The sequence below is a fragment of the Oryza glaberrima genome, chromosome 3 (assembly GCF_000147395.1).
Source record: "Oryza glaberrima chromosome 3, OglaRS2, whole genome shotgun sequence".
Classification (NCBI taxonomy): domain Eukaryota; kingdom Viridiplantae; phylum Streptophyta; class Magnoliopsida; order Poales; family Poaceae; genus Oryza; species Oryza glaberrima.
Window position 1 is genome coordinate 20,179,097 of NC_068328.1, and position 70,342 is coordinate 20,249,438.

Sequence of the window (70,342 nt, forward strand, 5' to 3'; positions counted from 1 at the left end):
CAAAAAAAAGAAGTATTTTATAACAAGAAAGGTATAATACATGAACATCATGTGATGTTGTCCTTTATTCAGAGAGAACTACTACGTTTTACTATACTCCTTCCGTTAAAAAAAAAAAAGATAAACTCTATCTATGTATTTAGACATGATGTATGTCCAGATACATAGCTAGCTAAATTTTGCCTATTCTTAGGATGGAGGGAGTATTAAGCAATGTTCAATTGAGCAACATAGTGTGAAAATTTCACTTTTTCTATGCGCATATTTTCTAAACTGCTAAATGGTATTTTTCTTTTTGAAAAAATAATCTATAGGGAAGTTTTTTTAAAAAATAGATTAATTTATTTTTAAGTTTAAAATAATTAATACTCAATTAATCATGTGCTAATGACCCACTTCGTTATGCGTATCTTAACAATCTTTTCCGATCCGTTCCTTTAAATACAATCTGTCTATTCTGCTTGAACAACTTAGGCCCCTAAACTAACTACTCCCTCTATCCCAAATATTATCCCAAATATAATAACTTGTATTCAAAATATAACAAGTTCTCTACGTATATTATCTTCTTAACCAATAAAAAAATATAATAACTTGTATTCAAAATATAACAAGTTCTCTACGTATATTATCTTCTTAACCAATCAAATCCTTCCACCATTTAAATTCTCCATCTGCTTACATATACCATGTATGGTACATGGGTATCACGTATGACACTCATATTTACCAGGTCTAATACCATTATACCAAGGTATCACGCCCATTGATGCCGCAACGACGGTTGCAGATACATCCTGGAGCCTCTCACTGGCTGCACGGAGGAACACGATGTGATACCAACCGATATCAGCGTTGGTACTTATGAATATTAGCATGATACCGGGTTTCGACTAATACCAATTGGTATTAGATCCCGTACCAATGGTATCGTATGGTACCGATATACTTCCTCCGTTTCAGGTTATAAAATATTTTAACTTTGGTCAAAATCAAACTACTTCAAATTTAACTAATTTTATAGACAAATATAGTAATATTTATAATACCAAATTAGCTTCAAATTTAACTAATTTTATAGACAAATATAGTAATATTTATAATACCAAATTAGTTTCATTAAATCAATAATTGAATATATTTTCATAATAAATTTGTTTGAAAATGTTATTATTATTTTCTTCAAACTTAGTCAAACTTAAAACAGTTTGATTTTGATCAAAATCAAAACGTCTTATAACTTGGAATGGGGAGAGTATAGGTTTTAGGCCTGATATGTACTCACATATACCAGGTCTAGTACCTTGGTATCATACCTGGTACGTGTAGCTTGGTACATGTCGGTACCACGTACTAGTGAACAACAAATAATGGAACACACATCTATAGGTACCGCCCAATTATCACAAGTGCCAATCCTCTTAAGCAAATACAAGAGCCATGGATACGTACTACTCCCTGAACGAAAATCAAACTCGATAGCTTTTGACTAATTATCATACTTACTATATCTATACTAATTAATATTGCGGGAAGGCTATATGTCTGTTAACAGATTTTTATAGATGAATCATTCACTTTTTAGGCCGTTGATCTTTCTTTGAGATTGGTGCAATCCTAGATTAGTATCATCTAGTTTGTTCCGTCTGTGGATTACTGGGCTCCTTTGGGCTTTATGTGGCCATAAGACTCTTCTGTTACTCTTTTTACCCTTATTTAACGTGAAGTTCGCTTGCAAAATATCGTATGATCCCACGCGTACTAATTACATCATACTTACATTATAATTACATATGTAATTTTAGTGTATTTACGATGTAAGTCTGAAAATTACATTTGTAACTTTAGTGTATTTACGATGTAAGTCTGAAATCTACTGGAGCCCATTTGAGCCCACATGAGTTTCAGATTATCCATGTGGCCCGTTTGTTTTTTTATTTTGTTTGTGTATATTAATATCATCCGTTAGATGTTGATCCAAAGGATAAAGAAATCTGCATGATAGGATGCTAAAAAATCTGTCACATGATGTATAGGCAGTCCCTTAATATTATGCATGTTATATCATTATATTCATATTTTGAAATACTTTTTATGTGATGCTAATTTTATATTTGTTGGGATCATAGAATGAAATAAAATATTGGTCAAAGTATATTATTGAAGATTGTGTAAAAAAATATAGGTTTTATAATTTAGTACAGAGGGAGTATTAGGACTAGAATTTATGTGGTGTTGCATTGCTGCATCGGTACATGAGACCAGCCACGTCACATGCATACATTCAACTAGCAACACAGCCATGAGTAGATCTGTAGAACACTGCCACATGATGATCGAATTACCGACATGCATGCAATAGTCATTCAGACGATGATTATATATACCTTCCTTCATCGAGATGGCCGGCGGCGGCAAGCCGGCAGCGGCGAGGTACTGTGGCTGTACATGACGGTAATGTATTGTTGCAGGGAAGGAAACAAATGGACGAACTCGATGTGAGCGACATCCGATCGAATTGGCGGCCGACGCACGCCAATCAGGAGGAGTCGCGTGCATGGCTACGCGACCTATTGGAAACTTACGTGTGGGGGTGGGGTGCGCAACTTCGGGGATATATGCACGTGGGAGTAATTCGACGGTGGGCTGTTGCCCCGAGCGAAGCAAAGGACCATGGGATCATATTCCCATGGTCCTCAATAAATTATTTTCATTCATTAAATTAGATCTATAACAGTAATCCCTCTGTCCTATGAACCGTCTAATCCCTCCTTATATACACACACAACTCCTATGTACTTACATACTTATGCTAGAGATATAGAAAGAAAAGAATAGAGTTTGTATATGATCTTTCCCATTTGGTAGTTTACTTTTCTTTCTAGCTCTATGGTTTTTTCAACGACCACTCCTATCGAGGTGGTAAAAGAAGCGACACCACGACGTCATCTCACGTCACCCGTTGCTCCATCCTTTTCTCGTCAATTCCTTAAAAAGTATTTTTTTATTAACGATGTAAAAGGCAATCGTAGGAGCTGATATAAATTCATCTAGATGCACACTAGGAATACATATATGTACACCCTCTCTATGATAGATAAATATTCGTCTAAAAAAAGAAAAACATACGTCCATACCAGATACTACTATTCGGAAAAAAAAACATATGTTTAATTACATTTTATCCCTTTTACGTTGTTTTCATCCAAAGTGTTAAGAATTAGCATAAATATTTTTGACAAATTCCATCGAATATTAATCCCCACGAACATATATGTGAATTAGATGTATAATACAATATTAAAAAAAATCAAAATCCATATTAACTTGAGGATCATTGTTTGAGCAAATACTTTTTTACATGGTCCTCGCCACTTTTTAGCTATTAGATTTTTAAGTAAACTCGAATGATCAATCCTACTAATTTTTAAATGAGAAAATTATTTACGTACCATTAAAATCAATTAGTATTGATTAACATCATAACTCTATATAATAAATCGAATCCAGACATAAAAAACTACTTTCGTCACCTCCATCTTCTTTCACTCATTCCTTAAAGGGCGCCAAACATGAATCTCAACTAGCTACGTTGTATTAACTTGGCAAGAGTATGCATCATTGAGTTGAGATGGTCCGAGTAAGAGGTTACCGTTGAAATAGAGCTCAACTGGCCTACTTACCGATACAATCCTATATAAAATTATGCTCCATGCTTGTCTTGAGGAGCACAAGTATATCAATGCAGGAGTCATGAATCAAGGCATCGAAGAAAAAAACCTTAGTGGCTACAGTCGGCTTCACCCAGCTATTAGTGGGGTCGGCTTCACCCAGCTGTCAGTGGGGCTACAGTCTGCTTCACCGGGTTTATTTTTTGGTACATATGTAATTCTATCTATTAAAAAGACATCCATATTTCAAGATAATGATAATAAATAGTAGTGATAGGTGACGACAAAAAGTTCTTTTCTTGGATATGATAGACATTCTGATTATTTAGTATGTTAAAATTTATGGTTTTTTTTATATAGTGAATATGGTGAGATATGTTTCTTTTAGTATTCTTTTTATAAGCAATAAATAAAATGCTCGCGTATCTGCGCGAGTTTTCTTTCTAGTTATATTAAAATTTAAAATTGTTACATAGTGAGAAAATAATTACTACTAGAATTGAGACCCAATCCAAAAGGTCGATATTACAACTTGGTATTTACTAATTCCGAATTCAAAATTTATTCCGGACCTGAAAAATTGCAGAAATAACTCAACCACTTGCTAACGAACAAACGCGCTAAAAACACCACCACCATTAGATCATCACAGCCGCCGGAGCAGGAGCGGCGACTGCGCGGGCCGGCGAGCTCCGGAGGACGGCAGCCGGCGACGGCCTCCCGCGCCCCATGGTGAACCCTCGCGTTCCGTCGGGCATCCTCGGCCCCTGCGGCGCGTGGCGGGGGCTCATCATCATCAGGGAGTCCAAATGCCCGGCCGCGGCGGCGGCGGCTTGCGGCGCCCCGCCGGCGGCAGCGTGCGGCCTGCTTCCCCGCCCTCTCCCCCACGACTTCTTGCCGTGCTGATCTTCCTGCTGCCAATCGAGGATCCAGCTGGGTCAGGTGTTGGTCCGCAACAGGTAAGAAGGCTCAGCTGGTTGCGTTGCTTACGTGATGGTCAGGCAAGTGGTCCGCCATTGGCGAATCCGACGACGCCTGCGATTGCGGCGAGTGATCGTCGTCGGAGATCATGAGGTGGTCGAAGTCCGGCCGCTTCAATCGTATCGCTGATTTGGGCTACGAACACAAGAATCAAGTGACTATTCCCATTTTGTGGATGCATTGCCTTCTACAACATTAATCTCAAGTGCATAGTCTTATTAAAAAAATTAGTATAAATTTGTAAAATTATAAATTAAGACTAGAGTTTCTTCGATGAGAAATAATTCACAACAAAATAAATAATATTTATAATTTTTAAAATAAAATAAATGTTCAAACGTTATAAAAAAAGTCAACAACGTAATACATTTTAAGATAGGGAGTAGTTTGCATGGGCGTAGAGGAAGAGTTTCAGATTAATTACCGATCGACGTAGCACCGGGCGAACGCGGAGCCCCTTTCTCCAGTTGCGCTCGTCGTTGAGCTTATCAACCTGTCAAAACACAGTTACATTCCTTCAGTCCAGAAGAAGAATAGTAGTACTGAAACGATAGTAAATTCAGGGAACTTACTGCCCGATCAGCTTGCTGCGAGGTCTCATACTCTATAAGCGCGTGCAACTTTGGAACCGGGAATCAAACATAATACAAGCTCAAGATCAGTGTCAGCAACATGCTCAATACATGATACACATTTTTTTTGCGTATTGCCAAAAAAAAGAAAGAAAAAAAACTGAAAATTAATGTAAGTACCTTGTTACTGATTAGCGCGTCAGACTTGGAAGATCTCGCGGAGCTAGGCTCTTGCGGGTGGCATATCCTGATGTTCTTCACGCTGTTCAATTACGGAACGGAACTCCACACAAGTTAATGGACATGCCACAAGTTACACATCAACAGTTAAACCGATCTGTCGGTCTGACCTTCCTATGATGCCGAAGATCTTCTCGAGGCTGTTCCTGGTTGAATCCTCAGGCAAATTCTCCGCGATGACCATTCGAGACTGTGAAATTAATGGGAGTTAATTGGCCATGGATGGTTCACAATGCTAAACTTGTAATAAGCATCTGAATTTCGCATAAGGAATAAAATCTTGCCGCTGACCTGCAATTCTTCTTTGTGTCGCTCGGTGAATGGCTGTGCTCGTCGCACCTTCTTACCGTCGTCACTCACAACCTCCAGAGAAGGAAATCATGAATCTTAGGATTCAGGCAATAATAAGAAGAGGTTACAGTTAGCAACGGCGACTTACGAGCTTTGAGGATGTTCTTAGAGCATTCGCTAGCAGTTGGTTGGTCACCCCCATAGCCTTGATTTTCTTCCAGGATGAAATGACAGACATAGGAACTGTCCAGCACATGGAAAGGAACATAAATTTCTGTTAAGATTTTTTCCTCGGCGATCAATTACCTCATGTCATTTTTTTTCTTATAGACAATAGTTGTCTGATCTCAAAATAGTTCATCAGTGTAGTGGTGTGTAAAACTAATGGACGGCACTATGCTTCGGACGCCTGATGAAAAGGCAAAAAAATCGGACGCTCAACTTGTGCCCGTTGTCCCATTGCATGGATGTGCACGCAAACTGTTGTATGCAGATGTACGCATAGGGTGTGTTTAGTTCACGCCAAAATTGAAAGTTTGATTGAAATTGGAACAATGTGACGGAAAAGTTGGAAGCTTGTGTGTGTAGAAAAATTTTGGGGTGTGTTTAGTTCACGCTAAAATTGGAAGTTTGATTGAAATTGCAACGATGTGAAGGAAAAATTGGAAGTTTGTGTGTAGGAAAGTTTTGATGTGATGGAAAAATTAGAAGTTTGAAGAAAAAGTTATAAACTAAACTAGGTCTTGATGTGATGGAAAAGTTGGAAGTTTGAAGAAAAAGTTAGGAACTAAATCGGGCTATAGTATGAATCTGGCTCTAGTACATGCTTTCAGTAGTGTATCCTTTCACTTTTATTTTCTTTACTTTCTTGTAAATCTTTAAACTGAATTTTTCTCTAAATTATTTATCCGATCTATAATCTAATTACACCATTGTATCTGTTGCAATTTAATATTTACAACAAGATCTCACATAACTATATTTCTTTAAAAAGAATAAATCTTATAATTATTGAAACATAAAAAATACTTACTGAAACATTCAAAGAAAACCATGTGAAACATTTACATATAAGCTAATGAAATATCACAAAATACTTAGTCAAACATCGAACTAGCACCATGTGCAATATTGACAAATAAACTAGTGAAACATCAAAAATACTTAGTGAAACATCCAAATAACATTATGTGCAACATTAAAAAAATCCATTGTAATATAGTGCAACATAGTTTTCAAGTAGTTGAAACATCTTATTCTGATAAATGAATCACAAAATCTTAACGGTTGAAACATATATATATTTTTTAATTAAAATATAGTCATATGTGATCTTGTTGCAAAGATTTAATTATAACGAATATAATGGTGTAATAAAATCATAAATTGGATCAATAATTTAAAAGAAAAAATCGTTTGAAGTTTGTTAAAATGTAGTTAAGACGAGTAGAGAAAGCAATTCAAACTACATAAAGTAGGAGAGTGAATTGAAGAACCATGCATGTAACGTAAGAGTAGGAATAATTGCATTCAGAAGCACACATGCACCCATTGCATGCAGCGTCAGATTTACTTGATAAAATCGGTTGACCGATTTAGAGTATTATCCAAAACTAATGGTTATTTTCTATTACCATAGCACTCAGGATCCTTGTTCATGATCTTCATCAAGAAATCGTTTGCGACCAAATTCGTGTCACTGAATTGGTACTCGACCTGATTCCAAGAAACAGAGGGAGGAAACATTGTTGAATTCAAAGAGAGCACTCAAATCAGTAAAATAATAATAAAAAAAGATAACGCTCAATCCAACCCAAAATGGCATCATGTTGAAATGTAAACCTGCTTGATGATCTTCTGTGCAATGTCGGCCGGACTTGCCCCCTTGGGCTGCCCATTGCCGCCGCCAATCTTGGCGTGTCCAAAGTCCGGCAGGAAGAAGGTCGGATCCGGGTCGGCGAAGATGCTCCAGTCCGCGCCGAGCCCAATGCTGCTGCCCGGCAGCTGCAAGAACGGCGAGTAGTAGCCGGCGGCGGCCGCGGCCATCGGGCTGGCGGCCGGCGACCTCGGCACGAACTCGGGAGCGTGGACGTTTAGCCTGAAGGGCGGCGTCGAGCACTCGCCGCTGCTGCTCGCCCCCGCAGCCGTCACCGTCACCGTCACCGGCGCCTTGCCGGAGCTGCCGCGGCTCTCCTGTGGCATGGCGGCCGGTTCGATCGATCGGAGTGGCAAGGGGCACAGAGATGTGTCGAGATCCAAAATGTGTGTGTGAATTGGTGTACAAGAGCGCGCCGAGTGTGTTGGTACTCTCACTTTTATGCGCGCGGCGCCTCGGGAGGCTTTGACCACTTCTTCGTGGGCACTTTTGTGAGGTGAGAGTGTTTCTTGGGCAGCTTTTTTCGCGCATGTGTGGGGCTTCCAGCCTTCCATAGTACGTACCGCTACTGTAGGAGCGAGGCCGCTGACCAACGGGGGGCAGAGTTAGAAAGCGGGAAGCACCTAATCTTTCCGTGTACACATTGTATATATCTATATCTATATCTATATCTATTAGAAAAATGTCTGTGTGTTACACCGGGTAATGTCACATTGAATAAATTTTAGCTGAACAATTTTTTAAGCAGTATAGTATGACAATCATAATTACAAATTATTCCACGTGTACGTATATGATATGAACTATGTTCCCGACACGTTATTTTCATGCAAACGATTGTACCATAGGAGGAACAAACGGTGAATGGCTTAGGTTACTTTCACGCAAGAGCATATTGATGAAAATTTGTGTGAATAACAAAAAGAAAATCTGTATTTAAAATAGGTAAGTTTATCATAAAACAAATGATAATCAGGACAGATAAAAAATACTTTTGCATATTTACTCATAGTCTCGTAGTGGTGACGCGTGCTTTCTCAATCTGTAAACTCGTTCAATCAGACACCCGCATAGAACAAATCTTTTGCAAGGAAAAAAATTTCCTAAGTTGGATAGATTAATCTCTATATATAAATAATACAACTTAATAGAAAATAGTCCTAATTTTTTATTTTTTTAATACAATTAAAGAAAAGAACTGACATTCGGAATTAAAAAATAAGGAATATTGAAAGATGAGTTTAGAGTCCAAATAGAAATACTATTAGAAAGAATGAAATTCGGAATTTAAAAATAGGAATACTGGAAGAAGGATCTATATATAGTCCATATAGAACATGAAATGACAATTAACGCGCATAATTTCATAAGAAATAGAAATACTATTAAAAAGAATGAAATTCGGAATTTAAAAATAGGAGTACTGGAAGAATAATCTATAGTCCATATATAACATGAAATGACAATTAACGTGCATAATTTCATAAGATATCAATTTATCTCACCATAGGGTAAGAAATGAGGCTAAGTGTCCATATGTCACCAAAATTAATATGAGCATTAAATTGTACTTCATAATACCATTAGGCCAAAATGAATCAAAATTGACATTAGTACCCGAATAATGAAAAAAAAATCCTAAATCGTAACTTCCGTTGGGCCAAAATGATAAAGGCAATAACTTAAATATTTTAGCCAAATTTCTCGTTCATTCCATTTAGCTAGACATGATTTTATTTGCATAAGAAAATTTATAATGCAATTTTATGGGATCAAATAATGGCTTAAACTGATTAAATTTATTTATGTAAATATGAAAACATTAATTCGGGCAAAATTTGATCAAAACCTCTTTTTGGCTCGAGAGCTGGCCGCGGCCCAGAAGGCATGCACCGGCCCATTCACGCATGCGGAAGCGCACCCGGCCAGTGAGAAGAGTGTTGACAGCTGTTAAATACAAAATTTAAGCCATCAATACCTACATAAAACCATAAATATAAAACATCCAACATAGTGGTAGGGTTTATTTCTAACAATTTACACGAGTGTTGGTGTATATTCGTATGTAGGTGACAAACTACCTAAGTTGAGAAAAAATATATATGAAGGAGGAGGAGAATCAAACGCGTATCCGAATATATGGAGTTTTGGACCCAGAGACCCAATTAAACACCTCCAAATAGGCCTTCCATCCATACCAATGAATGAAGGGCCCAAAATGAGTATCCAGGCCGAAAACCGAAGCGAAAGGAGCCGTCCATTACGGAGGCCGCTGGCCCAGGCCCAAGTTCAGTTCGGTAGTGCTCCGCTCTCCCTATGATGGTTATGGCGTTAAAACCGGTAGAAACCGTCATTAGAAGGGACACTTGGCATGAGAGGAGTAAAAAAGTCGGAGGAATTCTGAAGTTGTCGGTAATCCTCTTCCTATTTCATTCTGCTCTGTTTATTACTCTGATTATAATTGAAATATCTTTTGAGTAATTTAGTTTTGCTCAGTGAGAATTATTTCTTGGTTAGTTCCTATTCAGAGTACGGGATCATCGTTCACTACAATCAACTATAATATGGTGATTGCTTTAGTGAGTTATAAACACTAAAGTAGTAATTAACTGCGTAGACGTGGTGTCTAGGTAGTTCATTTCCAGTGTTTGCTCCGCATCCCACAGTAGGTGTGAGGTGGGTGTAGAGGTGGTGACAGCCCTCAAGACACTGAAGTCCTCCCTGTTCGGGTGCGCAGTAGAGCGATATCTGGGAGCAGCGAGCTGGCTAGTGCCCGAAGTACCTCATTAGAATTAAAGTTAAGCTTTTTGTAGACACTGTTCTTCACCGGTGAAACTCCTCTATCCTTTGCCTATCCATAGCTTCGTGTCCTTGGATGAACCTGAACCGGAGTTAGCACACATATTCCCTGTGGAAAATCGATACCTGAGAATACTCTCGGGTGAAGTACTACATCGGTATATTCCGTGCACTTGCGGATTTATTTGTGATCGTAAGAAATACCAATAAGCATTTCTGGCGCCGTTGCCGGGGAATGGTTGCTGTTTATCTCCGAACCTTGTTCATCCTCGTATCCTTTTTATTTTTCTTTCTTCTACCTTCACCCCTGCTATCCTCGAGAAGCATTCCAGTAAAACATTCTCAATCGATGGAGCCACAATCTATTTTCCAATTGTCTGCTCCTCGGGGTGAAATTTAAGAGCCATCTCCTTCATCGGAGCCTATTTCAACACTTGGCTATGAAATTCGTCACGAATTCATCAATATGGTTAGGGAGAAATCTTTCTCTGGTTTAGGCCAGGAAAACCCCTACCATCATCTGCGGGAATTCGAGCAGCTTTGCTCGGGCCTTAAGATTCGAGGCATGAAGCAAGAGATTGTTTGGTGGAAATTGTTTCCGTTCTCTCTTCATGAGAGAGCAAAACAATGGTACACATCTACCGTTGGGTGTGTAAACGGTGACTGGGAGAAATTGCAAGATAGGTTCTGCCTCGCATTTTTCCCAATAACCCGTATTACTACTCTTCGTGCAGAAATTCTGAGTTTCCAGCATATAAATAAAGAATCGATTGGTGCAGCCTGGTCCAGATAAACTAATTTAGTTTAGCCTGGCCCAACCCTATCTATACTCGATTACGTGCTATTGCAGCATTTTCATGCGGGTTTAGATAGGGAGTCTGCATTCTACCTTGACATAACTGCTGGAGGGTCATTCATGCACAAAACTCCCACCGAAGGCAAGGAAATTCTCGATCGCATATCGAAAAATACCTTCTTTGTCGGGCAGTGTGTTGAACCCCATCCAGAGGCATTTGTGTCAGGAAGGGAGGACGAAGGGAGTATGCTTTACAAAATGTTGAGATGAGTATGTACTAGCACTATTTTTTTAAAAAAAATTGAGAATATATGTTTTAATAATTTACGTTTATGTATATGCATGCATGGGAAGAATTAGCATAAATATACCCCTATAGGGGAACGCATAACGGGGACGAGGGGAGCGCTACGTAATCGAGGCTTGGATGTGGGACCGCCAGCTGGGTCGTTATATTTAGTATCTTTACCTATTACTAGTAAGTGTGCACGTGGAATCCACGTTGCTAATAAAATAAATAAAACACAGGACGGCCTTCCTCTGGAGAGCCCCCAACGGCGCGCCACTCCTCTCCTCTCCCCTGCCGCCGTGCCGCACGCCACTCCTCTCCCCTCTGCCGTGCTGCGCGCCGTTCCTCTCCACCACCGAGCTCGTCGTCGCGACTGCCGTGTCTCTCCGCCTCTCCCGCTGCCGCCGCCCCTACTCCGCGTGCCGTTCCTCTCTGCCGCCGAGCTCACCGTTGTGCCGGCCGCCTCTCCCGCTGCCGCCGCCCTTGCTCCGTTGACCGCCTCACGCCAAGTCTGCTGCCGCGCCTGCTCGAGAGAAGGAGAGAAGAGAAGAGAAAAAGAACAGAAAGGGTGGGGCCTACACCATTTTCTATCACTTACATATGGGGCTCACATATTTATTATATTTTATTTTTACCGACTAGGATGCCACATCAGTGAAACTGAGTGTCTATAGTGCCTTGGTATGTTTTCTTGAATGGTTTTACGTAGTTCAGGGTATACATTTCTTGTATTGCGGTTAGGGGACCTCAGGCAGACTCAGCGTAAAATTGAGAGACGTCAGGTGAACTTATTCCCAAGATGAATGAACTCTGATGTACTTTTCCCAAAATATCACTGCACATGGGCCATGCCCGCCTTGAGCCCAAGGCTGTGGTCTAGACTAACGAGCAAAACAGCGAAAACCCCAAGCGCCACCGCTTCACTCCCCGTCGGCGACCAGCCGACTTTCCCCAATGCCGGCGCCGCCCGCCGCTTCCTGGCGCCGGCACGCTGCTGCCGCCGCCGCCTCCTCCTCCACGCGCAAAACCCTCCTCCTCCTCCTCCCCGTCCTCCTCCTCCTCCTCTTCTTCGTCCTCTCCAGGGCTCCTGATCTCACCCTCTCCCCCGCGGCCGCCTCCTCCCGCCGCCTCTACGCCGGGGTTCGCCCGTTCGATTGCTACGCGTCGCAGCAGGCCTCGCCGGTCTTCGCCAGCCTGGTGGAGGGCGTGCCCCACCCCTTCTTCTACTCCCTCGCCGACATGGGGGCTCTTCCCGACCACCCCCACAAGAACATCGCTCGCATCCTCAAGGGCAAGCGCTTCCGCAAGCCCGACATCTCCGAGACAATCCAGCAGCTGCTCGGGGGGAAGGTGGGGATCGGATCCCGTGGTGTGGTGGTCGACGTGGGTGCCAATGTTGGGATGGCGTCGTTCGCCGCGGCCGTGATGGGGTTCCGGGTGGTGGCCTTCGAGCCCGTCTTGGAGAATCTGCAGAGGATTTGCGATGGGGTGTATCTCAACAGGGTGCAGGACCAGGTTGTGGTGTACCATGCCGCGGCTTCTGATCGAGTTGGGAACATCACAATGCATAAGGTAATAGATGAGTACTTTACATTGCTGCCTGTAGTTTTGATGTTCACATGTCTATTATTTTTTTAAAAAAATACTTTGTGTGCAATGGCTGCCTTCTATGTTATAAAATTAACAAGGTTTTTACTGATCGGGAGTTCATTGTACAAAGTTAATCATTAGAGGTGATACCAGAAACAACAACAAAAAAAAGGAAAAAAAAAACAATGTGTAAGCTAGTATGGCAAGCTCTCATTATGCAAAAAATGAACCTTTGAAGTATTCTTGGGCATGTCTCGAGTTTTATCGGGATCCGGGAACTCATTTTCGTTACTAATGGAAAGAACAGTCTTCTTACAGAGATGCATGAATGAGTAAGTTGCAAACTAGAACAAACCCAGTATATGTTTCCATGCAGATGTGATTGTTTCATTTCTGCATTGTCTCTAAAAGGATCATGAACATTCCTATGACTTTAGTTGGTCCTTTCAATTTCATAGGGAAAGTTTTCAAGATTGTGGTGCTCATCTGCAGAAATGTTTGAAGCTATATATGCATAAGTCTGAAATGTTTCCTTTCCTTTAACATTTTAACTCACTGTTGGGATTCGGTGTTTATCTATTTTGTATTATTGCTATAATTTCTAAATAATTTAGAAATGCCACAACTTTATACATAAAAGTCATTTTTGTAATAATATGCTCTAATGTTATCAATGCAACTCATTGACCATTTCATTAGAGACTAACTTTTCTCAAAGAAATACATACCATATTGTATAGTTATTTAATGGTCCAGTTGATAGTTCATTAAATGCATGCTGGATGGCGTAACTAATGCTTTAGATAAATTGCCTTGCATTATACTAAATGCCTTCATTAGCTAGTTATGTTTGAAAATCATTGTAGACAAGGTTCTAATTTCTTGTTTACCTTAGAACTTCAGATTATGTCTATAGAGTTTTTTTACTCCCCCTGATTCGAAATGTAAGTTGTTTTACAATTTTTAGTCACTTTTCATCTCCTTGTTCGCCATTGCTGAATAATTCTTCTTCTCTCACAAGTCACAAATAAATGACACTTCTTTCCCTATAACAAATGAACGGTAGCAAAGTCATTTGTGCTGCTTTCTTAGTTCTCGTGCACAAGTCCAAATTACTTACATTTTCAATCTGAAAGAGTATCGCTGTGAAACAATAATTTCATTGTGCAATCATACATGTGCAAACATATTGGAATCAGTATGTAACTTAAATGATTCAAACATGTTTCATTTTGCCATTATTCTGACTTGTGGTTCCACTGGAAAGTACTCTAATTCTTTGAATTCTCCAATTGCACTCTTTATCCAGATACTCGATATTCTTTTAATTTATTCGACAGCTTATAAATAATAATTTTGGTTACCTAGGTGATTGGACGACTCGACAACAGTGCTATATCTGCAACCGGTGCAAAATTGGCTTTTAAAGCAAATGAAGAAATTGCTGTTGAGGTTGCTACAATACCACTGGATGAAGTCATTCTAGATGCAGAGCGAGTGGTTTTGATCAAAATTGATGTTCAGGGGTGGGAATACCATGTTCTGAGAGGTGCATCAAAGTTGCTTTCAAGGAGGAAAGGTGATGCTCCCTACCTTATATATGAAGAAGATGAACGCCTACTGCAGGCAAGCAACAGTAGTGCACGAGAGATAAGGGCATTTCTTAGTAGTGTTGGTTACAATCACTGTACACGTCATGGCACAGATGCTCACTGCACGAAAAACTAGGCATGTGCTTTTTATTCATGTAAGTTGATGATCATCTATGAACAGAGAAACATTCATATATGATGTGCTGATCTGTAGAAAAGCATTTTCCCTCTCAGGCAGCACTTTCATGAATAAAAATAGTTAGTCAACTTTTAATTCATGGCTTCTTTCTTTTGGGTTAGATTGTTGATGGTCGAGTTTTAGTATCATGTTGATTTCTCTGATGTTATGACGATGTAGCTATGCCTGTTAACTTTTGTTGCATGTTTTGACTCTGTTGTAAATATTAGTGGATGTAGTCAGGCAGTAACGATTTTCTTATTGTGATTATGCTTATATTTTTATCATGTTGAGAATTTATTCCAAATCAGTTATGTTTGGTATATGCCTGATGCCACAATGACCCCCCCCCCCCCCCCCCTCTCCTTTCTTTTCCTTTTTTAGGAGTGCAGTACAGTTGATTGAAAGAAAAGGGGTGACTAGATTCTGTTGTTTCCAATATGGTTTAGCTTGTCTATGCTATTACGGAACTAAACTAATCTTGTATAATTTTTCTATAGTATTTGGTTGATCAAATTACGACCTAAAATCTAAGTTACATAAACCTGCGTCCAAATTGGACCAAGTTTCAGAGTGAGCAAATGCAAATATACTGCTTGTTCCCTTGCAATCACTGCAGAATTTCACCATCTATCTCAACCCAAGGGATATGCGCAATCTTTGGCCAGTCAACACCACATTCTTTTCTGAGTCTATCCTTGAGCACTGGGTTACAGAGTGCGACTTCAAGCTTTCTAAGAGACAGTGGCAGCTGCTCGTCTGGGAGTAATTCCAACTCAGGGCAATTCCACAAGATTAATTTATCCAGGGATTCCAGGCTGGACAATGAGGAAGGCAGCGATTGTAGATTGTTGCAGCCACTTATGCAGAGGCTTTGTAGTGATCTTAGATGTAGGAAGACATCCTCATTGTCTGCAGTGAAGGTGGTGATCTCTGAGCAATCTTGGATGTCTAGGTTCTCAATGTGCTCAAGCCTTTCCCTTAAAAGATGGCATGTGAGTATTCTCATATGATCAACGATAAGGCTTCTAAGTGACTGAAAGCTTGCTACAACTCCATTGGTCACTGGCGAGGAAAATCTGGCAAGTAGCTTGGGGCAATTGAATATGCAGAGAGATGAGACAGTGGTGACAGTGGTCAATTGTGTCATCTTCACATCATGATGGTATGGAACCCAGAACCCTTTTTTTGCAATTGTCAGCTCTGTAAGGCTTGGAGGTAGTGGAGGCAGCTCTTTGAGCTTTTGGCAGTCCTTAATCACAATATTGCGGAGATTCATCATTTCCTGGCCTGTCCATGACCACTCATTTAGTTCTTGCATGTCATCAAGAACTAGCTCCTCTAATGACTGGAAAGCCACATGTGAACTTCTATTGCCATATACCTCTAGGCCTATTTGCCTCACTGTTTTCAAACGCTGCAACCAAATAGTCCTGACAGATGGAAGCTGACCAAGTGGTGGAAGCTGCTCCCAAGCATTGCAACCACTGAGGAAGATGAGCTCAAGATTGATTAGCCATTTGCTTTCAAGCCAACTGGGGGCTTTGACTCCCATCCAACCGATGATGTCCAGCCTCTTCAGATTTGGGTGTGGCTGGAGATACTCTAACACCTCTGCTTCCTTATCTGAGTTTACCAAATCTCGAGCAGGTGCCCACATCAGCTGCAGCATTGTCAGGTTTACTTTCTTACACAACATGGCTTCCTTTGCCTCATCAGGAGCATCAATGTTCTCAAGGTTCCTAATGTGGAGGGATCCACGAAGCTCTTGTAGATAACCAAGCTGAATTATGCTGTTTGTTTCCTCACTGGTGACCTTGAAAATGGGCAATCTCTGAAGGTATCTTAGGCTTCCTATGTCTGTTATAGTGGAAAGAATCTGGTTAGCTGCTGTCAGATGCCGTAAAACTGACCAGGTTGTTTATGCTTGAAGGTAACTTTTCAAGCCTGCAGCCTGATAAGTTTAGAACTTGCAAGTGGTAAAGTTTACCCAAGTATTCTGGTAACATGTTGATGGCAGTTGATGAGATATTTAGGTATCGGAGATGCACACACTGTCGTATACTGTCAGGAAGTCTGTCAATCTTGCAAGGTGATAAATCCAAGACACGAAGGCTTTGAAGGTTATCAAGAACTACTTGTGGGATGGAAATGTTGATTGGAGCCACCATTCTGCTCGTAAAGAAAATGAGAGTGCGCAGGTTCATGTATGGTATTGTCTCGTCAAGCATTGAAAGGCTATCTAGATGGATTGATAGATGGCGTACAGAGGATGGGATCCTTCTCTGTTCATCACCTCCTATTCGGAAACATTCTTCGGCTGAAACTGATTTGGCAAGTTTGTGAATAACGGGAGGCATCACATAATAGCTGACAAATTGTTTCTTCTGAATGGCAAAAAATGACCGACTACATAACTCATCAACATATTGCTTCCCAATGTCTTCCATTCTCCTGCAACCATCTGGGTATACATAACCTTGTGCCATCCACATGAGGATCAACTGCTCAGCTTCAAATTCCCAGTCCTTGGGGAAGATACTGCAATATGCAAGGCATTGTTGAAGGTGCACTGGGAGATTCTCATAGCTATGCTGAAAAATTGGCATGATTTCATCCCATACTGCATTTCTCTGTAAGACTTGTTTCCACTTATCTGTGGTGTGTTTACATTTCAGCTGTCTAGCGACCACCTTTGCGGCAAGAGGTAGACCATTAAGTGTCTTAGCAATCTCGCTCCCAATATTCGCCAACTGTGAATTTATAAGATGGTTCGTATCATCAAACACAATCATTTTTATCAGGGACCAGCAATCCTTATCTGACAAGCACTCCAGGTTATTTATATGGGCTGACTGTAGCATCTCCGCCACCATACTGGATCGGGTGGTCAGAAGTATCTTGCTCCCATTTGCTGCAGCCTTTAGGGGAGAAAGAAGCTTCTGCCAGTTCTCATGCTCTATCGCCAGAGTTATCTTGTCATTGCTCCAGACATCATCTAAGACAAGCAGAAACCGTTTGGATACGAGCCTTGCTCGCAGTGCCACCTGAAGCCTGTTGAAATTTGTTATGCTGTCATGCCTAAATCGACTGCTGGAAACTGACTCTAGCATCTCTCTTGTGATCCTGGACTCATCAAAGGCATCAGTAACACAGATCCACATTCTCATGTCAAAGTACTGTGCTACTCTAGTGTTGTTGTACACATGCTGTGCTAGAGCAGTCTTGCCAACGCCACCAACTCCAACAATGGAGGCAACCGAGACTGGATTATCACCATCAACCTGAGAGCTTAAAAGAGTACTTACCAACTGTTGGATTTCTGATTCTCGCCCGAAGATTTCCCCATGGGCAACTGAGCTTGTCATGATGCTGTATCTGCTGTGCCTGGGCTTCCTTGGTAGACTGAGTGCTTCACTGACTCCACTAGCAACCTGCTCAAGGCGCTCCAACAGATTTACCATCTGATTCTTGAGCCTGGTTGATCTATCCCAGTGTGGCTCTAGACCAGAAGCTTGGGCCCCTTGATTGCGAAACCTGGAATGCATAAAGGCGCTGATTGGGCTACTGTTGCTCTCTGTTGAACTTGATTCCTGCATTTGATGATGGAGGCGATTGTACTCAAGCTTGTCTAGGAGGTCCTCTGCATGGTACATGACATCCCGGAGCTCCCGCATCCATGGGAGGGAGCCGTAAGACAGTGAAGGTGTTACCTCTGCCCCATGGAGGACAGACTGCGTGCGAAGCAGCGCGACACGAAGTCTGTTCATCTCATGGCTGATGCCGCAGTCGGCCGCCCAGCTCTGAAGCTGGTAGGACAGATACTTGTCAAAAATGACCTGGATGAACCAGCCACCTACAGCTAGGTAACTGGACATGTCCATGCTTCTCTTTTCTTGAACTTTGTTATCTCCGGCAAGGACTAAGAATCCCTTGAATATTTTCCAAACTAGCTAAGTCCATCTTCAATTCTAATGGGAATCCCCTGGACACCTAAGCCAAGTCTTCGGCCAAGTCTTTGCAAAGACTTCTTCAACTTGAATGTTGGAGGTTCTGGACATTTTGAAAGGGACACATTTTGAGCTCTGAATTACAAAGAACATTTCCGAGCCTTACTATCTTCCTTTTAGATATGTTGAACATCTGTTTCGATGTGAACTTTCCAAGATTCCCAAAGGTGTAAAATCGCACGCTGAATTTTACAAAGGTGTAAAATCGCACGCTGACTCCTGAGACGTTCCAAGCGTCCCGAAGGTGTATAATCGCACGCTGAATTTTACAATTTTGGTGTCTTGATTTCTTGATGAATTTCGGTCTAATATATTCAGAGAGATTTACAAGTAGGGCAATTTGATGGATATACTGCCAACGTTGCTTTCATATAGTGAAGAAAAGACAAGGTTATATAGAAATTTCTTGTAAACTATATATGGTTTATAGTTTGAGAAGTGTGTTTCCGAAAACGAGGGAATAGCTAAGTCTATTGACGGAATCGAAAGGCGAAAACAGTCGTCGTCCATTCGTAATCGTTGGCTGACGAATGAACTCATTGCATTGTTTAATAGCTTGGCTTCGGTGCAACTACATGCGTCAGTTGATTTTTTTTTTCCTTCTAGCATCAATGCCTGTATTGTGATGGAATCGATTCTAAGCACAGCACTTCTAACATCAGTGAAATGCAGCACTAGACTAGCTAGGCTAGGCTAACGCCGTAGGATGATAATGTGGATTTGGGTTTGGTCTGAATCTGGATAGGCTGTTCGACGCAGCTCAATATCGTAATGGATGGATGGGAGAGGAATGCATCGTATGGTAGTTGAATCCATCTTTGAAGCATAAAAACACAAGAATGAGGTGGAACTGGCTTCAAGGAATCTTTGCTTCTCCCTCTATTCCAAACTATAATAACTTCTAGAGTTCAAACTTTATACCAAATATAGCAACACAATACTTGTAAAAGGTGATTTTAACCATTAAATTACCCATAATTTAGCAAGTCCTTTTACCCTAAAGCTTTGAGGTCACAACACAGAGATCTAAATGCCACCACATCATCAACGAGAAACCAACATCAAATCCTTGTTGCCATGAATATAGTTAACAAAGTCACGCGTTCAGAGAAGAAATGCAATAATAGTGTTACATGAGCTGGCGCTAAAATATATACAGATCATGCCACAAGCCAAAGAGGAAACGAAACCAATCACTAGTGTTAGACTCGCAACCCTTTTTAGGTTCACAGCAACAGTCTCGGCAAAACATGTCAACCAAAATCACAACAAACAAGCTCACTTGTTGCCAGACCAGATGATCAAAAACATGATTGTGCCACTCAAGCACTCAAATTAGATCAGCAACATTCATTGGCATTTCATCAATCTGTGTGCTGTAGTACTGCTCAATATCTCTCAGGATACGGATGTCTTCCTTTTTGACAAAATTGATGGCCACACCCTACAATATGAAATGATTATTTAGTCATTAGAATCTGCCCAATCAAACTGTTACCTATATAGTATGCAGTCAGCTAGCTCGTGATAATAATCATTTCTTATGGCTGGATGCATGGAGATGTATTGAAATCATCTTTCCTAAACTTCCAAAAAAAATTGGAATTCAGAGAGTAAATATTGGTTAATCATTTCTAGAATCTAAAGATAATGTGATGAACTGTTGGGTGTTTGGTTGGTAGCCACACTTAGCCACATCTTTGGCAAGGAGGTTTACCAACTTAGCCTAGTGTTTGGCTTGCCACAAAAACATATCCATTAACCCGCATGTCGTATACAGAAACTTTAACAAGTTTTACCTAAATCATGGCCAGCAATTTGTTAACCACACATTGTGTTTGTGTCAACAGTGTGAAGTCAGAATTCCTGTGTTCTAATTTGTCATATACTGACAACAAAAAAATGTCAAAGCATTTGATGGATTATTATTGATGATCATTATCGGTGAATGTGTGATTGTGTTGAGCAAAACCATGGTACATATGTATTAGTACAAATGTATCAGTAGAAAGTGTAGCATGCGTCCAAGCATTTGATCCCATTTGATTGTGTTGTGTAGGTGTAGCATTACCTTGCGACCAAAACGTCCAGAGCGACCAATGCGATGGATGTAAAGTTCACGATTATTTGGAAGATCATAGTTTATGACAAGAGAGACCTGAAAATGAAAATAATAATCAATACTCCACGCGCAGTAAAATCAATAGTCTTCAAACAAAAATCACAACAATCTTGCCTGCTGAACATCCAGGCCTCGAGCCCACACATCTGTCGTAATTAGAACACGGGTTGCACCAGACCTGAATTCACCCATAATGGCATCCCTTTCCTTTTGAGGCATGTCACCATGCATAGCTGATACCGTGAAGTTATTGCTGCGCATTCTTTCTGTAAGCCAATCAACCTGACCAAAGGAAACCAAGGATATAAAAAAAAAACATCAATAACAACAAGTGGGCATGGTTGGAAAACAGTGCAATTCAAAATAGTTAAAAAAATAGCATGATTGTTAAGTCGTAAAGTTGAGTCAAGGTACCCCTGGACCGACTTGTCAACTTGGTCAACCAGTCCACAACTTGGTCATGCAAAAACAGGGTGCAATTACTACTATTATACTGTACTAAGCAACGTATATAGTATAAACTATGGACTATGGAGTAGCAAGTAATAAGACAAAGTCAACAAGAAATAATAAAACTAAAGTACTAAATATAATAAGCCAATTAGCATGGTGAATTGCTGATTTGCTACGACTCATCACGAATAATCTATGACCGCCTTTACGACTAATCTACAACTAACAACAACTAATCGCACAACTTGCTATTTGGTGGAGCCATGGTTCTCTAGTCTAGTCGACTAGCTTGACCAACTTTACGACAAATCTACGGCTAATCACGACTAGTCGAGCGACTTGATAACAGTGAAACATAGCAAACTAAAAGTATCAACTCGTGCAGGATTGTACAAACAAGTAAAGTTTCAAGAGACATGCTGTAATAGCAACTGCCCAGATGGCAAAAAACAAAAGGTGTTTGAAAGAACTACAAAGGAGCTATGACCATAAGATAGCACAACAATTTGGTGTAGACAAACAACACTGAAAGGATCAAAAAAAAAAAAAAGAGCACCATATATTACCTTTCTCTTCGTGTTGCAGAAAATGACAGCTTGGGTGATTGTCAGTGTATCATAAAGATCACAAAGAGTATCAAACTTCCATTCTTCTTTCTCAACAGCAACAAAGAATTGTTTGATGCCCTATAAACATGATATGAAAAAATGAACATATTAAAACCAACAAAGTAAAATACATAATGAAGATCATCAAGTTTGTTTGATAAGCAAAACAAGTAATGATGTTTTACCTCTAGGGTCAATTCATCACGCTTTACAAGGATCCGGACTGGGTCAGTCATGAACTTGCTGGTCATTTCCAAGATCTCATGTGGCAGAGTTGCGGAGATCAAGCAAACCTGTAAAAAATGAAAAAGATGTGCTGGTAGATTAGTATTGGGATATGACTACCCAGGATATGCCATCAGTTATTGACATCAAGTTCAAGCACTATGCCATCAGAAAACAAGTCATGCATTACAGAATCCAAACAGATACAAGGCAGCTTAGTCTGTTCGTATGATGACACGTTACAAGAAACCATCAAAACATGGACAGAATAGTGTAACACAAACTGCAATAGAGATGGAAAATGCTCTCCCTATCCCAAAATATGAGGACTTTTATAGTTAGGCATGAGTATTAAGGAGAAGTCTAAAATAAAATGAGGGATGGTTGTGATTGGTTTAGACAGGGAAGTAGGTCAAGATATTAAATGCTCCCTCTGTCCCAAAATAAGGACTTTTAGAGTCAGGTGCGGGTATTATGGAGAAGTCTAAAATAAAATGAAGGATGGTTGGAAGGATGGTTGTGATAGGTTGAGACAGGGAAGTAGGTGAAGAAATTAAGTGGAAGATGATTGTGATTGGTTGAGACAAGGTAGTAGGAAAGGTAGCTATATTTTGGGACAAAATTTTAATGCTAAAGGTAGCTATATTTTGGGACGAGGGAGTAGATGTTAGATGTTATAGACTAGTGAGGAGCTAAATTTAAAAGAATCAATTCACTGAGGGGTGAACATTGAAACACAAGACAAACTATCAGTCTAGTACAGTTTTAATCTGTGATTGACCTGGAGCTCTGGGGGTAGATATCTGTAGACATCATATATCTGATCCTTAAAGCCTCTGCCCAACATCTCATCGGCTTCATCCTGTAATTGAAGAATGTTATTCTCCAACCATTTGATCAAACCAAAAAAAGGTTCCATAAAACAACATGAGAAATAAACTAACCAGAATTAGGAGCTTAATGGCTCTTGTACGCAAGGTCCTTCTCTTGATCATATCACAGACTCTGCCAGGTGTTCCTGACACAACATGCACTCCATGCTCAAGCTTTCTAATATCCTCACCAATACTTTTGCCACCAATACAAGCATGCACTTGGATATTGATGTAATCACCAATGGCCAGCATAACTCTTTCTGTTTGTGCAGCAAGTTCTCTAGTTGGTGAGAGTATCAAGGCCTGAACCCTTTAAAATGAAGAAACAATATTAACTACCAACAGACATAACGATTAATGGAACATAGAAAATGACAGGGAATAATCATTAATAAGTAGAACAAGGCATAGAAAAATTCATATAATTAACATGGATGCCATCACTACATTATACAATACTTAGTTTCTTTTTCTTTCAAAAAATATAAATTCCTAGCCCTAATTATTAGCCGACGAAAGATCAGGAAAGAAAATATTATAGCAATAGCAATATATAAGGTAAAACACAGATAAAAACATGAGCCTTGACATAGAAAGTCAGAATACAAATTGCGGTGCCCTGAATCAAATAGCTCGGAGGCCAAGTCACAACCATAGCAAATCTACACAAACGTCGAGAGTTGCAGTAAGGAATAAAAATGAATCCTATCCAGACATTTATTTAGGTCCTAATTACTGCACTGTACCTAACAGCTAATCTGAAGTGAAATAAATCGCGCATTCGGAAAAGGGCGCAAACAAGTAAAATGTCTGGCAGCTAGTAGTGAAAAAGATGGGGGTAGTAAGAGTAAGAGGAGGCGTACTCTCGGACGGCGGTGTCGACGATCTGGCAGACGGAGAGCGAGATCATGGAGGTCTTGCCGGTTCCGGACTGGGCCTGGGCGATGACGTCGCGGCCGCTGATGATGGGGAGGACGGCGCGCTGCTGGATGGCGGAGGGCTTCTCGAAGCCGTAGGCGTAGATGCCGCGGAGGAGGTCCTCGCGGATCCCCATCTGGTCGAAGCTGCTGATGACCTCGACCCCGGGGGAGGTCTCGAAGGTGAGGTTCTCGTCGTCCATGGCGCCGGGGCCGCGCCGGGACGTGGTGGCCGCCGCCATTGGGGGAGACGAAGCGAAACCCTAGAAAGGGGAAGGAGATGGGGGTGGTCGTCGTGGGTGGGGAGACTTCCTGCCTGTGGATGCTACCGCTGTCAGTATGTTTTAATCCGCCGTTCCGTTGGATAGGTCGGTTTGGTCCCATTTCTGAGTTGGGCTGCGCCACCCCAATGGCCCATGCCTTACTTGGTGTCATCTCGACTGGGCCTTGCCTACGGTTACAATTCAGCCCTGCTCGGCCCACTAACGTAACCTTCTTGGAATAAGTTTACTTAAGGTCCCTCAGTTTGACGTCGAGTTCGAATAATATCCTCAAACCACGATACCAAGTGCCTGTTCACTTTGATGAAAAAAAACCTTCAACTCTTTTTTACCCAAAATTTGGTAAGGTTGAAAATGGCATCAAAGTGAACAGGCCCCAAATATAACGTGTCCCTCAACTTGTAAAACCGGTGTAAATATAATCCCAAAGCAGTACAGAAGGTGGTTTAGCTGATAGGGTGCTGACACGCCATCAGAAGAAATATAAAAAATAAAAAAAACATGTGTGGGACCCACATGTCAGTCGAAGCATGAATAACCTGTTGAGATGGTTCACTTTCGGCGGCAGCATGCTTAGGACGTCAAGCCTCGCGAGTGCTGGGAGCGCGGCGGCGTCGAACGGGCCAAAAACCTTGAGCCATGCTGCATGATCCGACCTCCCGCACATGAGTCTCGCCGGCCTCCCCACCTCCTCCACCCCGGTGTCAGCGTCGAGGATGCCGCATAACACGATGTCGTGCACTCGTGTGCCCGTACATTGACACACTAGGATTCGACGATAGAGATGAACCGAAGCTCGTCCGGTATCTTCACCCCACAGGTGTGGCAATGCACATATGGCTTGAGAAGGAGGACGGAGAGGGACCTTCTGTCCTACCGCTCGTCGAGGTCAAGCTCTGCGTGGATCTTGCCACCTCGAGGGCCACGGTGGCTAGGCCACCAATGGAGATTGGGGGCAGGGGAATTGGGGACGGGAATGGCACAGTGGAGATTGGGGGCAGGGATGGTGCAGTGGAGATTGGGGGACAGGGGTAGCGAGGTGGAGGTTGGGATGTAGGCGGCGCGGCATGGTGAGTTGGAGGTTGGGGGCACCAGCATAATTGTCAAGGCCAAATCTAGTCTGGCGTGGTCGTCGCCGCGTTGCGGCCCTCCCTCCCCTCATCTTCACTGCTTCACTATGAGCCTGCTGAGGATGTTAGCGGGGTGAACTCGCGGAGACCAAGAATGAGACCAGCGAGCTCGCAGAGGACACCGGTGAATCCGGCAAGCGTCAGAGAAGGGAGGAGAGGGATCAAGAACATTGAACGTTGCGCCGCCGCCGCTAGCTCCAACCTTGCAGCGTTGCCTCCACACTGCCGCCGCTGATGAAGATGCCACATCGTTGCTCCTGCCCTCCTCTCGCCCGACGACCGCCTCCATGATGTCCTCTTTTTGGTTTTGTCTTTTTTTTTTTGGCTAAGAGAAAGGAAGGAGAGATATGACATGTGAGCCTAATATCATCATTATTGTTATTAAGCTGACTGGATCGTCACGTAGGAGCAAAACCTCTCCAGATTAAGTTAGGGGATAATTCGACCGGTTTAAAAAGTTTGAGATGTAAAATGTATGGTTCTATATTTTAGTAGGTAATTCGTACTGTCGTAATTTTCTGGGGTTAATTTGGACTTTTCCGACCACAATTGGTAGCAGCAGGATCGATCGAGTCCCCAGTGGCTATGATCGCAACTTTGTGCTTGACTGCGGTGAAGGCAAGTCTGGTTTGTGCCCTTCGGTGGAAGTAAACTGATGGACCGTACCCTTCCAGCTTGAGGGTCCTTCACATTTGGGCAGATGCTCCTGGTCCTGGAGTGCAGTTCTGTTCTATACATGGCATTTGTCTACGGGAAGCACTCTGCACTCCCTCTGTCTTCCCAAACGCTGTGAACCAGCCTCGGTGGTCGTTCACCCTGGTGACAAACGCTTCTAGTCATATGATGCTGCTTGAGTTCTCAACAAAACGATCCAGTTCTTTCGGCCTTTTTTTTTTTTTTTTGCGAGGTTGATGCAATGGTAGTTATATACTGATTTCATAGGGTTAGATAACAGTGTAGCAAAGTTAGGGAGCTTACGACCTACGTACACAAGATTTCCCTGTGTCTGCTCAATGTACATAAAAAAAATAAAAAAACAAATGCATTGTAATTTGATGAAGTGGATGGTAAGTGCATAATGCATTAGGATTTGCTAAAATTAAAGGTATTCTAGCCTTTTAAACTTTGGATTGATTTGTATATCATGAGATAAAAATGAAGTCTTTTGATACGGAGGTAGTGCTAAGCTTACTTAATTTTAGAATTAATTTAGGTTTCTTAATTGTTTTCTAGCTTTTAACCTTGAATTTTGATCCGCTAAAAAGAGAAGTAGAAAAGTGTTACTCTCTCCATCCTAAAATATAAAGGATTTTAAGTTGGATGTGACATATTCTAAGACTATCAATCCGGATAGTTTTTTTCATATTCATAGTCCTGGAATATATCAAATCAATTCCATCCAAAATCAGGACGGAGAGAGTACTCTAAAATTGTCTTTTCAAGCTTTGTTCACACTCATAAAAATACCTTCCAATCGAGAAAATGGACATTTGGCTACTTTCAAAACATGGTTTCGCTAAAATGTCATCCCGAAAACGCGTTTCGTTAAAATACCAATATGGAGCGCGTGCTCACCGCCACTTTGCCATCTTGGCCGTTTTGTGTATTTTCAAAATCATCTTCGCTCCTCCATCGAGTGACGAGACAAAATTGTCCTTCATGTCCTCCGCCGCCGCCTCGTACCACAAGCAGCTCACTGTCTTCCTCCTCGTCCTCCTCCATGGATGGCGTCCGGAGCGGTGTTATCTGGGAGAGCCCAGAGCGGTGTTATCTGGGAGAGCCCAGACGGCGAGTCCTCCGACATCTTCCCCTCCCTCGACCTCACCACCTCCACCGACTACCTTGCCGCGGTTGACGACGGCATCCCGGAGGTCGCTGACTACCTCGCCGCAGTCGACGACGACGGCTAGGGTTTCGAGGCGGCCCCATGGCCTCGCAGGCCTCCGCAGCCATGAGGCCTCCTTGACGACCTCGCCTCCGCCTCCGCCTCATCGGTGCTGTCTGGCGGCAACGGGCAGGGGCAGTCGCCGGTGGTTCCATCGCTCCGTCCACCCGCGCACCCGTAGGTGCGCCTCGCTTCACCATACCCCCAGATGCCCTCGCTGCCAGTGGCGATGGGCTCATCCGGCGGCGCTGCCAGGGCTGCCGCCACGGAAGGGGAAGGATGGAAGGGCAATTTCGTCAAATCACCCACCGAAGAAGCAAAAATGATTTCGAAAATGCACAAAACGGCCAAAATGGCAAAGTGGCGGTGAGCACATGTTTCATATTGGCATTTTAACGAAACACATTTTTGGATGACATTCTAACGAAACCGTATTTTTTTGAACATGGCCAAATGTCCATTTTCTCCCTTCCAATCAGGCCCTCTGCACTACCAGTCTGTTAGCATCATTTATGTCCATGTTGAAAAAAGCGCTTAGGGCATCTCCAACAGAGGGCCAAAAAGGTTCCTAAAAATTATTTTTTGGGATTTTGGTTAAAACTAGGCCTCCAACAGAATGTCAATCACGGTCCTAAAATTTACCCCCTCCTAAAATCAGTGCCAATCTCATCAGAATTTGGGAAGCGGTATGCCCTCCCAATCCCACCAATCGCGCCATTTTTTTTTACCGTCCGTGCCATTTTTTTTCCGCCCGCCTCCTTTTTCTTCTCGCTCCTTCCTCGCGTCGTTTTCTTTCTCGCGAGAAATGGCGCCCACGCCGCCAGGCTAGGATTTTGGGAGCTCCTCGCGCTAGCTCCGTCCCGATCGCCGTCGGCTGCCTATCCAGGTCACCGCCGCCCGTCCGTCCAGGGCTCCGCCGGCCGCTTATCCGGGGGACTGCCGGCCTACCAGCCGTCCATCCAGGGGCAGCGTCGCCGGCCGTCCGTCCAAGGCACCACCACCTCGCCGTCGACCGTCCATCCAGGTTGCCCCGACGCAACGTGTGCTGTTACTCATTCACTTCGAGGTATTTTCAGAGAAACAACTTTATTCTTTTCAAGCTTGAAGTTCCTGTACTGATTTCCCCACACCGGCAATCCCCCACACAACCATCTAGTTCACGGGATATCTCCCAATTTTTTGATGGCGATGCAAAGCTCCTTCCTTAAATTGTTTCCCAAATCACTGCCACATACCTCAATTGTAGTACTTATCTTCTGAATAATGCAATAAAAAACTGTTGTCCTGTCCTCTTCAAATGATTTCCAATGGATCAGGCATCGGTAAATGAGGTATGCGGCAATAGGCCTTGCAATAGAGAAACCCAGATCTTCAGATATGCACTTGATCGACAACTCATGGATATTCAGAAAAATATAGAAGAAAATGTTGAGGCATAACACCTGAACGAATTGTGATACTGCTTGAAAAGAAGTTCAGAATTACTAAGCATCATACCTGTTGCTGCTTCTCAGCTTCAGGATCATTCAGGCCAGTCAGTTGAGAATTGTTCTCCTAGATTGAAATTAACTTTTGTTAAATAAGGAACTCATTTTACGAATATACTGATCAAATATAATTTGAGGATTATACTAACATGGATGTCACAAAAGTTACTGGCCTATACCAATTGTTAATTCAACAGTGTTTGCTTGTGTTTGTGTTCAGTCAGATGCATTCTTCTTCAGGTTGTATAGCACCCTAAATTAACTAAACAATGAGCTTCCATATGTGCAGGGTTTTGTTTGCTTGCAGCAGTATTTGATGACCTTTTCTTAGATAATTTAATTGTTTGATGACCTGACCAGTTAGCTGCTCATTGGCTAGATATTGCTATTAGCTTCTAGTATCTTCTGACCTTAACTTTTTAGCCTTTTGTAATGGATTCAGTGAACATGTCTGAATTAAATTGCAGAGTCCCAAGATGCTAGTACTTCTACAAACGTATTAGTAGTACTGTTCTTATCTGACCACTAAATTAAACAAACATGTACTATTCGTAGGTCCTATTGATAATGGAAGAAGAAGGATTCTATACTAATTTGATGAATGAGGGCAACGATTCCTTAGATTGGGATAGTTTGAGTAGTATGCCTGTGGAGGATGATATGAGTAACCAGCTTGATGAGAATGGCATGAGTAGTGAGCCTGTCATGCAGCAGTTCCCAACTGCTGAGAGGACTACCGTGGCTAGACCAAATCAAAAAAGATCGAAGAATTTTAGCGAACAAGAAGATAAGATACTTGTGTCGGCGTGGTTGCATGAAAGTTTGGATCCAGTGCTAGGCACAAATCAAACTCGTGCTGCATATTGGACTAGAATATACGAGCACTTCTACAAAACGAGTAAATCCACACCAGATCGCAGCCAAAATTCACTTATGCATCGTTGGAAAACTATACAAGAGAATGTCAACAAGTTTTGTGGATATCTGAGCCAGATTGAGGGTAGAAGGCAAAGCGGGGTTAGTATACACGACAAGGTAATACATAGTTATGTAGCTTGTGTTTTTATGTTACTTTATAAATAAAAAATGTGATGTTTGCTAACTACATTCACCATACTTGACTTGTGCAGATTGCTCAGGCAATTGCTGTATTTAAGGAGTTGGAAGGAAAGCCCTTTCAATTCCTTCACTGCTGGTCTCTCTTGCGGTCACAATCTAAGTGGCATGATAAGATGAAGCAAATAGCATCCCAGAAACCCTGTGCCACCAACAGACAGAAGCCAAGCACAGATGGTTCAGCAAAAGCTACACCCACAAATGATGAAACTACCAATCATGTTGGTGAAGATAATGAACCTACAGAGACCGAAGAGCCAAAGAGACCGATGGGTAAGAAGAGAGCTAAAGAGCATTTGAGGCGTGGTGAAACATGCACAGATGCTTTTAATCATTTGTGGGAGAAAAAAAAAGAAGCTGATGTAGAGAAGAAGGAGAGAGATGAGAGGTACCAAAAGTCATATGAACTAGATAAGCAGAGGCTTGAGTTAGATAAAAAAAAGGTCGCGAATGAGATGGATGAGATACAGTTGAAGAGGATGTTAGAAGAAGAGAGAATTATGACAATGGACATTTCTTCCAAGCCTCTCTCACAGCAGCAGTTCTACAAGAGTGTACAAGATGAGATCATCGCTCATCGCATGAACAGTTCCGGTTGATAGGTTTGTGTTTCATAACAGTTTACATTCAGTTGAGTGCCTGTGTTCATGCATATACTTGTTCTTGTGTCCATCTTGTTGAAATGTTGCCTTTGCACAGTTGCACTACACCATCTGATTCTTAAATATGTTGCATGATCCACTGATACATGGGACTACATATATTTTTAAATATGCTGCATGATGCACTGCCAAATCTTGGTCTGAACCTTGGTCTGTACATGTATTCTGATTCATTTTCACTCCATCTCATTGCTATCAACAGGGAAGCCACCAGATCAGAGAATGGGAGGGAAGGAGATGGCAATATTTGGTGGCAATCGTACTTGGAGTTCAGATTAGTTAGAAATTTACCTAGGTTTACTAAGTTTGTGCAATGCAAACTATTTATATTCGCAATTGTGTCTATTTTGTGTCTCTAAATTAGGTGGGTTTACTAAGTCTATGCAATGCAAACTATTTAAATTCAGAATTGTCTATTCAGTAGTTGGGTAATTCCCTCATCCTGCTGTCAGTAATGCTTCTGTCTTTGTTGCTGTTGACAGAGTCAGAAGCCTCATATATTTTGAAATTTGTACTAATGATCGGTCATCTTGCTGACAAGCTGATGCATATCTTGCAAATTATATATAAGCTGAACTGTACCTATGACTAGGTTGACAAGTTAAAGGAAGTGCACTTTTATTAATTCTCCTGTACTATTCTTAAACCGAACAGTACACCATTTATTCAATACATGAAAAACAAATTAAGATGATTTGGCAAATCCTCACATATGTATATTATTTATTACATGGAATTCAAACATATAAATAAAACCTCAATATTTATCCGGATAATGTTGCCACAAGTGCTCCACTAGGTCTTGACGTAGCTGATAGTGAGTTTCGTCGTCCCTTATTTTTTTATGCATCTGGATAAAATCATCAAGATCAGGTATTTCATCGTGGGACACTCTGACATTTTCTCCCCCCTCTGGGAACCGTTCTTCCCAATCAACTTCTCCCTCATCTTCAATAATCATGTTATGCATGATAACACAAGCTTTCATGATGTATCCCAGGGTCTTTTCATCCCAATGTTGAGCCGGCCCTCGAACAATGGCAAATCGAGCTTGCAGAACCCCAAAAGCTTGTTCGACATCCTTCCTTACTGCTTCCTATGCTTTGGCAAAATATTTCCTCTTGTTGCCATGTGGTTCTGGTATGGTCTTCACAAATGTGGCCCAAGAAGGATATATGCCATCAGCAAGATAATATCCCATCGTATAATCGTGACCATTTATAGTATAGTTCACTTCAGGAGCCTTGCCTTCAGCTAGCTTTGCAAATAGCGGGGATCGATGAAGTACATTGATATCGTTATGAGACCCAGGCATACCAAAAAAAGCGTGCCAAATCTAGAGATCCTTTGAAGCAACGGCTTCTAAAATTATTGTAGGCTCGTGCATGTGCCCTTGGTACGTACCGTGCAATTCTGTAGGGCAGTTCTTCCACTTCCAATGCATGCAATCTATGGAGCCTAACATACCGGGGAAACCTCTGTCCTCCCCAAGTTCAAGTAATCGAGTTGTATCGTTCTCATTGGGTGATCTTAAGTATCATGTTCGAGAACTTCTACAACTGCTTTCACAAACCTTCTCAGGCTCTCTATAGCGGTACTTTCTGCAATACCGAGATATTCATCCAAAGCATCTGCTGCTATACCATAAGCCAACTGACGCATTGCTGCAGTGACCTTTTGATGACAACTGAACCCAATTAAACCAGCTGCATTTCTCTTCTGCACAAAATAGTCATCGTGATCCTCTACTGCATTCATTATGCGGAGAAACAGAGGCCTGCTCATTCTATTTCTGCGAATCATAACTAATGAGACATGCATATCTATGCATATAACAAAAATAAATTATATAAAATTTACTTATACAAACCTGCGCCTGAATAAAACTGGGCCATAGGTAGGATTATCGGAAAAATAGTCTTGGTATAATCTCAAGTGCCGTGCTTCTCTGTTGCAATCAATCACTTCATGTCCCATGGCAGACTCACCATGTCTTGGTGCATTGACAGAGTGCCAATAGCTATGGACGATTTGTGCCGTGGCAAAAAAAAAAAATCATCGTCATCGTCAGACGATGATTCAACCATGAGCTGTTGAAACGAGGAGCGAGGTCGACTCATCTTGGATCAAATCAACTGCCAAACCATTATTCATCACAATAAATTAAGTTTTTCCCCTTGCGACGTTGTCAGATCAAATTAAAAAAAATGTGATTGACCTTCCGTTTTTCCAAATATTTATTCATCATATCAAATTAAGTTTTTTTTTCCATCAAGACATTGTCAGATCAGAAACATAAAAAAAGGAAATAGAACAAAGTAAAAAACATGGTTGCTAGCAAAATTTTGCTACTCACGCACTGCACAAGAGCTTGTGCCTGTCACCAATCGTTGCTGCTTGCTGCAGTTGCCTGATTGAGTGAAGTGCTAACGTCGCCGGCCCTGACAGAGGAAGAGCTCTGATTGAGTGAAGTGCTAACGCCGCCGGCGCTGACAGAGGAAGAGCTCTGTGTGCGTCTATAGCACTGTGTCCTTCGATCAATTTCGTATATCGCTGCGTCTGATATATAGCCTCGCCAACGGTATCAGTTGCGATCTCGCGCGCGACTAGGATGAGCAGCCATCTCCTTCCGTCCGCGTGCGTCGCGTCGACCATGCCCATTCCCCTCCGCATCCGCACGCCGCGATCTCCTCCTCGCCTCTCACGCGCGACGCGATCTCCCCCTCCGCTCTCGCCTGTGATTTTAACGAGCAGGTAGAAAATTAGTTGGGAAGGGCCCACTAATGATGATGTGGAAAAATTTTAAAATTTTGGGAACCAAATTTTAGTCATCTCTTGAAGAAGGGGGTGTATTTTAGGCTAAATATGTTCTTGGCTGTCCCCAATACAGGATTTTTGGGAGTTTAATTTTAGTCATCTATTAGAGATGCTCTTAGAAAGCGACTCTATGGAGAAGCAAGCAGACTTTTTTTTTTCTCTTAGGGGGTGTTTGGATCCGGAGGTGTAAAGTTTTAACGTGTCACATCGGATATTATATAGGGTGTCACATGGGGTGTTCGGGCACTAATAAAAAATAATTACAGAATCTACCAATAAACCACGAGACGAATTTATTAAGCCTAATTAATTCATCATTAGCAAATATTTATTGTAGCACCACATTATCAAATCATGGAGCAATTAGGCTTAAAAGATTCGTATAGCAAATTAGTCGCAATCTATGCAATTAGTTGTTTTAGCCTATATTTTATACTTTATGTAGGTGTTCAAACGTTCGATGTGGTAGGATGTAAAGTTTTTGTATGGGATCTAAACAGGCCTTTAGTAACACAGTTGATATAAAATATTTATTAAATGTTTTTCATAGTTGCGTTGTCTCATGGTTGCTAATGACTAGCAGGTAGTGTTTCACAACTATATTTTGTCTAACTCTTAATTACATGGCTCACATGTTATAAACTCTATTTTTTTTGCCTAACTTTATTTTAGTTTAGTTTATCATTTTGTTTACCACAAAAGTATGACAAGACTAAGCTTAACCACCTTAGTAAAAAATATGTGGTACCATCAGTTATCAACCAAACATGCCCAAGTTCAACGCTGTCCTTTTCACCTTGTTATTTTAGTTGCCATGCCTAATCTTGTTTCTTGATTTTTTTTTTTTTCAGAAGACTAGTTTGCAGATCTAAAAACGGAAATTAGGTTTGTTCTTTGCCTTGTACGCGCTGCCAATTAACATAGCCTATCAAAATTTTGCATACTGTATTGTCTGCATCACTGAAATTTGCAATTTTGTGCTATACACTAGCTAGGAGTTAGATAGTATTAATTCTATCAGTAGTCTTTTCTTAGGACCAAATAATCCACTTCAATAATTAAAGTAGTAATTCCGCCAGATGGCACACATGTCATTACACAGTTTTGACCCTGAACAAAAATCAAAGAAAGAAGACGAAAGATGAGAGCAGGACGAACATGCATTAGGTACCCTGACATTCTGTTCTTCTCCAGATCTGATCTGATATGATGCAAATGGCCTGCACGAAAATGCGTCTTATTGAGGAAGAGAATGGCCCTCATCTTGCCCCAGATGCTGGTACCTGACCCTGGCGGCGCCGGTGGCCTCCGCCACCTCCGCCGACGAGCAAATGCTGGGCAAGAATAAGTAGGCCCGCCGCCCGCGCCCTCCTTCAACGGCGGCCGGACCTTGCTCCTGGTCCTGGGGCTCCCCACGCTGCCGGTGGCGGCGGCGGCTTGCTTGCTTGCTGCTGCTGCTCATGTTCTTGCCGTGGTCGTGGCTGACGACGGCGACCTCCATCCTTCGGAAGTACTCGACCTCGCGGCACACCAGCGAGCCGATGGTGCCCTGCGCGCCGACCTCCACCGGCGCCGACGCCGCCATGCCCGGAGGGTAGTGGTACTATGATGTCATCAGATGGGAATAGAGATCTGAGTGGATGAGGATTGTACAGGGTTTAGAAAACAGGACTTCCCATACGAGGATCCTAGCGCACTCCTGGCCCATACAGCCCACGCGGCGCGCGAGATTTTTTCTTCGCTAACCATCGCCGTTTTCTTTTTTATAGCTTTCTTTTTTTTTCTGTTTTTTCCAGATTACTTTTTAATCTTCCAGCAGCAAGTGTTTTCAATTTTTTTTGAAAGTTTTTAAATCTTGACTTGAAAGTTTTTAAATCTTAATTTAAAAATTTTTAAATATCGAGTTGAAAGTTTTCAAATCCGAGTTGAAAGTTTTCAAATCCCCTGAGTTGAAAGTTTTCAAATCTGGGTTAAAAGTTTTCAAAGTTGAGTTGAAAGTTTTTCAAATCTGACTTAAAAAATTTAAATTTCGAGTTGAAAGTTTTCAAATCTGGGTTTAAAATTTTGAAACTGTGACTTCATATGTAGATTTCTTTTTAATTTGTTAGTTAAAAAAATCTCACATAAAAAATAAAATCTTATCTACTACTACCTACGCCCCAAAATATAGCAATTATTAGCTATGAATCTAGACACCTGTGTGTCCAGATTTATAGCTACAAATGCTTATATTTTGGGACGGAGTACCATCATTATCATAAACTGTTATTATCTAATATACTAGTAGATTATAATTTTTTTAGAGAAGGGTATTTTTTTACCCGGCCTCTACATCTAACCGGATATATGCAGTCATTAAAATTAGGAACTTAGCCCCGCAAACAACCCAATCTAAAATTCGCTCATATGAAAATTTGAACTCAGGACCTTGGGGTACTACTCAGGTGACTGCAACCACCAGGCTACATGCCCTATCGTAGTAGTAGATTAGTAGAACTACTTAGGCCGAAAAAACGAGCGACGGCGGCGCGTACGCGCCAGGTAACCCCTTCCCATAACCGGGCAAAAAGAAACGGTTTTGCTAAAAACCGTCCCGAGAAAATTAGGGAGGAGGACAATTTTGAATTTTGGACCGCCGGATATGCATCAATATTCATGATTAGGAGAGGAAGAAAATGTCACAAGTTTTCTCTCCATGCGGACAGCAGTGTTAGAATTCACGTTGTCAACAATCAAACAAGCACACACGAACACACGGACACAAAGTGAAGGGCAATCAACTTTATTGATGTTTCTCTCTCTGTTACAAGTATTACTTTGCCCTCAACCTCACTATTGTATTTATACCCACAATAGGATGTCCTATATGGATACATACATATATATTTGGTATAAGCCCACTTCATTAATAAGGAAACAGAAGAATAGAAGGAGGAGGTACCATGATCCTCATGATCACGGTCCTATAAATCCGACTCCTTCGGGAGATCGGTTTCATAACACTCCCCCTTGGGTGAATACCGCGCTATAAATATGCCTCATCAAAACTCCTTCCAAAAACCCAGTGGGAGAAAAATGAATAGGAGAAAGAGTACATAGTACACGCTACTTATATTGCACTGTTGCCTCATTAAAAACCTAAATGTGAGAAACTTCAAATAAAACTCACTAAAGGGAAAAAGAGTACAACCATAAGCTAATCTACTGGATAACTCTATCATTCTTCAAGAATGATGTACTGATCTGCATGATCAATATCAACGGAACACAGTCAGGGAAGTGCTCCCCCTGATTTGTGCACATCTCTCATCCTCCTCATACCGATGCCATGCACAAGCTTCTCAAAAACACTAATTGGCAAAGACTTAGTAAATAAATCTGTGAGATTTTCACTAGTCTTGGTGAGAGTCACCTTAATTTCTTCTTTCTTTTGCAATTCATGCATATAGAAGAATTTAGGCGATATATGTTTTGTGAGACTCGTCTTCACATAACCCGTTTGTATTTGTGCAACACAAGCTGAATTATCTTCATAAATAATGGTTGGAGTTGGTGTGATATTCAGCCCACATGTATTCTGTACATGTTGTATCACCCTCCTCAACCACATGCATTCCTTGCTCGCTTCAAATAATGCTATAATCTCCAAGTGATTTGTTGATGTCGCGACCATCGTCTGCTTCGTCGACTTCCATGAGATGGCTGTACCACCACAGAGAAACACATACCCAGTCTGTGACAATGCTTTATGGGGGTCTGACAAATATCCAGCATCAGCATATCCCACCATGGTCAAATCTTGATTTTTTCTAAAGAATAAACCGAGATCTTGTGTGCCACGTAAATAACGGAAGATTTGCTTAACGCCATTCAAATGCCGTTTGGTAGGAGCCAAACTGAACCTTGCAAGTAGGTTAACAGCAAATGCAATATCAGGCCTGGTACCATTCGCGAGATACATTAAAGCTCCAATAGCGCTTAAATATGGACATTCAGGTCCCAATAATTCCTCGTTATTTTCCTGTGGTCTAAATGGGTCACTCTCTACTGCTAGAGATCTTACTACCATGGGGGTTCTCATCGGATATGAATCCTTCATATTAAATTTCTCCATTATCTTCTGGATATATGCAGACTGGTGTAACAATACCCCTTTATGAGTGTGCTCAAGCTGCAGACCTAAGCAATATTTAGTCTTACCTAATTCTTTCATCTCGAACTCCGTCTTTAGGTAAGAACTAGCTTCCTTAATCACCTGTGTGGTCTCGATGATATTCAGATCATCCACATATACAGAAATAATACAAAATCCATGTTCTGATTTTTTTGATAAACACACAGGGACAGTCATCATTCTTGATGAATCCTTTTCCTTCTAGGAATTCACTGAGCCGGTTGTACCACATCCTACCGGATTGTTTTAACCCATACAATGATCTTTGCAATTTAACACTGTATATGTTGTGTTTTGTTTCTTCAGGAACTTGAATCCCATCGGGAACTTTCATATAGATTTCAGAATCCAATGACCCATATAAATATGCGGTCACTACATCCATCAACTGTATTTCTAAGTTCAAATTGACTGCCATAGATTTTAAGAACCGGAATGTAATTCCATCCATTACAGGTGAATAGGTTTCATCGAAATCGATGCCAGGTCTCTGTGTAAACCCTTGTGCTACTAATCTCGCTTTATACCGAACCACCTGGTTGTTCTCATCCCGTTTTCGGACAAACACCCATTTATATCCTACAGAGGATATCCCTACGGGGGTACGATCAACAGGACCGAATAATTTTCTTTTATTGAGCGAGATTAACTCTGCCTTTATTGCTTCTTTCCATTTGACCCAGTCTGAACGCTTTTTTGCATTCTGCCATGGACTTTGGTTCTGGATCCAGATCAATAATCTTAGCGATTTTTTCGGCAAAGTATATGTCGACAATAGTAGTCTCTCTATTGTATGTTTCACCTGTATCCACATAACTGGTGGATATTTCCTCTATTCTTTCACATTCCTGATCTTCATTGTTTCCCGCAATGTTTAAGTCAGGAATTTCCGGTCTCCTAGTGCTAGTAGTAATTGCGCGCGCATTCTCACTGGGTTCATTGCCATCCGGGCATATCACTGCAGGTGGCTCATCTACCTGGTGAGCTCCTTCACTATTCTCTGGTGCTGTGGTATTCTGTCCAATATGTTGTTTCGTAGGACGTCTCCTAGAAACTTTAGTTTGGTTGTGTGCAACCGGTGGTCTCCCCCTCTTCCTAGAAGTTGGGGTAGATGTAGAAATTAATTTGAAAACCGGTTCCTCTGCGTCAGGAGGTATTTCTACTCTTTCCGGTGCATTCACAGCAGGTATATGAGATTTCATGATCCCCTTTAGGTTAGTGAAGGCTTCTGGCAGATTATTTGTAATTCTTTGCAAATCAATTATGGTCTGAACTTCCTGGTCAGATTCCTTAGTACGTGGATCTAAATGTAGGAGATTTTTAGTTTCCCACTCAATTTCGCGGCATTCGACCTTCTGTAGGTACTTTCCTCCCCCTAATGCCGGGAAATGATCTTCATTAAATATACAATCAGCGTATCGACCCATATGTAGGTCTCCTGTCAATGGTTCTAAAAATTTAATGATAGACGGAGATTCAAATCCTACATAGATTCCCAATTTTCTATGAGGACCCATTGACGTACGCTTAGGTGGCGGTATAGGGACGTATACAGCACATCCAAATTTGCGTAGATGGGAAATATTTGGTGCATATCCACGTGTAAGCTACATAGGGGATACAGCATTGTATGCAGTAGGTCTGATTTGAAGTAACGCTGCTGCATGCAAAACAGCGTGTCCCCAACATGTAGTTGGTAGGTTGCTATGCAGTAGCAATGGCCTAGCAATAAGCTTAATCCTCTTAATTAATGATTCGGCGAGACCATTCTGAGTGTGGACGTGTGGTACAGAATGTTCCACTTTAATTCCCAAAGCCATGCAATATCCATTAAATACCTTAGAGGTAAACTCCCCGGCATTGTCCATTCTAATGGATTGTATCCGGTTACCCGGGAAACTGGCTCTCAACTGGATTATTTGGGAAATAAGCCGCGCAAAAGCGTGGTTTCTAGTAGAAAGTAAGCAAAAAGTGCTCCATCGAGTTGATGCATCAATTAATACCATAAAATACCGGAATGATCCGGACATGGGATTAATTGGTCCACATATGTCTCCCTGTATTTGTTGCAAGAATACTGGTGATTCTGTGTTCACCTTTAGGTTAGAGGGTCTAACGATTAATTTCCATGTTGCACAATCAGTGCAAACAAAATCTTCTTGGTTTGGGAAATCGTTAGGTCGTAAATTATAGCCATTTGAAGTTGAGATGATTCTTCTCATCATCGCTAGACCTGGATGTCCTAACCTGTCATGCCATATTCTGTATGACTCGGGATTTTTAAATATTGTTTTCAGTGCAACATTTTTGGGTTTTATATGAGTGTAGTACAGGCCAAATTTCAAGGAAGGGAGTTTTTCAACAACAGTCTTACGATTTCCGTCTAATTTCGTTATGAGAAGAAATTCGAGTTTATTCTCATCTTTGGTTTCTACATGATAACCATTAGCACGGATATCTTTAAAGCTTAGTAGAGTACGACTGGACTCTGGATATAATAGAGCATAATTTATAATGATCTTGGTACTATGTGGGAGAACTACTGATGCTCGTCCCACTCCGACGATGTGTGCATTGCTTCCGGCAATAGTAGCGATTTGACTAGTCTTTTTCTTTAAAGTCTGGAAATACGTGGTATCTCGAAAGATAGTATTGGTGGTACAACAATCTACCAGACACATCTCCTCTTCCATTGCCATAGTACGTAACACTGTTCTTATCATAAAGCATTTAAATATAATCAATTCATGACCATATAGCAAAAATTAACACTTTTAAGATAGAAAAATAAAAATCTGGGAAATATATTAAACTAAAAGAGTTCACTCAATTATTAAGATAACCATTGCTCTGAAGGAGCTTACAGAAACTATAGTTCTGCTAGGAACACAAACTAAATGCACACTTGAAAAATCACCTAACTTTAGTCTATTACATATTCTAAAATTTAAAGTAACTTATAATGTAGGAAGCTAAGATACAAATTGGAAGACTTAAATGTCCCCATATAACTGATCAGAGTCCATGAGATCATCTGAGAGCTTCAGCTCTACGTCTACTGCATTATGTTCCATCTTATCATCGATGTGCATTGCAACCACTGCCTTCTCGTCGACCTGCTTGTTGATATGCTGGATCTCAACAGTGAAGTGTGACTCATGCTCTGACTTCTTCTTCCCGTGCTTCTCTTGATAAAGCTCAATGAGATGCTTAGGGGTGCGGCAAATGCGAGACCAGTGTCCCCTAGTGCCACACTTGAAGCATACCTGATCTTGCTTTCCATATTCACCACTAGTAGAGCCCTTCTTAGACTTACTATTCTGATTTCCTTTTTTCTTGAAAGACATCTTGTTAACTTTGCCATCATTTTTCCAGAAATTCTTCCTTTTGTTCTGGTTATTCTGGTTTTTCCCCTTCTTAAAGGAGCTAGCATTTGCTTCGGGTGCTGCTGAACTTCCAGTGGGGCGAGACGTATGATTTTCAACAAGTGTCTCATCTTCTCCTTGCGCTTCCATGAGCACGGAGATCAGTTCAGAATACTTCTCGTATTTAGCCTGGCGGTATTGCCTCTGAATATTCACATGATTGGCATGGAAGGTGGACAAAGTTTTGTCTATCATGTCAGCATCAGTGATTTTCTCTCCACATAGCTTAAGACAAGTGACAATGCGGTGAAGAACTGAGTTATATTGCTCCACAGATTTGTAATCCTGGAAACGTAAGTGAAGCCACTCACGTTTTGCTTTTGGGAGCAAAGCCTTTACTTGATGGCCATAGTGATCCTTCAGTGAGTCCCAAAGGACCTTCGGATCTTCCTCAGTCATATACTCATTCTTGAGAGTAGTATTCAAATGGTGCCTCAGGAAATGCAGTGCCTGATTTTTCTCGGCATAAGTTGGTAAATTATTAACTCCTCCAGCTGATGTTGCAATAGTTGGGTCTGAATGCAGTTCAGGAGTTTCTTAGCACCAAGCATGATTTTGGCATTCAGTGCCCATGTCAGGTAATTCTTGCCGCTGACTACTAGTTCAGCAAAATCTCTCTTAGCAATATCAGTCATTTTCCTACATTAGTCATGCAAAATTCAATAAGTACTGCAAGTAAGAGCATAACAAGTGTGCAAATAGTAAATTGTCTGGTTATCCAAATTTAGTACTGTGTCAATATATTCCCATAATTCTCCCAACATTTCTCAGAATTGTTGTACTATTTATTTAGGTACCAAAGTAATTACTGAATTACTAACCCATTAAATAGTATCCTGAAAAAAATAAAACAGCTAGGAAAATAAACCATAAATATGATGCTCTCTGGTGTGTACTAAATTTCAAATTATGAGAGCTCATTTCCTAAAAACCATGTCTCTAGGATTCTATGGTTGATTCAAAAATTAACTAATAAACAGTTAATATACAGAAAATTGAAAGTACGGAATAACAAAAAAAAATGTGATATTCTCTGTAATTTCTATGATCCCGAGGGACTATTCCGCTAAAATTCCAAATCCGCGTGTATCCTGAAAATTCAAGGACATATTCAGAAGTTTGCCTTTTTCGGGCCAAATTTCGATTCGAGCCTGACTCCTTTTATAGGCCTAATTTATACTCGGCCCACCTCTATGTACCGGCTATTCAAAGGTTAACCGGACCGTCGGGACCGTCGGCCTGCTCGGCGAGGCGGCGAGGTTGACGGGGCTCGTCGTCACGGCGGGGTCGACGGAGCTCGTCGGCGCGGCGGGGTCGACGATAGAGGCGGAGCGGCGGTGAGGCTACAAGCAGCACCGACGCCGGCGTGGTTGGCTACGGGCCGTATCCAGCGTCCGGCAAGCGCAGCTCCTTGCTGTGCGCCGGCGGAATTTGGCTCGGTATGCGGGCCGGCGAGGCGGACGGCTATCGGCGGCGGGAGGTCGCGGCGGCTTCGACCCCCGTCCCAGTCGCGTGCGGTAGCACGGGAGGCGTGCTGTGCGTGTCGGCGGCGGGGGGATGCGGGCGCGGTCTCCTCAGCGTCTCTGCGGGCGGCGGCTGTTGACGGCGAGTGCGGGCGGTCGATTGAAGACCCGTCGGCTGGCTTTTCAAGGGCGAACCGACGACGGAAAGCCGATGGCACGATTCTGCGGCCATCGGTGAAGGGGGTAGCCGGCGACGCGTGCTGGCGGCGGCGAGGGCACGACGGCGCATGCTGGCGTCATCGACTCGGTTTCGTCGTCGTCAACTTCAGGAGGACGGCGGTGCTGGCATGAGTATTTGGGCCGATTCGTTCGGAATCGGCAGTCACGTTAGCCAGGTACGCGATTCTTCTCATGTGCGTCGCGATTACACCCTGAACGTAGTTCTAAACCGTCGTTCTTGCGGCGGCTTGTCTGATCCATTCGCGCGTCTAGGGCATACGGTATCCGTGTATTTGTTTGCAAGAAAAGAAACCCAGTGCAAAGGCTGGGAACAGATCTAATCGGACTATAGCGATAACCGCTTCTCGTTCGATAGATCGGTTGTACAAGGGATAACCCCATACGCCTGTCGCGCATGGGGTGGAGAGCCGCAAACTCTCCTGCTACGTGCGCCATAAGGGACAAATCCACGTAGTACAACCCATCGATCGAACGATTAGCGGAGAAATAAAAATAACAGAAAACGATCTAGCAAGTTTATCGTTATCCCTATAGAACGAGATTAGGACAGATCGATGTTGACAGTATACCTTGGCTGAAGAGCACCTCGTGCTGATAACGTGTTAGAATTCACGTTGTCAACAATCAAACAAGCACACACGAACACACGGACACGAAAGTGGAGGACAATCAACTTTATTGATGTTTCTCTCTCTGTTACAAGTATTACTTTGCCCTCAACCTCATTATTGTATTTATACCCACAATAGGATGTCCTATATGGATACATACATATATATTTGGTATAAGCCCACTTCATTAATAAGGAAACAGAAGAATAGAAGGAGGAGGTACCGTGATCCTCACGATCACGGTCGTACAAATCCGACTCCTTCGGGAGCTCGGTTTCATAACAAGCAGGAATCAAACTAGTGACTTTTTTTAAGAACAACGAACTCGTGACTTGCAATTTGAGTGTTAGATGCGCTAGTCACTTGCACCGGGGGAGTTAGTACCTGTAGTGTAGCTCCATATTAGTAGCTCCATAGTAGTTACGTAGTTACATTTGAAAGTTTTTTATCTAAAAAGCTTTTGAATGTTACTCCCTCTATTTCACAATGTAAGTCATTTTAGCATTTCTCATATTAATATTGATGCTAATAAATCTAGACATATAACATCAATATAAATGTGGAAAATGCTAGAATGACTTACATTGTGAAACGGAGGGAGTACATAGGTACTCCCAAAAGAAAAACCGTAGGAGCTTATTCGTTTCAAAGGAATTGTAAAGGAAAAGTACAGGAATATGCAATCCTTTGGAATAGGCGCTGTACTGTCATTCGTTTCAAAGGAATGCACCAAAGGAAAAGTTCCTACCCCTCCATTTTTAAAGGGAAAACAAAGGGAAAAAAAATAATCCACTCCACCCAATGTTTTCAATCCTTTGGATTGTTTGCTACACAACCATAGGTTAAAGAGTAAATGATATGTTGTACCAAGTTTTTTAACCTTATTTTCACATTGGACTACCCATTTTAACTTTAGACTATGTTCTCCAATGTGCTCTTATCAAATCAGTTTACTTTAGACTATTAGCCCATATGTTAGTACCCACTTCTGATCTCAACCTTTCTTCAGTCTCCACCAATGTGGTGACACTTCATATGTATCCATCGACGGGTTTGAGTTGTGGGCGCTTGGTGACGTGTGGGCAACATTGCAGATGCAAAAGCATGGCCTCCAGTTGGTTGTAAGTGGAGATCGAGTGGCATGGAGCCAAGGCCATCATACGCGAAGTTGGAGTTTAAGTGGAGTATGGGCACCACCAGCAGATCTGGAGCTCAGGATCAGCCCAAAGTGAAGGTAGAGCTCGAGCGCCCTTGAATCCATGCTGGTGAAGAGCAAACTCGATCTCTGTCATCGTTACGGATAAGGCATACCTCCTATCCTATGACTTATGGAATATACAACTATGGTATACCGTCGTTCATACGATATATTTCCATACGTGATAAGGAAAGCTATAAGATATTATGGAAAATAATCCTCACGGGCTAGTGATTAACAGAGTCTTACTCGAAGAGGATTGAGTATTCTATATCGTGTAGAGTTCATTGTCTCCGAGTTCTACTTGAAGACTAAGGCAACTCACGGTATAAAAGGCACACCCCCTGAGGGGTTCAGATCATCGAGTCATAGCGCCAACACACCCACCATAGTTTACAAAGCCGGAGGACGCTAAGCCTACTCGTTGGGAGATCTCGTCGAATCATCTCAACAAGGATCTTGCCGGCAACGCCGGATTCATCTGTTCTCTGTGTACTGGTTCTCCATATCAATTTCATATAAACCGGATTAGGGCTATTTTCTCACGAGGGGCCTGAACCAGTATAATCTTTGTTTCTCTGTTTGTCTTGATGTCGTATCATGTAGATCCTCGTACCAACGTACCTCAATATCCTATTTATCCGGTCTATGGGTATACCCAATCGATAATGGCGCGCCAGGTAGGGGAACATGGTGCTCAAGGTTCTGCCGGCATGACTTCAAGCCGCCCCGACAATCTTGTCTACATCAGCCCCTGCTTAGGAGATCCAACCTCAACACCGCTGATGTGGACCCAAGTCAGATCCATCGTCTTTCCAGTCTACTTTGCAGCCAATCTCAAGTTACCAATCTCGTCTGGCCCAATCTTTGTCGGGAACGAGAACGGCGCAGCTATGACTTTGAGAAACGACATGCCTACAGCAACATCTGGAGAACGACCTTAAGCAGCCAACTCCCGTCCTCTTATCGTGAACCAGGAGCCGACAAGGACGTCTTCTCAGAAGTCAACTACTTGGTGTGTCATTCACAAGACACCCAAGCACTCTCTGTCAAACTGCCCGGTGGCACAACATGTGAAGGCTGAACTCAAAGCTTACAAAGAACGAGGCATAAAGCGTACTTCACCAACAAACATCACCTGGTGTCCGATTCACAAGTCAAGGATGCATGACCTCTCAAGTTGCAGAGTTTTTCTCAACGCGACCACATCTCCACGCCCTCAGATCCAACAACTGCGAGTTCAACCTCGACGTGTTGTAGAGGAATGGGCCGCGAAGACCACTCCGGATCGTTTCGTGGGATTCAATGGTGTTGACCCCCATGAACCCTCGGTCCTACATGGCTTGGAAGATCGAGAATCGTCCTCATCGAACACTCCATGTGAGGTGAATGTAATCGACAGGGAGGGCACCAGTGATGCAGCTGCTTGGGCAACCGTGGACCTTACACGTACTCCCGCCCAGCACCTAAACACTATCAATTCAATTCTAAGAGAAAGCCCATTTGACCCAGTCTTGCACCCTGATGGTGATCTTTGGGTTCAACGAATTCGGGATACGGTGGCGAATCTCAATAGTGCTTTTGCGGCAGTAGCCGAACCACCGGCACGAGATCTACCGCGACTTCCGATCCAAGGAGAGGAGGTGCACGAGGAGGCTGACGTCGAAATTAGCGAAGACCCTAGCAACCATCCAAGCCGGGATCTAGGTCGCAACCCTCGCAAATGCATCACCACGTGGTCCTCGCCTTCAGACCACATCGTCCCAAGGTAACCGCAATCTGCGCGATCACCTAAACGGGTGCCGGCGGGAACAACGAGATCAGGATGACGCTCATCACCCTCAATGCCGCCCTCCTCCACGACGGAATGATAATGCGAATCAAGGAGGTCATCCTAGCGAGAACCGAGACCGGCAGGATCGCCAAGGCCATCACGATGATGACCATCGTGAACAACGAGTCCAAGGCAACAATGGTCGAGGTCGACAACGAGACGATGGTGATTGACGACGACGGGACACACGTTCCCCAGCCTCTCGTCGAGACTGGCGACGAGGATGCTGGTCCAGGAGTTGCGCCCCAAGCCTAAGCGACCCTTCGTCATCATCGTCTTCATCTTCCTCATCATCAGCTAGGCCGCCTCGGCGACAACATGGGCACCGACGACCTCTCGTACTAGGAGGAAGATGTAGAGCGTTCACACCTACACTACGAGAAGTACGGTGACTCAAAAAATTCCGACCAGGAGCGATAGAGAAATATGATGGAAGCATTGACCCCGAGGAGTTCCTCCATGTCTATTCCATGGTTCTCTATGCTGCTGGGGCAGATGATAACACGCTGACAAATTATCTGTCAGCCGCGTTAAAAGGATCTGCTTGATCATGGTTAGTTCACCTCCCGCCCCGCTCAATTTCTTCATGGGAAGACTTGTGGCAGCAGTTCGTCGCCAATTTTCAAGGAACATACAAGCACCACGCGATCGAGGATGACCTACACGCCTTAACTCAGAACCCCAGTGAGTCTTTAAGGGACTATATTCGGTGCTTCAACGAGTGCCGTAATACGATCCCTGAGATTACCGATGCTTCTGTGATTCGTTCGTTCAAGTCGGACGTTCAAGATCGCTATACCACTCAGGCACTTCAAAAGAGTGGACAAATTGGAAGAAAAATGTTTCTCACCACGGTCCATTATTTTCTTGAGAGTATGAGATGATGCATCAAATTCATAATCAGCCTACAAAGAAAATAACAGAAAGTTTCCCTAGTTAATTATAAAATTAGTGTCATGTACAGACCAAAATTGAAAAGCCATATGCACGTAACTAGTTTGCTGAGAACTTTTACTACTAGCTAACTTCTGCATTGAAACAAGTTAAGTTGATATAGGTTAAGTAGCTAACAAGTTAATGAACTGACCACTGGTACTAATATGTCATTGCAGCCAGTTTTTGTAAGGAATGTATAAGAGAGTAGACCAATACTCCGTGTCAATCTCCTGTCAAAACATTAACATAAACAGAGTTAGCTCAATAAATCAGAGAGAACTGAACGCAACATTTAATTTAATATAATTAATATTTTGCTTCAATGAATAACATCATGTGGTGATTTTCAGGGTCAGTAAGGACCAAAGAGGTTGAGGAATTGACGCTAAATATGTAGATGAAACAGTATAAATATTATAAGAAGATCATGTAATGTTAAATTAGGGAAGAACCTATTATCTTGTGTGCAGCTGAATACAATAACATCTGCTCCAAGTCTCACTGTGCTGGTTTTGAACCCATTTCCATCTGGTAGTAGTGAACTTGCAAATCAGGTTCTGAAGTAGAATAGTATATATATTTGTTTATTTCAAATGTATCTAGCGTTTTTTATTCTTTCCTCATCCAAGTATTCACAACTCTTCCTACTTTGTTAGTCACGTTAGTAATCTCCCAATCCACGACGTTCCAAAGAAACAACACACAACACACTAAGCATCCCCCAGTCCCCTCACCTCCGAACAAGCCCTTAGCGTGAGTTAAAATCCTGTTTGGATGTATACATATTTACAAGCCCCAAACGTACTAGGCTGCATTTGATCCACCTATCAAGCATAGTTCACCACGGTAAGTCAGCCACTATTTGGTCCATTTGATCCACCTATCAAGCATAATCACATCCTTAAAGTGCAATCACATGTTCCGACTAGAAGCGTTGTTCAGACTTCAGACAGACAGTATATAGCGATCACATGTGCTCGTTACGCCTATTAAATGAATCCGGATGCACCTCAGCACAGCACATTGGTTGGTACGAGAAAGTCAATGATACGGAGTATAGTACCAGTAGCATAATGATAGTAGAACAATTAAACAAGAGAAGGGAATTCTCGGTGAATAATTCAAGGAACCTTTATATGATTAGAATGAATATTGTTCCATCTTGGAGCGACGGCAATTTATACAGTTTACACTATCACACAAGTAGTTCTTAATTTTTCTATAATTCAGACAATTTGCATCTCCTCATGAAAGCCATGAGAGATAGAGAGAGAATAAACAACAGATTTACTACATAAAAGTAAAAGGAACGAACCGTGAAAAGAAAAATGGAACATTGTACAAGAGCATCTCAAAGCCTACGGGTTTAGATTATCCAGTGCCTCCAGAAGAATAGGCCTGAACCTCTTGCAGTCCAGCTTCACATTCTGTTTGTCCATGAAAGTCTGCCTGATGAAATCAAATCCGCGCTGGTGGAATGAGATAGGATTCTTGAAAATCTCGTGGTCTCTAGGGTACTGATCTGTCAAGCTGCTCTCGTCGACGCCGATGCTGTATTGCTTGTACCTCAGACCCATCAGCTCTGCAGGGTTGCCGAAATCGGTGCGTGATATCCAGTCCAGGCCACCCCATGGCACTATCTGAATAAGCGTCGCATGCTGTGGCAGGAACACACAGTTTGTGAGCCCAGCACCATGGACACCCATCATCACGTCGACGGAGTTAACCAGCCGCGCAAACCGGGAGATATCGGAGCTCACATTGGCCTCGTCAATCACCACCTCAAAGCCAAGCTCCTCCGCCATGGAAATGATCTCATCCAGGTTGAGAAACATTCTTGTACGGTGCCTCTTGATGATGAGCAACCTTGGCTTGATCTTGGGGTACTCACCGAGCACGGTCACACTGTCCCTGCCCAGCGAGTAAGCTCCACGCATGAATCTGTTGAAATCAGCCATCGAATAGTTGTGCGGTGCCTTGGTTGAGTCGATTGTGAACTCCATATAGGCATGCAGCCCGACAATGGCATGCTTGAAGCAGTGCACTTGGTCATCCTTGCTGAAATCAATCACAGGATACTTGGATAACTTCTGGAGAACTGTCTGGTACTTGATCGTCCACCAAAGTGCCATGTCTGTTATAAGGAACTGAACTTCTCCATTGAACTCGCTTGCGGTCGTGAAAAGAGGGACGAGCACATCAGTGAAATCATGGAACAGGTTCCCCGTGTAACCGGTCAGTGAGAAGATCACAGCAGGCACATCGTGGTATTTGGTGCATTCAGGCGCCACTTTGCTCGATTTCACGGTTACCTCAGTGATATGGCTGAGGCAGAATTCATCCCCTTTCCGAGGGTACGGCTTAATCTTCCACACCTCATCCCTCTGCGAACCTTCAGGCTCCATGAACAAGACCGAAGTGGCAGTTGGATGAATTCTAACGTCACCACGCATCTCGCAGACATTTGCTCTGAAATTAGAGAAATCACACAAGGGCTTGCTACCCTGCTGGACATTATTCATACCTGTAAAGAAATGGAACGTTGTGCGTCAGGAACATGTATTTTCATTTTGGTCAAACAAAAACATGTATTTTCTTCATTAAAAGGTGGGAACAGCGGAGAAAGAAACAGTGACAGGATGCATCAATAAAAATGCAACGCAGTGCTGGAACGGTGGATGCCAGCAACAATCATCATCGGAACGATAGCATATAAGTATACGGTACGGGACGATATCATCCCTTGCCCTGGGGCCTAAAATTCCAGATAACTTAAATTCTGAAGAGGTGTTGAAGCATATCTTCATTGAATGCTTAGTGCCGACTAGTACTACTAGTAGTGTCTAGATCAAAAACTTAAAATGGATACGCCAACCGCCAATATCGCATATCCTAAGACTAGGACAAATTAAGACAGTTGTCGTGTACCAGCGAATGTGTGGAGTACAGTGATAGTATACCTTCTTGCTTGGCATTTTCAGTGTCCTCAGCAGCATCATGAATTGTGTAATTGGAAACTGTTGGGAGGGTGACTTTATGCTTCTGCTCCGCGTGTTCGCCCTCCTCGTCATTCCCTTTACTCTCCCCGTCTCCTCCACCGCCTACAGTACAGATCGATCAGCGCAATCATTGACAGAAAGGCTCAGTTACCCATCCCAGCTCTGAGTTTCAGATCACGGATCCACGAGCTCTCTACCGAATGTATGAAAATTCTGGAAAAATTCATAGCTCGTGGACAAAGAAATTATGGGGGTTAACTGCGACGGTTCACCTAACGTCTCCTGGTGAGATTTATGGCCGTTGCCGTCCTTGTTGTGGGTCGGCTCCATCATTCCGCTGGTCGGGTCCGGCTCGCTCAGCACTCTCCCCTCTTCCTCCTCGCTGCCTCCTCCTGTCCCTGTGGAGATCAGACGAGGCCGTACCACACGTGCAATCAGGAGACCAAGCAAAAGATAAGGTAGGCTAGGCAGTAACAAGAGCAAGAACGAACGAACACCGTTCGTATCCGTCAGGTAAAATTGTGACGGAGAAAAAAAAAGGAAATTAATTAACTGACCTTTTGGTTTCGCATCAGCTTCGTCGTCGACCACTTTGGGGTCACCACCTGAAGAAGGGAAAGAAACAGGACAGGATGAAGTCAGATGCTCCCCGCAATTCGCCGTGCGAGAAGGCGTAAAGATCGGCTAGAGGATGAGAGGGGAGGAGCTTACGGAGAGCGTCGGTGGAGGTTTTCCGGGACTCGCCGGAGGGCTCGTTGACCTTCTGCTGGATCAGGATGGACGTCGGCGCCTGTTCCACCGGAAGCTTGCCGTTCACTGTGCACATGAAAAGAAACCAAAAAAGAGGGCGAATTTAGCTTTGCCGTTCACTGCGCTGCGCATGTAAGAGTAGAGATTCCAAAATTGGCCTTGTCAACTTACAGCTGAAGAGGATGGCGTCGGGCTTGGAAACGAAGACGAAGGTGAGGGAGACGAGGAAGAAGCCGACGACGATGACCAGCAGCCGGAACCGCCGCGACTCCTGCCGGACGCCCCGGACCAGCTTCGGCCGCTCGCCCGCCTTCATCCCGCCCGCCGTCCTCGGCCGGGAGCCAAGAAACAGGCGCGGAAGAAGAAAAGAGAGAAAGCAAAGATGCGGACGCAGTCAGACTTGCCCCCGGTTGACCAGAACGAGGAGGGCCAAGGAAAACAGAGTTGGTGGGGAAACTGCTGGGTGGCGCGCTGGCTACTTGTAGTGAACCGCTGGCGAATGGCTGGCTTTCTTGCTTGGCTCTCTCGTCTTCTATTCTAAAGGCTCCGTTCACAATTCATACATGTGCTGATGTGCATTCAGCCCCAGCATACCACGTCACAGCATTCTACTACTCCCGTAAGGCCCCATGTTCAATGCACCACGCTGGACTGTGGCGTCACTGCTCGAGCCACGCGTTGGGCGAGCTGTGTCCCCCGCGGCGTGGTCCCCCGAACGAGCAGCAATGGCGATGGAGGGACAGAGAAGCGACGGCGAGGTGCGGCCACCAGATCCAGATAACCGCAGCGGCAGTGGAAGGAGAGAGGCCGACCTCCTCACCCTCCGCCGCACGGAGCTCGTCGGCCTTCAGCGCTCGAAGCTCGCCGCCACCAATCTCGTCGCTCGAAGAGGAGGGTGAAGCGGTGGTGGATGGGGAGGAGGGGGAGAGGCGGCGCCGGATGTGGAGGCCGGCGGTGGAAGAGGGAGGCGCAACGGATGGGGCGGCCTTCCGTCTTCCGCCGTTGAGAGATCGCGGTGGTGCTGAAGGATGAGGGGCGGCGATGCTAGATGAGGAGGGGGCGTCGGCGGCGATGGATGAGGAGAGAGGATCGCGCTTTTTTCACCGAGAAACGGTATACGGTTCGGTGGGGAAGTGATAAGGTGGGGACGCGGACAGGGAGAGGGAGGGGTTGAGCCAAGAAATTGTAAATGTGGGTAGTTGACAGATGGGTTCATATGGTTTAATGGTGTATATGTACTTCTTTTTGGTATTATGGGTTCCAAAATACAAAACTCCAATCGGTTCGATAATAAAAAATATCATAAGCGCTGACACTTAAATTACCGAGGGCTGAAATATAAAATGCAGTAAGGCTATGTTCGTTGGAGAGGGGTTAGGAACCCATCTCCAATACACAGAAAACGGAGCGGTCCATTATAATGTGATTAATTAAGTATTAGCTATTTTTTAAAAAAATAGATTAATTTGTTTTTTAAGCAACTTTCATATAGAAATTTTTTTTTATAAAAAACATACCGTTTAGCAGTTTGAAAAACATGCGCGCGGAATACAAGGGAGAGGAGTTGGAAACCCTGAGCAAAGAACACAGCCTAAGAGCTGGTCTCCATTGTAGGTGGTGTAGTTTATATATTGTCTTATCCTATGTGGCAGCAGGTTGAGACCACTAGTACTAATGGTCTCCATTTAACATGCCCTAACCAAGTGAAGTTCGGGGAGCCAAAGTTGGCCACGGGTACCTCGTCAGATTTGTCAGGGTGTGTGGGGGGATGGGGGCGAAATAGGAACCGGGGGAAAGAGGGGGATAGGAGCGACGCCGTCATGGGGCTTGTCGCCGGCACCGCCGCCGTTCGCCGCTCTTCCCCGATGCCGCCGCCGCCCCCGGCTCTGCAGGCCACCGCCGAGGGAAGAGGGGAGAGAGGCGCAGCACCGGAGAGGAGAGATGCCACCGACGGAGAGAGAGGTGGCGCCGCCACGGCTGCCCGTTGCCCTCTGGCTCCGCTAGACTCTCGACGCTTGAGATGGCCGCCGCGCTTTTGCTCGTCCTCGCTTGATCGACCGCGGTCAGAGAGGAGAGGGAAAGGCAAGGGCGGAGGGTTAGCGGAGAGGCCGCTGCCAAAGATGAGAGAAGCCGACGTGGCGAGAGGAGAGGAGCGGCCTCGACCGTGGAGGGGTGGATCTGGCCGCCCCTTTCCAGCGTTGCCGACACCGCCGCTGCTTCGGGGGAGGGTGGATCTGGCCGCCCCGCCGCCGCCGTCGCCCCAGTGCCGCCTTGCAGCCCTCGCCCGCTGTTTCTGTGCGATGGGGAAAGGAGGAAGCTGTGCGATGGGAAAAAGGGAAAGGATAGAGAAAGGGAAATAAAACGTAAAAAAAAATCATACTACTGGAACCCACTATAGGTAACTTTGTGTTGTGAAGTACCCCTTCGTCAAAAAAACAATCCTAGATTCGTAGTTAGGATTGGTCTTTTTTTAAGGAGGGAGTAATATCTGGCTAATGCGATTCTTCATCTAGCTAAGATGCAAAGTTCGCCAAAATCATTGGACACACAGCTACTGCCCTAATCCCTCTCTTTCCTTTCTGCATCCATCCCTGCCTCGTCGGAAGGAAGAGGTCGCTGCCTGTGCTTGTGGGCCCGGGCAACGTCAGATTCATACTTTGTTTTCAACATTTCGTTTGTGTTTTGGTGGAAAGGGTCGATTTTCTGTTGTGCTGAAAAGGTCATCGGAAATGGGACGGAAAAATGACTGACAAAACAAAGCTGAGATGTGCTTCAGTAGAACAGTTACAATACGTATTATATAGCCAGCTGCCAGCCCCCGTACCTAGGGTTGAAAACGATGATATCGTTTTTACTATATTTGCGAAAACGGTGTCAAGGATTCTTTTTATAGTATTTACTAAAAAGTTCTCATATTGCAATGGAGAAAAATATTTGTTAAGAATCATGATGCCTTAACGCATCTATCTATCCTATAATTCACCTACTGATGTTTACATCCTTCATACCCCCTCTGTCCCAGCTAGGATTAGATTTTTTTTGGGACGAAGGGTGTCCAGTTCATAGCTAGGATTGGATTTTTTTTGGGACGAAGGGGTATGAAGGATGTAAATCCAAGTTCATAGCTAGAATTGGATTTTTTTTTTTGGGACGGAGTAGTACTTCATTTATCAAATTCAACGGTCCAGAATTATCCAATCCAATGGCTCATATCATCCCACGTACCCCTCAACCTCCGCAAGCAGAAACCACCACACATCAGCCGAAAATATACCTGGCCAAATGGGCCATGCCAAGCCGGGCCGGCCCGAGCACGGCAGTACTGTAGCCGGCCCAGGCCCGTGCCAGCATGGCCCGTTATCCCGTGCCGTGTTTGGGCCGACGCCTCAACCCGTGGGCCGGCACGGCACGGCACATTTACTATAGTGTGCCGGCACGGCATGGCCCAGGCATGGCACGGCCCACCGGCCCATTTATTTTTCCTATGATTTTCTAATTTTTTCCATATATTTCTCATATTTTTTATTTTTTTCCACATTTTATCCTATTTGTACCATATATTTTATGATATATTTCCTAAATTTTCCTCACATTTATCCTATATTTATAATGTTTTCCTTTATATTATATTTTTTCTGCCTTTTTTCTTTTTTTCCCCTCAAATTTCAATTTTTATGGGCCACATGTACTAGTGGGTCGGCTACCAGCCCACGGTCCGCTACAGTAGCCGTGCCGGCCCGGCACGGACCAGCACCTCATTGGGCCGTGCTTGGGCCGAGGCCTTGGCATGTGGGCCGGCACGGCACGGCCCCCTACAGGAGCCGTGCCTAACGGGCCGTGCCCTAGTGGGCCGTGCCGTCAGTGTGTCGTGCCGTGCTGGGCCGGGCTGCCCGTTTGGCCTTCTATAGCTGAAAATCACGCCGCTCGCCCAGATCGCGCTGCCTCCCCTCGCCCAACCTCCTCGCTCCATCCCTCTCACGCCAACTGCAGCGCAGCCGCCGGCGCCGTCGATTCGATTCCGACACCCTCTCTCCCCTGACGTCATCACCGCCGCGGATCTCTTCCCCTCTCTCCCTCTGATGCCGCTGTTGTCCCCTCCTCCTCCTCCTCATCCGCCACGCCCGATTCTACGCTGTACGAGCCGACCCTATGCAGTGGCAAGACGATCCCAGCTGCGGCTATCCTACCCGCGACGATGAGGCAACTATCCTCCTCGCGCAAAGACGACCCGGGCGGTGGAGATCCTCCACGTGACGAGGCTACCCCGGCGGCGATGTGACCTGGCTCGTGCTATCCACTTCTCTGTTGGCTGCTCTGCTTGGTGCTGTTCATTCTTCACAAGTCAATCAAAAGAAAGGGTAAGATCAGATTACTTGCACTTTAAGATACTTGTATAAGGATTTCTACTACGGCTACATAATTTCTCAACAAGTAATTTGTGATTACATCTAATGAGTGATACATGATTCAGTTTCTTGCACCCTTGATTTTTATTCTTGTCATCTCGAATTCTCCATCGATTATTCGATCTGCATGCAGTTATATATGTGCATCAATATGTACATCAACATATGCCAGGACCGATGCATATATGCGACTGACTAGCTATCCATGGCCTGCAGAGATGTGTTTGCCTCGCACACAAGCATCCCAATGCAAATTAAGCCAGCTTATCATTTTGATGGCTTTTAATTTGACACCTTCTGAAAATTAATTCTCATTAGCTAGCTATAGGATAGATATAGTAGGTCGACACAAAACGATGGAGTATAGTATAACAACAGAATGAATTCTATGATGTTACAAAACAGTGAAAGACTCAAAAGTATTGGGGCTGTCTCCTGAAGTAAACCATCCTATTTCAGTCCAAGAAATAGTTTCGATATCTTACAAATCGGAAATCGATCCAGTTTTTAGACATTTTCTTATTTTCTTTTCATGCCATATGAATAAAGTAATATATTTTTCTGTCCTGGGGGAATTCGATCTCTTTATCATTTGGCACTTATCTTCTTTCACATATATAAGTGATTTACTCCATCCAAATAGCTGTTTAGTTTGGATGAAAATACATGAATTCATGTTTTCCATGGTTGATTGATGTTAAATGTTCACTCTTCTAAGGGTGATTTTTCTACATGTGTACCGGACGATCGCTGATTGGTCCCTGCCATATCTAACTATGTATATTCATAAATCTGTACTATGTATTCCTATATTCATGTATATATATGCCTACGCTTTAATGATCACATAGTACTGTATGCAATAAAATTGCCTTATTTGAAGGGGAAAAATCTTTATATTTCTGTGCTGAAACGGAATTAGATAATGACACAGTTGTTTTTAATAAACATTGGGCTGTCTGATATTTAGAACATGTATTTATGCCTACGCTTTAATGATCACATAGTACTGTGTGCAATAAAATTGCTACATAATCAAATTGAAGGGGAAAAACCTTTATATTTCTGTGCTAAAATGGAATTAGATAAATAGCACAGTTTGTTTTTAATAAACATTGGGCTGTTTGATATTTAGAACACTGAAATGTACATTGTTATTGTCCCTCGAAAGAGTAGGTATATTTGGATCATTCATGCATTTATATATTCGGGACCAATATTGTTTTCTTAAGATCACATATAGATTTAGACTGTATACATGTGAAATGGTAGCGATTATTGAATAAAATTGTGTCTTGGCTCCAGTAATTGGATAAGAATAACATTGTAGGTAACTTGTCTAAGCAACCAATGGTCAAATAACTCATGAACCAACCTTTTATTTTTTCCAGAATCCTTCTTTGTGAATAAATATAACTGTCTCATTAAGAAACCCGCAAAAAGTCCTATTAAGAAGGTACAGCTATGCATTGTTTGAACTAAGAGTTCCCATGATTTGTTTTTTTTGTCTTTCCAGGTGCTTTCTCACTTACAATCTTTCATGGACCAGAACAGTAAAATGGACGAACCTTCATACAGATGACTTCAATTTAAGTATAATAGCATTAATCATGGAATTTCACATTGTTGCTTCCTTGATATTCCATATTTGCATTTGAAGTAGCAGGATGTGTTAGTCTTCTAATCAATAGAAGAGTGCTTGCGATATTTGGATATGGTGATGGGAGCATACCTTTGAAGCTGTTGATTGAGTTTCAGTTCACTAGTTATTTGACAAATTAGTGTATGAAATGCTTCTCCATAAGAATGATACACACATATTTGAAAGTATGAACACACATATTTTGATTGAACAAGAATGCTTAGTTAAATTCTGATTGATCAAGAGAAGCATACACTGCATTTGAAAGTATGAACACACATATTTTGCTTTATTGTGTTTGCAAGCCAACATGGAAATCATAGTTTCATAGTAACTGATGAGTGTAGTACTGACTTATAGGAAAATGCATTCTCTTTACATAAGCTTTTCCTGGTATGAGTTAATGCATCAGTTAATGATAATGCATACTGGATCACACTTCCTTTTTATCTCTATGGTGTCAGAGTCACCTCTTACAAATGTTCTTATATACTGCAGACTTACAGTTCATAATAGTATTATATATATATCCACTGTTTGTATGGTGCATAAATTCAGATTTTTATTAGCCTTCAGATTTTTTTACTCAGCTTCTCATGTAGATTAACTGTTGTATTCCATGTCCAGAAAAATTTACAAGGTCTGCTCCCCTTGCCCAACAACTATTTGCATAAATTTCCCTTGAAAAAAATAGGTTCTAGCCTTCTAGGCATAATTTATAGCAAATTGAAATAGATATTTCCTGCGTGTTGAACTTTTTAGTTGATGATTGAATAGTTTCTGGAAAAGGTAAAAACAAGGAGAAAAGGAAATCCCAATGCTGCTACTGGGGCAATATAAAAAAAAGCTATACTGCAATCTGCTTTGTGTAAAAGCTTTTTCAATCTTCAATCTAACTGTTATTGTGCATTATTATCAACCAAATGAAGAGAGGGTGCAACTTGGAGTTCCACGAGGTAGATATTTTACGTGGCGATCATGTGAACTAAGACCTAAGGTTCATGGGCTTTCATTGGAAAATTTGAGTCATTAATCTGATAAGATTTCATCCTAATTCTGCTCCAAGCTTAGTAAATTGGGTTTCACTTATTTATAATTTATCATTTAATTTTTAGCCTTTGATTAAATGTCTTGTACTGAATCACATAATTTTAATGCCTGTAAGTTTTGCAAGAATCTCTCCAACACCTTAAATGATGTTGTTTGAAAATCATATGATCTTCAAAGTCAACATTCCTAGAGTAACTTGGGAGAGTAGGATTGTGAACTATTAGCATACCATTCTTTTGAATCAATATTCCTACTTCTAGAGGCGAGAAAAGGAGAAAGCATGTCTATTGCACTTGTACATGTGAATGACCCTGTAAATTATGTTTGGTCTCCACTCCTGTTGTATATGTTGCTATTATCTTTTAGAGAACCTTTCTGAAAGCTCAAGTGAAGCTGATCATGCAATGAGTTTTATGTGTTAGTAAGTTTTGTGTGTAAACAATATGTTGTGAGGAACAAGTATACTTATTTTAGATAATGGATTTATATTAAACCCGGCCTCTACACCTTATTTTAGATATTGGTCAGCATCATTTTCATTTACACCGTAAAGTTGTTTTCATTCTCAGCAGGAATTTCATTTCTGTTTGTGACCGTTGCCTAATGAAACATTGCCTTTTCTGTTTGTCACTGTTGTCTTATGAAACATCATCGTAACGATAGTACGGGCATATTACTAGTTGATTATAGTATCTAGGTGTTAGGGATCGTGACTTCTTGTATATTGCTTTCAACTTGGTAAAACATATTCCCCGGTAAAGAAAACGAAGAGTATTAAGCATAATTTAATTCATCTCTATCAACCTATTTAAGCTGGATAGTTAAAAACATAATGAACACATATATATTGACTTGCTGATATTTCTAAAAGATTAGAAATTTTATACATACTTTAAAATATATTATGGTTTTTATTACTATTTATTTTGAACTAAAGAGTATTATATAGAATAATTTGTCTCCAATCTACAATGTTGTTGGATAGCATCAGGTTGTAGCTGTTACTCCCGCTCCCGCTCCCCGTGTGCGCCGTTGTCACGTCCGGAAATTCACAAGGAATTTCCAAACTAATTTGTGCATTCAAATCCTCGTCCAGGAATCAGTCGAGGTACACAAACTGACAATTTAATATAAAGATTCATCAAAATAACTAAGGCGATTAAATACTTACATAAGAGGCACTTAGTCCTCACCACGAAGAAAACTACAACGGAAAAGAAATCTAGCTAAGCTTCAACTCAACTCGCAGAGGCAGCTCAACGTACTGGGATCTAAGCTAAAGGTCTTCTCCTTCTGGATCTTTTTTTCTAACTGAGATTTGATGTTTATTGCAAGGTGAGTACATAGAATACTCTGCAAACCACACAGCAAATATGCAGGTGCACAAAGATACTAAAGGATAGCATAATATATTATTCATTTGCGAAACCAGCATTTGGCAAAGAGTTGAGAATTTGTAAAATAGTAGAGTAATTAATTAATCAGTATTAGTCCAACACTATACAACATACCCGTTACCCGTTGCATAGGCCCAGCCAAACATGAACAACTAACCTCGGTCATACAAATCAAACCTCCAAGCCAAGAATTAACCATTCCAAACCAGGAGTTAAACCAGAACCATCATTTATCACATTATTATTATTATTAATGAGTAATGTGAGACTAATTACGAAAAACATTGTTATACCCGCCCATAACCGCGGGCACGACTATTCGAATAGTTTTGCTCTGGCCAGAGATGTACCACTGTACCCACAAGACACAACCCCACAACATGTTATCATGCCCTCAGTACCACCAGGTACCTCGAAACGGGACTGTGACAGTACCCTTCGCATAACACAATTCACAGCAATGCACCGTTCCCGGATCAAAGTCACCCCCTTTTAACCAAAGGTATAGACTCCCCAGCGACCTCTGTGGGCTTATATCTGCCAGTTCACAGTCTGGTACCCCACAATGAACCACATTATACATAAGGTAAAGCCGTTGCCCATGCTGGCTTGTGGTTGTTGGTATTTCTTAACGACATTACTAGAAATATAATTTCCAGCAATGGCGCATAAATACTCCTAGTATATTATGGTTACAGAGTTCATCCGCAAGCGTACGGATATACCATTGTAGCATTTCACCCGAGATTATTCCAAGTGTATCGTATTTATTTAATCCCGTGGGAAGATCATAGTAGAGAGAATCGTACTAATAATTTATTTGTTACTTGTAATAATCATAGTCTAAGCTAATCATAGTCTAAGCAGGGGTTAAGATAAATCAGGGGTAGAGTGACACACAAGCAGGGAGCTACTCATTCTCATACTAAAATATCTAACCTAAGCGGAAAGAAAATAGAATATACATAGTATACATACATCCTAGTTACACGATTAACTAGCTAATACCCTCTTTCCGATGCCCTCCTGGTACTTCGAGAAGCCACCCCTGACTGCCGAGTTCCTTACGACAGCCCGTCATGACCATACAACCGGGGCTAAATACGGAGGAGTACCCTGTCACGCCTAGAAATTTAGCCCAAATTTCCAGACTATTTTTTGTATTAAATCCCTGTCCAGGAATCAGCCAGGGTACACAAAACGACAAGTGATAACCAGTTCCAAACGTAAATAAAGCATAAATACTTACAGAAGAGGCACTTAGTCCTCACACCGAAACGAAAGCAGCAGCAGCAGCGGAAAAAGGCGATCCTAGCGGGGCTTCAGCTCCACTCCATAGGCAAAACTCAACTGGGGTCTAAGCCTTGGTCCTCTAACTTCGTCTTCAGCTTAAAAGCACTACACTTCTAAAAAGGGGGAACAATAGCAAGGCTGAGTACAACCACCGTACTCAGTAAGCCACACCAACGATGCAGACGTGCAAGGGGATTCAAGAATGGCTTGTGGCTATTTGCGTAAAGGCGATTGTAAAACATTTTATTGAGCAAATCGGTAAAACTATTGGTTAATTAAGGTAGCATTAAATCTCCACCGATCAATGCTACACCACGTTGAACAGGCCCAACCAACCCACCTGAACTACAGTGCATTGGGTAGATTTATTAAGTGTGAGACTAATCACGGTGAATCTGGTCGATCGCCCATAACCGCGGGCACGGCTATTCGAATAGTTTTACTCTGGCCAGAGGTGCACAACTGAACCCACAAGACACAATCCATCGGCATGTCACCGTGCCTAGCCAGACACGTCACAATGTCGAGTGATTGTGACAAGATCCTTCATATTACCCCCTCTGATCAAGCACACCACACCTAAGGTTTCACCCCCACTCCCCACAGGCAGCGGGTAGTCCCTTCTCGTGCCTAGGCGAACCAGAAAGCCACATAGGCTGTTGTAGGGCCCATCTGAATTCCATCACGCTCACCCTTGCCTGGATGCGTCAGCCAGAGAAAAGCTATACTTCAAATCAGGCAGTTACCCATTCCCGCTTATGGCAAGCGCTGTATGTCTTCTAGGATTTCCCGCGAACCGGTCCTTAATTGTCATGGGTGCGACCAGCAAAACCATGCACCCACAGCCCACCATTCAGTGGCATTTTAGTTGGATAATTACAGCCAACGAAACATGACCGGATGTCTCGAGCGCGCAGCTCGTCATAATGCTAATAGGTCTAATACTGTAATTATCCCATCAACTGAGCTAGTGGTAATTGGGCATAGCTAAGCATAAAGTTCTAGCTAGGTCACATAAGTAACATGAACTAGTCGATTTATTACCCAAGGTTGATAAAGGACAGATATCAAGTAAACATGGCACAAGCGAGCAGATAGGTAAACCCTATTCCCATGTAATTAGCAAAACATGCATCTTTATTTGCAAACGATAAAACATTTGTAAATTAGGATCAAAATTCTCAAGGGGAATGTGTGACTTGCCTTGCTTCTTCACAACAACCTTCTGAACCCTTTTCCTCACGACCACGGACTTCTGAAACGACGGAATCTACTCGCTGGCACGCAAAACGAGGAAAAACTCTAATAAAAACCAATAAAACAGTACATAAAAAGTAAACAAACATTTAGAGCTCAATTTTAGATGAATTTTGCAAGTTGAATGGCTCAATTTGGAGTTTGAATGAATTAGTTATGATTTTTAGAAGTTTTGAGCCATTTAAATGGACTTCTATAATTATTAATGATTTATTGCGCCATTATTAATTATTTTTACAAAGGAAAAAGGGGGCGCTAACGTCATCAATGGGAGAGGCGCGCTGACAGGTGGGCCCTGCACGTCAACGACACAAGGGGACGGGCGCACGGTGGACTCGGTCCACCGCGGCCGGGGCGGCAGCGTGGACCCGGACCACGGGAGTGGTCCACGGGATCGATGGCGGCGCGGCTGGGGCACGGGCACGGGTCAGGCCGGCCCGGCCGAGCGACGGCGCGGCCACCGGCGGCGACGGCGGCGCACGCGAGAGAGCGGAGGCGCGTCACGGCAAGGGGAGGCGGTAGCCAACTGCCCAGCACCTCCGGCTGCAGCGTGCACGATGAGCGCGGTGGCGGCGACCCGGTCGGACGGCCACCGGCGGCGGCGGCGCGTCGCGAGTAGGCCTGGGAGGCAGCCGACGAAGGGGAGGAAGAGGGAGAGGGAGGGGAGTGCTCACCGAGGGGCCGGCAGCGGAGAGAGGCGGCCGACGGAGGGAGGCGAGATGGCAGCGGCGTCCTACGGGCGAGGACGACGATGACGATTTGGCGGCGTCCGGCTTAGGAGGAGGGGAGGCCAGGGGCCGACGAGACCGGGAGAATTGATTGGAGGGATTAGTGAGGAGAATGGGCGATCAGAGCGGCGAGAAAACCACTCCGGAGGTAGCGTTTGCGGCGGAACTCACCGGCGAACGTGGAGAGGGCAGCTCGGGGGTGGAATGGAGGAGCGGCGTGGTGGCAAGGCTTGCCCGCGGGGCGGTGAAGCTAGCGGTGGTGGCGGCACGACTTGAGGTGTATGGGAACGGTGGGAAGAGGCTGCCGGAGGCGGTGAAGGTGAGACTGCTCGGGTGTGGTGGTGGAAGTGGTGCTCCGGCGATAGAATTGGAGAACGGAGCAGAGGCCGGGGTGTGGCGAGGCACGGCGAAGCCGGTGGTGGCGACGGCGCAGCGCGGCGACGTCGGGAGCGGCGGCAGCAATCGGCTGGAGGGGGTTCAGGCGGCGGTGGCTCGGCCTCGCGATGGGAAGGTGGTTCCGGCGGTGGAGGAGGGAGATGGAGTGGATGCCGGGGTGCGGTGGGGCGCTGCGATGCTATAGGTGGCGGCGGCGCAGTGCGGGGACGACGGAAGCGGCGACGGCGCGCGGCTGGAGAGCTCAGACGGGCGGCGGCGGCTCGGCTTGGCGAGGGAAGAGTGGGTGCGGGCACGGGGAGCTCGGGAAGGAGGGGGAAACGGGAGAGGAGAACACGGGGAACATTTTAAAGGCTTGGGGAGGTCGGGATCGTGGCTGATTAGAGCGGCAACGGCCGGCGACGTGGAGCTCGACGTGGGCGGAGTGGGGGCTCGGTTTGGCACCAAAAATTGGGGAAAAGTGGGGGATTTGGTGGAGGAGGTGGAGGGGATCCATGTCCGCACGTTTTGAATGAGAGGTGCGGGCGGGACGAGGCGGATTTTGCGGTGGAGTGGGGCGGCATGGCGGCATGGCAATTTGGATGAGGGAGGCCGGAGGTAGGAGATGGTCTGACGGGTGGGCCACGGGTCCCACCTGTCAGGGGAGGAGGGAGGAGGCGGGATAGGGAGACAAAATAGACTTTGCGAAGGGGGGTGGCGAGCTGGGCCGATGGCCCGAGAGGGGGAAGGAGGGGAAGGGGAGAGGGGCGAGTGGGCCGAGGAGGGGAAAGGAGGGATTGGGCCGGGGCGGCCCAAAAGGAAGAAGAGGGAATTAAATTGGTTTTCTTTTTATTTAAATGAGTTTAAATGAACTTTGCGTTATTATAATTACTTCTTGAGCTCCAAAAATTCATGGGAAAATTTCAGAGAATATTTAGGGCACAAATAATATTACAAAATATTCTCGCCCAATGATTTTTAAGGGAAAATTTTAATTCTCCCATTATTTCACTCGATTAATTTGCTTTAACTTTTATTTAATTTCTAGAAAATACATTATTTAATGATTTTTAATCCCGAACGAAAATTGGAGCGTTACATACCCTCCCCAGGAAATTAACTTAGGACTATATACACGCGCGAAGGAATACCCGTACTGAGCTGTCACCATCAGCGACTCACCTCTTATCCGCAGCATATAACCCCAAATAATGATATCCCGTAATCTAGACACCACGCCTAAACTACCAGATACTACTCTAATATCATCGTCATGACATAGAGTAATTGTATAAGCAAACATTATACCCGTACCTATGCATCTCCCAGGTAAGCTAGCAGTATACTTAGTATAACATCAACATAAAGTAAAGTTGGCATTCATATACTCCGAAAGTATTTCAATATCATAAATGTATAAAGAAGAGTATTCTAATAAAAGTACAAAGCTTACAAAAGAGGAAAGGAAAGCTACTAGAGCCATACCCGAACTCTTTCAAAGGCTTCCGGACTCCGATTTCTATTCTATTCCTACTCCACTAGCTTCAGACTACTAAACTAAACTTGAGAGAATATAAGAGAGCTTTGTTTGGAGTGTGTGAGTGAAGTGAGAATGGCAACTCCTTATATAGCCTCCCAATGACGGTTGTGACGGTTGGTGAAAGTTCAAGTGCCATTAATTTAGTTTTGGTGATTAATGACAAATCCAATTCCATGAGACTAATATTGTTGTAAGCATTTCTTTGTCTACTAGTCTCGTATGGATATGAAAGTGGAGTGTGTGAGAGGTGATTCCCGGACTTCATATGAGTTGAGATAGAAACGTTCATTGATGGTGGACCTAAATCACAAGGATGAAATGCATGGAGTTCAAGCTATATGTATCACTCTTTCTCTCCATGTACATATTGATATGTTCATATATAATATTTCCACGTGATTGACATATGCATGTGAGACTAATGTTTTGTTTGAGTCTTATCTCTTATTTAGTCTATTTACATTGAGAACATGGAGATGATGAATGTATGTTTTTATTTTAATATCTATATTTGAGAAATGCCTTCTATTTTTATATAGGATAAGCTCCCAATGTTTCATCTCTATTTATGCATACTCTTGCTTCACACAAATATTCTGTATGCATACATTTTGGGGGAGCAAATCCTATACCTTAGTTATGCATGTATTTGATCCAAGTTATTCACTTTCATTTAATTGGGATCTTTACATTTGAGCATATTTTTGAGTATATGACACTTGTGGTGTTGATTAATACTCATCATTTATTCATATCCTTTTATACATGCTATCGGTTGGTCAACATGTGGAGGTTGACAACCGGATCATTGGGACTAATAATTTTATTGAGTTGAATGAAAGAAATAGGTCCCAAGGATTGCAAAGGTGTTGATGCTCAAGTGATATAATTACACCTAACGTTACCAAGAATGACAAAGTGAAGATATTGAAGATATGGGATACGAAGTGGCTACTATGGCAAGAAGGTGAAGCACAAACGATGCTCGGTCACGATGGACCATGCGGCGGTGAAGGGCAAGCAAGGGGCTTGGCGTTGAAGAACCAAATCCGATGGTGAAGGACGAGTGAAGGCTTTGTCATGATGGACCGAGCGAGACCATTTGAAGCTACAGGTAACCACATCAATCATTTGAAGAATATATGGTGAAACGGTTTCGACATTGGCGTCCCTTAAGACAATGAAAGAAAGATGGAAAGAAGGCATTCCTATTGGTATAATTCTCTTCTAATTTACATTTGAGTTTAGGAATGCCGTACTATTAAGAGGGATACAACGTCGAGGTGTTTGTGTATGTCTCGGTGCTCAAAGTGACCTATCATAGTGCTACCTTGAGAGAAACCCAAGCTTTAACCTACCCTTTGAGTGGTTTTAGACCTTGTTTTTGGTTGAATTGGGTAGTCCTCTGAGTGAGCTTTCCATAGAGTCCAAGATCATCAAAAACGGACTCCTGAGTGAAAAGTTCTAGTCGTTTTACTCTGTGCTTTTCGGAAAGTCCGAAAAATTATCCGAAAATGGCTGCGAATCTGAGATTTGCTTCTGTAGATTTTTGGACTTGTCCGAAAATGTTTTCCGGAAAATCCGAAAATTATAGTCTTGGCCTCCAACGGCTAGTTTTTGAGAGACTCGGGTATATAAACTCCTCCACCCCTCCTTTGAGTGGCTGCTTTTCTTGGGCAACATTAGACACATCCAAAGCCAAATAGCCATCCCCATTTCCCTACCTTTGTGGTGGCTCTTTGTGAGGGGGATTTGAGAAGGGAAGAGAGTTGGATTGAGAAAGTGAGGAGTTGAGAGCTAGTGAGCTTCACTCCATCCTTTGTGGTGCCTCTTTGTGAGGGGGATTTGAGAAGGGGAAAGAGTTGGATTGAGAGATTGGGAAGTTGAGAGCTAGTGAGCTTCACTCCATACTTTGAGCACTCGAGTTCATAGCAAGCAAATCTTTGAGTGTGTTTGTTACTCTTGGGGACTAAGGTCTCCTAGACGGCTAGGCGTCGCCGGTGAGCACCTAAGGTTGTGGTGTGCCATGGAAAGTTTGTGAAGGCTTTGATTTTGCCTCCGCAAGGGAAGAAATCAAGAGTGAAACCGAGGAGTGCATTTGTGCAACCTCATGAGGAAAGGGTTGAAATAGACCCGGCCTTGTGGCCCTTGGGGAAACAAATCAACGTGTTTCCTCTTTTGGTTTGCTTGTTCTTGCCATCTCTATGTTGTGCTTGAGTTTGTTTTTACCCGATCTACTTGCATGCTTAATTAATATAGTTGGTGACCTTAAACCTTGTTAAGATACATTGTTTGTCACCTTTTGATTCCTAATATTTTGTTTATTCGAGCTACAAGTTCATAGCTAGTGTTTTATTCTGTTATCCGCCGAACTTTTCGGTTGAGACCGGAACTTCCAATCCCATACCGGAAGTTTTGATTTGAACCGAAAGTTCTCATCTCTCTAACATGCTATGAAGTTGTGATAATTTTTAGGAACGCCTATTCACCCCCCTCTAGGCAACATCAAGGTCCTTTCAGTTGAAATGGTCGGAAATACCCTCCAACCGTCATTGGGGGCTAATCCACACCGTCCAGGCAAAGCTATGGATCGGATGGCGCTGAGGAGGGTCTGGCCGAACCATGGGCCGGCCCAACCAGCCCATGTTTTAGCTGGTGGCCTCCTCTATTGCTTCTCTTCGCATACTTGTGAATTTTGGCCCGATTCGTCGTGCCAAGTCTGATTCTCAACATCGTCTGATTGATTCATCATTTGATTTGATGTCGATTGTCCTTCACTTTATGGTTATTCCCTGCAAAAGGTTAGTAAACCTAATACTAGTGGAATATTATTATTCTAACACAAATATGCATTGCAAGTATAACTAGTTCTCCTCTATTTTGGTAATATTGATGGTCGAAATTGATCGCTAACGATCGTCAAGAGTGGTTAGTACGATTAATGTTTCACAATAGTAGCTTGCGAACCGGTCCTTAAATGTCATGAGCACGACCATCCAAAACCATGTGCTCACAACTCACTATTATCAGGTTTTAGTTGGCAAATTAATTAATTAACGAATCACAACTAATCATCGTGAGCTACCATTAAATAATCATTAATAAGATATAAGTGAAGCATTAGTTATCCCAAAAGTGTGCTAATGTTTCTAAGCATAGCTAAGCAATTATATTTAATATCTAGCTGAACCAATATATAAGGCCCAAGCTAGTCAAACTATAACCCATAAGAAAATAAAGTTATCTTCGGCCATAATATAAAGGAAAAGGCTCACACCACCCAATGACATTCAAATATAAATGTACATTTGAAATAAATAGAGAATTTAAATATGGGTTCAACATGCTCAAAGGAATTGTGTTTAGGATCTATGTGACTTGCCTTGCAATCAAGCGTCTTCAATTCGTCTTCAGAAACTTCTCCGACGAACGAATGATCCTTCGAAACGACTGAAAACTAAATCTAGAACACAAAACGAGGAAAAACACTAATAAAAACCAAATAAATAGTACAATTAAAATTCATAAATGGGTAGTGCTTGAATTTAGATAAATTATGAGACTTGAACAACCTCATTCCGACTGAAAACTAAGCAGCATTAGTGGCGGTGGTGGCGGCGGCACAGTGCGCACGGGGAGCGGGAGGAGCAACAGCGGCGGTGGCACTGGCGTGGCCCTTGATGGCGAGGATGGTCGCGGAGGGGGAGGCGTTCGGCTTCTGGATCTGGCGGAAGAGCTTGTCGCCTCATCCTCTCACCACTCGCCGGCGTCGCCTTGCCTTCTCCCTGTCCTCTCGCCGCTCGCTGGTGCTGCCTCGTCCTCTCGCCGCTGGCCAGCGCCGCCTCGCCTTCTCCCTGCCCACGCACAGTGACATGACAGGGAGGATGGCAACGTGATAGAGAAGGACGGAAAGAGTGATGGGAGTGACATGGTTCCAATTTTACAAATTTTCAGTGGTACCTGGCTAATAACGTGAATTGTATTGGTATTTTTCTAATATACCATATTTGTAATAGCGTGGATCAAATTAACCCAAAAATATATAGCTATATTCCTGAACACAGAGATTACATTTGCTATGATTTCGCTGTTGCGTTTTTTTCTTAATATAAATTAACTACAGATTTGAACAAACCTTAGATATTTGTTACTTTACGTTTAAACTCATCGTTTGGTCGACAACGATTTGACTCATCAAAATACGAACTACCCTTTTTCTTTTTTTTTCTCTCAATATCGTTTCATCATTTTTTTCCTCAAGCAAACCGTTGACCCCTGACACTTCGCCAAGCCTCCATCTCTTCCTAACGTCGTTGGCCACTGTTGTAAAGAAGCTAATTGAGTTTAACTCTTTCCCCTTTTTCATTAGCATGTTTTCCAACTACTAAACGACACATTTCATTCAATATTTTTTATATAAGATGCTTTAAAAGAATGGATCGAGCAAATGGATGGGGCCCTGCAAATAAAAAATATTTCCATATTTTCATTATTTTATTTTACAAGGACACTTCCTCTATTAGCCTATCAACTAGAAAGATAGCCCACGCATTCACGCGGGCATGCATCATGGTTGCGTTTGAGAATGGGTCATATTAATCGAATAGCCTATGCATTGTTACGGAAGTACATCTCGGCAAATATTCTTTGTCGGTATCGCTTTGATAATTTCTCTAAGCTATATACTATATAATATTTAATTCACCCGTAAAAGCAATTATCTATAATCTTCATTGTCATCAAGAAAGAAGGTATATTTAGTTTATTTATAAAACATGTTTAACACATTAAGTCTAAATTAAAAGAAATGCATTTTTTTCTTTTTTAATTGAATGTTTTAGGCCCCGTTAGTGAAAACATAATAACTAGCTAAACTCATTGTTCTTTTTTACTGCTACGTACGTTTTTCTTGTAGCTCCAAGTCACCGTGCCCAACGGTTTGGATACTTGTGTAAACTCTGAGATGTGATCATTCCACCAATGGAGGTTGCCTTGTGATCCATCGTAGTGGTGATCACATTCTTGGTCAAACTTAGTTAGTACTTTTTTCATGTCTTGTCATTTCGTAAAATCTAAATGGACTCTAAAGTTAATCCTTCAAGTATATATATATACACAAAACAATATCCATAGACAATTAATGTTCATATATAGGGATGATTCACCTTTTGAATGTCTATGCACAAAGAAAATAAACAGATTTACCCGGAAGGTGCAGAAGGCCACAACCACATGCTATAATATACTGAAAGTGCATTAAACACCATTCAAGTTAATTAGATGGTAACATAGTTTAAAGTAGATACACGAAAAATATCATTTAGCTTGCTTGGATTATTTCAGCACATTTAAAAATCAATTCACGAAGTAATCGGATTTTTTTTAACTCAAGGCATTGGATTTTCTATGCATTGGTGGCTTGGATTATTCGTATTTTAGTTAGTTCTATTTTATCTGCTTATATAGTGTATATCTAATTTAGCTATGCATGTTTGCAAAAACAACATATGATGATGCGACATGTGTTGTTGGATCATTTCATAATTCTTTTACAAAAATTAAAA

At 42.9% G+C, this 70,342-nt stretch overlaps 8 protein-coding genes across 10 annotated transcripts; 1 reads left to right on the forward strand and 7 right to left on the reverse strand.

Moving 5' to 3' along the window:
- Window positions 1-4,096: 4,096 nt before the first annotated feature.
- LOC127768164 (la-related protein 6C) lies at window positions 4,097-8,023 on the reverse strand. Of its 2 annotated transcripts, none has more exons than XM_052293700.1 (10): window positions 7,598-8,023; window positions 7,390-7,471; window positions 5,904-5,998; window positions 5,756-5,827; window positions 5,575-5,654; window positions 5,405-5,486; window positions 5,225-5,272; window positions 5,077-5,145; window positions 4,662-4,787; window positions 4,097-4,582 (listed from the first exon to the last, which is right to left on the reverse strand). In XM_052293700.1, the coding sequence occupies exons 1-10, from the start codon at window positions 7,955-7,957 to the stop codon at window positions 4,310-4,312; spliced, it is 1,287 nt and encodes a 428-aa protein (XP_052149660.1). In that variant the 5' UTR covers window positions 7,958-8,023; the 3' UTR covers window positions 4,097-4,309. The 2 variants fall into 2 exon arrangements, with proteins under 2 accessions (XP_052149660.1, XP_052149659.1); XM_052293699.1 differs by having other exon boundaries at window positions 4,097-4,585.
- A 4,373-nt stretch (window positions 8,024-12,396) lies between these two features.
- On the forward strand, window positions 12,397-15,183 carry LOC127768711 (uncharacterized). Its single transcript, XM_052294339.1, has 2 exons — window positions 12,397-13,087; window positions 14,474-15,183. Exons 1-2 carry the CDS (start codon window positions 12,470-12,472, stop codon window positions 14,831-14,833), a joined length of 978 nt encoding a protein of 325 aa, XP_052150299.1. The 5' UTR covers window positions 12,397-12,469; the 3' UTR covers window positions 14,834-15,183.
- A 98-nt stretch (window positions 15,184-15,281) lies between these two features.
- LOC127768712 (putative disease resistance protein RGA1) lies at window positions 15,282-16,796 on the reverse strand. Its single transcript, XM_052294341.1, has one exon. The coding sequence runs from the start codon at window positions 16,572-16,574 to the stop codon at window positions 15,486-15,488; it is 1,089 nt and encodes a 362-aa protein (XP_052150301.1). The 5' UTR covers window positions 16,575-16,796; the 3' UTR covers window positions 15,282-15,485.
- A 579-nt stretch (window positions 16,797-17,375) lies between these two features.
- Window positions 17,376-18,759, reverse strand: LOC127766307 (putative disease resistance RPP13-like protein 1). The gene is made up of 2 exons (XM_052291386.1): window positions 17,547-18,759; window positions 17,376-17,416 (listed from the first exon to the last, which is right to left on the reverse strand). Exons 1-2 carry the CDS (start codon window positions 18,757-18,759, stop codon window positions 17,376-17,378), a joined length of 1,254 nt encoding a protein of 417 aa, XP_052147346.1.
- Window positions 18,760-19,929: 1,170 nt separating this feature from the next.
- On the reverse strand, window positions 19,930-24,415 carry LOC127768710 (eukaryotic initiation factor 4A-III homolog B). The gene is made up of 8 exons (XM_052294338.1): window positions 24,032-24,415; window positions 23,238-23,478; window positions 23,075-23,155; window positions 22,254-22,361; window positions 22,027-22,146; window positions 21,122-21,289; window positions 20,957-21,043; window positions 19,930-20,329 (listed from the first exon to the last, which is right to left on the reverse strand). The coding sequence occupies exons 1-8, from the start codon at window positions 24,325-24,327 to the stop codon at window positions 20,216-20,218; spliced, it is 1,215 nt and encodes a 404-aa protein (XP_052150298.1). The 5' UTR covers window positions 24,328-24,415; the 3' UTR covers window positions 19,930-20,215.
- A 9,205-nt stretch (window positions 24,416-33,620) lies between these two features.
- Window positions 33,621-35,179, reverse strand: LOC127768714 (uncharacterized). The gene has a single exon (XM_052294343.1). It carries the CDS (start codon window positions 35,046-35,048, stop codon window positions 34,701-34,703), a length of 348 nt encoding a protein of 115 aa, XP_052150303.1. The 5' UTR covers window positions 35,049-35,179; the 3' UTR covers window positions 33,621-34,700.
- A 5,451-nt stretch (window positions 35,180-40,630) lies between these two features.
- Window positions 40,631-41,461, reverse strand: LOC127766309 (uncharacterized). The gene has a single exon (XM_052291387.1). The coding sequence runs from the start codon at window positions 41,459-41,461 to the stop codon at window positions 40,631-40,633; it is 831 nt and encodes a 276-aa protein (XP_052147347.1).
- Window positions 41,462-48,450: 6,989 nt separating this feature from the next.
- Window positions 48,451-52,635, reverse strand: LOC127768706 (alpha-1,3-arabinosyltransferase XAT3). Of its 2 annotated transcripts, XM_052294335.1 has the most exons (6): window positions 51,265-52,525; window positions 51,055-51,159; window positions 50,901-50,948; window positions 50,616-50,741; window positions 50,305-50,445; window positions 48,451-49,868 (listed from the first exon to the last, which is right to left on the reverse strand). In XM_052294335.1, exons 1-6 carry the CDS (start codon window positions 51,407-51,409, stop codon window positions 48,703-48,705), a joined length of 1,731 nt encoding a protein of 576 aa, XP_052150295.1. In that variant the 5' UTR covers window positions 51,410-52,525; the 3' UTR covers window positions 48,451-48,702. The 2 variants fall into 2 exon arrangements, with proteins under 2 accessions (XP_052150295.1, XP_052150294.1); XM_052294334.1 differs by having other exon boundaries at window positions 50,616-50,948; window positions 51,265-52,635.
- Window positions 52,636-70,342: the final 17,707 nt, after the last annotated feature.

Bases quoted from the DNA above. Each gene is read 5' to 3' on its own strand.
- LOC127768714 (XM_052294343.1), bottom strand. From the start codon at position 35,048: ATGGCGGCGTCGGCGCCGGTGGAGGTCGGCGCGCAGGGCACCATCGGC.
- LOC127768706 (XM_052294334.1), bottom strand. From the start codon at position 51,409: ATGAAGGCGGGCGAGCGGCCGAAGCTGGTCCGGGGCGTCCGGCAGGAG. The intron at 51,160-51,264 runs GTAAGTTGACAA...TCATGTGCACAG, and splicing joins CGACGCCATCCTCTTCAGCT to TGAACGGCAAGCTTCCGGTG. The intron at 50,949-51,054 runs GTAAGCTCCTCC...TCCCTTCTTCAG, and splicing joins AACCTCCACCGACGCTCTCC to GTGGTGACCCCAAAGTGGTC.
- LOC127766309 (XM_052291387.1), bottom strand. From the start codon at position 41,461: ATGACTGAGGAAGATCCGAAGGTCCTTTGGGACTCACTGAAGGATCAC.
- LOC127768710 (XM_052294338.1), bottom strand. From the start codon at position 24,327: ATGGCGGCGGCCACCACGTCCCGGCGCGGCCCCGGCGCCATGGACGAC. The intron at 22,147-22,253 runs GTAAAACATCAT...TCATGTTTATAG, and splicing joins GTGATGAATTGACCCTAGAG to GGCATCAAACAATTCTTTGT. The intron at 21,044-21,121 runs GCAAGATTGTTG...TTTCATTTTCAG, and splicing joins GAGGCCTGGATGTTCAGCAG to GTCTCTCTTGTCATAAACTA.
- LOC127768711 (XM_052294339.1), top strand. From the start codon at position 12,470: ATGCCGGCGCCGCCCGCCGCTTCCTGGCGCCGGCACGCTGCTGCCGCC. The intron at 13,088-14,473 runs GTAATAGATGAG...TTGGTTACCTAG, and splicing joins GGAACATCACAATGCATAAG to GTGATTGGACGACTCGACAA.
- LOC127768712 (XM_052294341.1), bottom strand. From the start codon at position 16,574: ATGTTGTGTAAGAAAGTAAACCTGACAATGCTGCAGCTGATGTGGGCA.
- LOC127768164 (XM_052293699.1), bottom strand. From the start codon at position 7,957: ATGCCACAGGAGAGCCGCGGCAGCTCCGGCAAGGCGCCGGTGACGGTG. The intron at 5,999-7,389 runs GTAATAGAAAAT...TGTGCTGGACAG, and splicing joins CAAGGATCCTGAGTGCTATG to TTCCTATGTCTGTCATTTCA. The intron at 5,487-5,574 runs GTCAGACCGACA...GTAATTGAACAG, and splicing joins ATCTTCGGCATCATAGGAAG to CGTGAAGAACATCAGGATAT.
- LOC127766307 (XM_052291386.1), bottom strand. From the start codon at position 18,759: ATGGACATGTCCAGTTACCTAGCTGTAGGTGGCTGGTTCATCCAGGTC. The intron at 17,417-17,546 runs GTAAACACACCA...TGCATATTGCAG, and splicing joins GGTCGCTAGACAGCTGAAAT to TATCTTCCCCAAGGACTGGG.